This window comes from Chiloscyllium plagiosum, unplaced genomic scaffold (assembly GCF_037043375.1).
Source record: "Chiloscyllium plagiosum isolate Xiang-an unplaced genomic scaffold, Cpla_swu_hap1 HiC_scaffold_17, whole genome shotgun sequence".
In the NCBI taxonomy this organism is placed as follows: Eukaryota; Metazoa; Chordata; class Chondrichthyes; order Orectolobiformes; family Hemiscylliidae; genus Chiloscyllium; species Chiloscyllium plagiosum.
Genome location: NW_028270155.1, coordinates 81,399,071 through 81,471,159, shown reverse-complemented (window position 1 = coordinate 81,471,159; position 72,089 = coordinate 81,399,071). Strand labels below are relative to the sequence as shown.

Here is a 72,089-nt window from a genome sequence, read left to right as displayed (position 1 = left end):
ATGAGTTGTCCAGACTTGAGTCTGGAGATCATGGATAAGATTATGACGAAGTAATTTATGGTATTAACTTCACTGATCTCTGTGATCCAAGGCAGGAATCTCCAAACAGTGGAAATTGCTTTTCAGCATAATCACCACCAAACAATAAAACAATTGCCAATGATCCCTGAATTATGAACTCCATCATGTTCCTTTATCATTCACGTCTCCCAATCTTTTGTCTTCAGTTAGTAAAGAAACATGCTACACGTTGGCTCTATTCACAAAGTTTCATGTTTCCATGTTTAATCAATCACCATCGAGTATTTCCACTGTTGGACCATTTTGTCAATTTACTACATTAGATTTGACAAGTTTCACAATTAGTTCACAGCTGATTTTGAAAAATGTTGAAGTAAGATTGAATGAACAGTTTAGGAAGAGAAACAATTCTCATTAGTGGTATTGTTTTGAGCACCATTCTTGCCCAGATTATTGATTACATTCAAAACAGAAATGGTTGACCAGTTACACAAATGTGGGCAGATATTACTTACCAGATACTGCAACAACGACAAGCACAGGGCAGAAAATGACATCAATGTCAGGGATTATTGGTACGACACTGAAAGGATACTTCATTTTCCGTATCAAATATTCCAAACTTGACTTGAAACTGTCACCAGCTCAAAGTATCTATATTCATTGCAACGAAATCCTCCAAGGATGTAATTAGATTGATATTACTTACAGTCTTCTGAACAAACAGACCTGAAATTAAATGGTAAAAGAATAGAGTGCAGGAATACCTATTGTGGACTTGGATCACAGAAATATAAGGCAGAGAGAAAAGGAAATTCTGCAAAGCATATATGTGAATATCTGTAGAATGTTCCATAGGATGCAGGGCTGATTTCACAAGTAGCCTCAGTATATTCATTTCATCCTTTTCTGGGATCAGGGCATCCATGGTAAAGCCAGGAGTTGCTGCCCACTCCTTAGTATCCTTGAGAAGGTGGTGGTGAGTGATCTTCTTGGCCCACTGCCATCGATCTGGTCCAGATACACACACATACAGGTGCACACTTCATCAAGTTGGAATGAGAGGGAGTTGATTTTGAGACTAGGGTCCTGAATCCTAATCAGGGAAACTACGATGGAATGAGCCATCTGTTTAGCGAGGATGAATTGGGAAAGCTTACATATGGACATAAGAACTAGGAGCAGGAGGAGGACGTCCGGCCCTTCGAGCCTGCTCCGCCATTCAATAAGATCAGGGCTGATCTTTTCATGGCCTCAGCTCCACTTACCCACCTTCTCACCATGATCCTTACTTCCTTTACTGTTCAAAACATTATCTATCTTGGCTTTAAAAGCATTTACTGAGGAAGCCACAACTACCTCATTGGGAAGGGAATTCCATAGGTTCACAACCCTCTGGGTGAAAAAGTTCATTCTCAGTTCAGTCCTACGTCTGCTCCCCCCAATTTTGAGGCTATTTTCCTGTCAGATGGAAACATCCTCTCTACTTCTATCTTATCAATTCCCTTCGTAATTTTATATGCGTCTAGAATATCCCTCCTCATTCCTCTAAATTCTAATGAATATTATCTCAGTCTGCTCAGTCTCTCCTCATAAACCAAACCCCTCAACTCTGGAATCAACCTAATGAACCTCCTCTGCGCCCCCTCTAGTGCCAGTATATCCTTTCTCAAGTAAGGAGACCAAAGGTGCACCCTATACAGCTGCAATATAAACTCCCTGCTGTTAAACTCAATCGCTTTAGCAAAGAGGGAAAAAAATCCATTTGCCTTCTTAATTCCCTCTTGCCCCTGAAAACCAACCTTCTATGATTCATGCACAAGGACACCCAAGTCCTGCTGCACAGCAGTATTCTGTAATGTTTGACCGTTCAAGTAATAGTCCTTTTTACTGTTATTCTTACCAAGAAGCATGACTTCAGATTTATTAACATTGTACTCCATCTGCCATGTGTACGGAAAGGAATGACAGTTGAGCGGCAATGGCAAACATTCAAGGAACAAATGGGTGAACCAGAAAAATTGTTTATTCCTGATTGGTGCAAGACAACAAAGAGAACAATGGCCAAACCGTGGTTTATGGGGGAAGGTAGAGGGTATGAGATGCAAAAGGCAGACATACAAATTGGCAAAGGAAAGCAATAGTCCTGAGGATCGGGAACAGTTTAGAAATTAGCAAAGGAGATTTAAGGGTTTGATTAAGAAGGGGAAAATAGAGAATGAAAGTAAGCTTGCTGTAGCAATTTCTATGGGCATGTAAGGAGAAAGAGATTAAAAACTACTGTTGGTAGAAACTTACAGTTATAAACTGGTGCATTTGTAATGTGGAACGAGGAATATATGAAATAGGAAAATGAGACGGAGCCCAGAATTTTGTACGAGGGAAGAACTGAAACAAATATGCATTTGTAGAGAAATTGTGTTCGAGAAATTGATGGGATTGAAGGGGCTGAAAAAGGGCCACGGTTCAATAATTTCCATCCCAAGTACAGAGGAACTTCGATTATCCGAATGACACCGGCGGGGAGTATTTTGTTCGGATATTCGACAGTTCAGATAATTGAATGTTGGATAATACAGTTTAGCCAAGCATCGGGACCTTTCAATCTTGTTCGGATAATTCAAAATTCGGATAATCAATGTTTGGATAATCGAGGCTCCTCTGTACTTGAAGAAGAGACCCTAGAAATAATAGATACATTGGTAGTCATTTTCCTTGAGGGTTTAGACTCTAGAACAGTTCCTACAGGTTGGTGAAAAAAAAAGTAAAAGAACTGCAGATGCCATAAATCAAAAATAAAAACAGAAATTGCTAGAAAAGCTCTGCAGGTCTGACAGCATCTGTGGAGAGAATTCAGAGTTAATGTTTCGGGTTGAGTGAACTTCCTAGGAACTGTGCATCACTCAATGCAAAATGTTAATTCTGATTTCTCTCCACAGATGCTGCCAGACTTGCTGAGTTTTTCCAGCAAATTTTGTTTTTGTTCCTACAGACTGGAGGATAGCAAATGCAACCCGACTGTTTAAAAAGGGAGCAAGAGAGAAAACAGGGATCGTAAACATCTCAGTAGTGAGAAATGCTCGAGTCCGTTGTGAGGATCATTATAGCTCAGAAGATAGAAAGCACTGTAAATGTGATACAGTTAGCACAGATTTGCAAAAGGGAAATCATGCTGAACAAATCTACTGAAATCCTTCTGGAATGTAACCAATAGAGTTGATTGGAGGACCCAGTGGATCTGGTTTATTTGGACTTCCAAGATTCTTTCGATGAAGTCCCACATAAAAGATTAATGTATAAAAGCAAAGTACATGAGATTGAGGGTAGTGTATTGAGGTGGATAGAAAACTGTTTCGAGACAGAAAACAAAAAGTAGGAATAAGATGTCCTTTTTTGAATGGCAGGCAGTGACTCGTTGGGTAACACAGGGCTTGGCACTAGAACCCCAGTTATGCACAATAGATGTTAATGATTTAGATGAGGGAGCTGAATGTAATAGCTCAAGATTTGCAGATGATACAAACGTGGATGGAAGGGTGAGCTGTGAGCCGGATGCAGAGATGTTACAGTGTGACATGGAGAACTGAGTAAGCGGGTCAATACATGTCAGATACAGTATAATGTGAGGTCAAATGTTTTGGCAGCAAAATATGTAGGCAGAGTGTTATCTGAGAGACTGCAAATTGAGAGGGGAATTTGCAATGAGACCCTGGTGTCCTTTTGCACCATTCGCTGAAATTAAGCCCACAAGTGCAGCAGGCAGTAAAAAAAACTGAACTATATGTTGGCCTTCAGAGTGAGAGGATTGTAGTACTGGATTTCTTGCTGCAATTATATCGGACAATGGTCAGGCTCCACCTGGAATATTGTCTGCAGATTTGGTTACTTTATTTGCAAAAAGATGTGCTTGCTGTTGAGAAGGTGCAGTGAAGGCTTTCCAAATCGATTCCTGGGATGGCAGGATTGGTTAGAGACAAAAAAAACCTGCAGATGCAGGAATCCAAATTAGACAGGCAGGAGGCTGTAAGAACACAGCATGGCAGGCAGCATCAGCAGGTGGAGGAGTGGATGTTTCTGGTGTAACTCTTCTTCAGGACTGGGGGTGTGTGTAGGGGGAGCTGCAGAGAAAGGGAGTGGAGGGAGCAGGGTGGTGAAGCGGGGTTAGGTGAAGACACGTAGAGGGTAACACCTGGTTGGTCAATGGGAGTAATGGATCCGGTTGGAGGCAGCGAGCAATAGAAGGGAGGGGGAGGCGCTGGGAAGGAAGTCAGGGATTGCATAGGAAGTTAGTTGAAATTGGAAAACTCAAAGTTGAGTCCAACGGGCTGTAGACTGCCCAGACAGAAGGTGGGGTGTTGTTCCTCTCATTTGCAGTGTGATTTGTTGTGGCAATGGAGAAGGCCAAGGATGCTCATGTCGGAAAGGGAGTGGGAAAGGGAATTGAAATGGGCAGTGCCTGGGAGCTCCGGTCTGCCACAATTTGCCCCATATCCCTCTAAACCATTGATGTACATATCCAGATGGCTTATAAATGTTGTAATTGTACCAGCCTCCACCAATTCCTTTGACAGTTCATTACAAACATGCATTTTCTGGGTGAAAAAGCTGTCCCTTATTTTCCTTTACATTTTCTCTCCTCTCACCTTAAACCTATGCCCTATAGGACTTCCCTATCCTGGGAAAATGACCTTGGCTATTTACCTTATCCATGTCTCTTGTGATTTTATAAAGCTCTGGAAGGTCACACTTCCATCTTCAACATTCCAAGGAAAACAGCTCCAGTCTACTTAGCCTCTCCCTATAGGTCAAACCCTCCAAATCCAGCAATACCCTTGTAAACATTTCCTGCACCCTTTCAAGTTTAACAACATATTTTCTGTAGCAGGAAGACCAGAATTGGATATAACATTCTAAAAGTGGCCTAACCAATGTCCCGCATAGTCCTAACATGACATCCCAACTCCTATACTCAATGCATGGACCAATAAAAGCAAGTGTACCAAATGTCTCCTTCACTACCCTGTCTACCTGTGATTCCACCTTCAAGGAACTATGAAGTTTGCACTCCAACATCTCTTTTCTCAGCATCGCTCCCTAGGACCTTAGCATTAAGTGTAGGAGTCCTGAACTGATTTACCTTACGAAGATGCAGCATCCCATACTAATCTAAATTAATCTCAGTCTGCCACTCCTCAGCCCATCTGATCAAGCTCCCATTATACTTGACGATAACCTTCTTTGCTGTCCATTACACCATCCATTTTGGTGTCTTCTGCAAGCATACTAATCATTCCTCCTATATTCACATCCAAATGATGAAAAGCAGTGGACCAAGCACCAATCCTGAGGCACCCTGCTGGTCGCTGATCTAACCTTGTGTCTACCAAGAGGAATCCTTTCTAACACCTTTCTGATAACCATTTAGAACGCATCCACCACTCTGCCTTCTTTATCACATCTTCAAAGAACTCAATCAAGTTAGTGATGCACCATTTCCCACACGTCAAGGTCATGTTGACTATCACTAATCAATCTTTGCTTTTCCAAATGCATGTTGATCTGCCCCTCAGAATCCCCTTCGACAACTTACCAACCATTGACGTCAGATTCACTTTTTGTCTTTTCCTTACCACCTTTCTGAAATAATGACACCGCGTTAGCCACCCTCCAGTCTTCCAGCATCTCATCTCTGATTATCAATGATACAACTATATCAACAAGTTCCCAGAAATCACTTCCCTCGCTTCCCACAAAGTTCTGGGATACACCATGTTAGGTCTCAGGGATTTACTCACTTTTATGCATTTTAGAACATCCAGCATCTCCTCGTCTGTATTGTGGAGGCTTTTCAAGATATCACCATTTAGTTTTCCAAGTTCTCTAGCTTAATTATCATTCTCTACAGTAAATACTGACGTGAAATACGGGTACAGTATCTCACCCTGCAGTTTCCCACATACTCAGGGTTACTGATCTTCAAGAGCCCTATTCTGTCTGCAGTTACTCTTGTGCCCTTAGTGTCTTTGTAGAATTTCTTTGGATTCCCCTTAACACCATTTGATAAAGCCATTTATATTCGCCAGCCCTACTATCCTACATTACCCCTGACTAATGCACCTAACCTACACATCCCTGAACACTTTGGGCAATTTAGCATGGCCAATTCACCTAACCTGCACATTTTGGATATAGAACATAGAACATAGAAAAATACAGCGCAGTACAGGCCCTTTGGCCCTCGATGTTGCGCCGATCCAAGCCCACCTAACCTACACTAGCCCACTATCCTCCATATGCCTATCTAATGCCCGTTTAAATGCCCATAATGAGGGAGAGTCCACCACTGCTACTGGCAGGGCATTCCATGAACTCACGACTCACTGAGTAAAGAATCTACCCCTAACATCTGTTGACTACTGCACATTTTCCCATATTATGCTCTATCTCATAAATTTTATCCAGCCACTTAACCTATCTCTATCACTCTACAGACTCTGTATCTTCACAAAGTATTTTCTAACCAACCAGTATGTGTAGCAAATCTGACGACAAAGCACTTGGTCACTTCATCCAAGTCATTAATATCGATAAGATTGAGTTTGTCTCAAGTGTGCTGACTGTTTGTTTGACATCCTCTCTCCATGCTAACCATCACCTGCAAACGTGCACATGCGGTAGTAATTTTTCATGAAGGACGCTTCCTCCATTGGAAGTGGGGATGATTGCTGATGTTTGCATATTGTCCAACAGATTTGCAACTCCTCAGATAATGATTAGATTAGATTAGATTCCCTACAGTATGGAAAAAGGTCCTTCGGCCCAACAGGTCCACACTAACCCTTCAAAGACTAACACACCAAACCCCATTTCCTTACCCTATATTAACTCCTGACTAATGTACTTAACACTATGGGCAATTTAGAATGGCCACTTCACCTGGCCTGCACATCACTGGACTGTGAGAGGAAACTGGAGTGCCCAGAGGAAACCCACGCAGACACGGGGAGAATGTGCAAACTCCACACAGTCGCCCAAGGCTGAAGTGGATCATATTGAAATGCAATATGCTCTGACCAATATCCAGGCTGGAGCTGAAAAGTAACGAGAAAAATCATTCCACACAAGTAGCATGCTTTCCTTCATCGGACAGGGTATTGAGTATAAGAGTTGGCAGGTCATGTTACATTTGAATAGGATTTTGTTTCAACCATATTTGGAATATTGCATACAGTTCTGGTCACCACGATAGGCACGATAGCATCATTTAAGATGTATCTAGGTCGCTACATGAATGGGCAGGGAGCAGAGGGATACAGGTCCTTAGAAAGTAGGCAACAGGTTTAGTTGGAGCATTTGAATTGGCTTTGAGGGTCAAAGGTAATTTTCTTTGGTCATTGTTCTTTGAATAGCGTGACAAGTAACTCACTCCCAAATCCTCAGAGCCTGCCCACCATCTACTGGTACAAGTCAGAAGTCTGATAGAAATTTCCCCACTAGCTCCACCAACACATGAGAAGCTTGACACCATCGAGGAGAAAGCAAATTGGTTAATTGGCACCACATCCACAAGCATCAACTCCCTCCAACACCGATGCTCAGAAGCTGCAGTATGCACTATCTTAAGACATTCACGAAAAAACCTGAAACTACATCTTCCAAACCCATGACTACATCCATCTAGAAGGACAAGGGAATCATATACATTGGCAACATCACAACCTGCAAGTTCCCCTCTTAGCCAATCAACATCCTGACTTGAAAATATATCTTTACTATTGCGGGGTTAAAATCCTGGAATTTCGTCCATAAGGTCATTATGGGTTGACCTACAGCATATGAACTACAATTGTTCAAAAAGCCCTCTCACCACCATTTCTCAAGGGCAACAAGGAACAGGCAATTAATGTTGGCCAAACAGTGATGTCCACATCCCAGAAGTGAATTAAAAAAGTGAAATCCATATATTTTGCATTTACTACTACCCCTTCACCAATCCTCCTTGTTAAACTGATTGTATTATGACTTTCCTAAATGTTCTGCTATGTCCTGAACAATGGATTCAAGCATGTTCTGATGTTAGACTAACTAGCCTATCGTTCCCTGCTGTCTGTCTCTCTCCTGGCTTGAGCAGAAGTGTACATTTTGTACTTTTCTAATCCTTTGGATCTTTTCAAACATCTAGAAAATTCTGTAAAATTGTAACAAATGCATTAGATATTTCTAAAGCCATTTCATTTCATTTAAGCCTGCTGTCAGGAACTTGTCGGTATTTAAGCTGATTAGCTATTTCCAAATTTGTTTGTTCAGTTGATTTATGATTATTTGGAGTTCAACTTCATATTACACCCTTTTTTCAACTATTCTAAGGATACCCTTTGTACCTTCTGTTGCGGAGACATTGATTGCAATGTCACACAATCTGAGGATGAATGTTATCTTTAGCTGTTATTTTCAATTGTATAAACCTGTAGATATTTTAACATCTGTCTATGGTCCTTACTATTTCCTGACATTCCAATTTCCCATAATTCAAAATTATTTTAGTCATTTTCCACCATTCAATGAGATCATGGCTGAACTCTGACCAGGTTGATATATGTCCCATATGACCAGATAATTTTGGGTAACAACAATACATCAATGTCAACTTTAATCTGGACAAATGCAAGGTATAGCTTTTTGGAAGGTTTACTGCATGAAGGAAGTCTACAGTAAATGGCAGAACACTTAGAAGCATTAATATACAGAGGGATGAAGAAGATGGCAACAGAAGTAGATAATGTGGTCAAGAAGGTGTGTAGCATTCTTGCCTTTATTGGTTGGTTCATGGAGTATAAAAATTAGTAATTGATGTTGCAGCTGTAGAAACTTTTGTGAGGCCACGTGTGGAATATTGACAGTTCTGGTCTCCACGCTGCCAGAACAATAGAACCATTCAGTACAAAACTGACCATTCTGATGAAAGCAGATAATGAGCAGGAAGCTGTGAAATCAGCAACACAGATATCAAAGGCAGAAATTGGTGCTGATGATTTTCAGCAATTCAACATGATTCTGATTTTGAGAATGATATTCACTCTGGGTGAAGTGGCAACAAGACATTAGCATTGGTTCAGAAGGTCCTCCTGTTTCAACCCAATGCCTTGTTCTCATCAGAAAGGGAAAGGAGCACTTACATCACAGTGATAACAACTGTTGATTAAAGGATAATATTTTACAGCTTTTACTAGAGCTCCATTGGCTTCGAAAATGTGCAAAAATTCTGTTCAAGCTTTTCAAATTGTTCAGGGTTAGTGCTTATAAAAATGGAAAATGCTGGAAACGCTTTGAGAAGTAATTAAGCTGAAATCTTAAGTATTTCTCTCTCCACACAATATAACTGGCCTCAAGAGTGATTTTGACTAATTTCTGATTCGAATTCAGATTTCCAGCATCTGCTGTATTCCACTTTTGTGTTAGGCTTAGAGTTTTTTGCTTTGGGAGTTCAACCAAATATCCAAAAGTTGATTGGATGAACAACATTCTGGAATAAAAGCCACTCCCTTTGTTCATCCAAACTGGTAAGTTCCAGTCCATAAGCCGATTAACAAAAGTTTGTTCAAAAATTCTGATGAAGTTGCACTATGGCATAAATGTCCTGTCAATAACGAGGTCACTAAAATTGCAAAGTAGCAGTTAGTCCATTGCTCCTGAACTCTTAAATACAACATATAAAGTCAGAAGTGTTCTTACAATCATTTCTCTTGATCGATATCTGTCTCTTTTGTTCTCAGTTTAATGTTTCTCTTGTATTTCCTGTGTTAGACTTGGTTCTGTAATGTGTTTAGAACTGATTTTTTATTGTCTGAGTCCTTTTTTTTTCATGATAAACTCTAAATGTTTATTCATTCACAGAACTCCAACTTTCAGGAACCCTGTTTTCTGCTTCATGGAATATCTCTGCTTTTCTCTGTGATTGTCCCTTCTTTCGAGGAATTTAATTGTACCCTCACTCTTCATTGGCTCGTTTGTTCATTTTGGTAATGGTGATAATGACAATAAGAAATCATTGAGCCATCTGATATTGAGATGCTGTTGAGTTGTAGAGGTTAAATCAAAGAAAGGATCACAATTTTTCACACACCCCCACTCTGTTACTCATGACCTCAGTGTGCCCAATCTTCAAGTAATCTTTCTTTCTCTCAATCATTAAATCCTTCTAAGTCAGAATTAATGTTTATTCTGATGCAAGTTGTCTCTCTCAGATATGTTTGTTAAAAGAACTGTAACTAATATCAATAATCATCCAGCCAAATTCTTCCCCCCGGAGGGCATCTTTTATATATATGATGATGATGATCACAATTCCAGATAAGCTTGGTCTTATCGCTTTCATCTGAGTATGAAGTATCCATTCAATCTGTTTCCAACACTCGCTGATGTTGAATTCATTTATTGCCCTGTACTTGGGGCTATTGGAATACCCAGTAAGTTACTAATACCTCTTCAGCATTGTGTAATTAGGCAAATATTTCTGCTTTGACTGCAATGCATAACATAGCAGCAAATTGTGCTCAAAACTGTGTCAGAATATAAAATGGTATCATGTTTTTAAGCAAAATTATTTGCTTCTCTCTTGAATACAAAATCTGTAATGAGCCAGTAATATGTTGATTTTTAAGAATGTATGTACGTCGTTGGTAAATTTATTGTTGACCATTGTGTTATATTTAAGAATATAAAACCATGATGTTTTATTTTAACAAGTTAATATTGTGCTTATCACAAAATATAATTATTGGAATGTTAATTGACTCACTCACTGCCTGTGGACAACCTTGTTTCAAATAATTGAAAATTATTTAAAATACTATGACTAAACTATTTACCAGTTAAGCTGACATTCATGATAGCAGTGCATCAGTGGCTGTGAGAGCACAGAGAAAGATGATGTATGAGTGTTTTAGTTTCAGGCTGGGCTAGATATAGAACTGCTTGTGATTAATATCACAATGTTCCCTCAAAATAAATTCAATTCAAATGGTCTTAAGTAGAAAATATGGGATCAGTTAATTGGAAACAAATTGTACAATGTTAGAATCATCCTGGATGGTGAGAAATGAACGGAAATATAAAATATATTTTAAAGATGGGAAATAAACTGAGAAGAGTGTTAATAAGGCACTTGATTTTCTTGGCTTGGTTGTAGCAGATTAGGGTTAATAAGTGATGAAGTTTACTAATTAACAACAATAAGTGAAAAGCACTGGTAAAGTCCTGCTGTCAGATGTGCTGGCTTACTTAAAGTTTATTAATCTCTAAGATCAGTTCAAATGGATCCAGGTCAGTCAGTGAAATAAGGTTGATGACTACTCAGTAAATGGCCAAGTATTCTCAATTTTCTTTAAGTATACATTTGGCACCAGAGGACTGATGGGTCCAGGAATTGGACCAATGCTGTTGGCATTACACCTGCATTGAAAACCAGGCCTACAGACAACGTTAACTAACTGACTTTCAACCTGAGAGGGAGGTAAAGTATATTCCGGCCTCATTGATTAGATTGTGATATTAATCCAAGAAATTACAAGCCATGCTGTTAGCTTATTATGCAATCAAAAATGGTGGTGAAATTGTCACGAATAATTGCAGATATTCAATGGATGCAACAGTTAGTTGTCCATCACTGTTGAATAATGCACATCACAACAAATTGAAAGACTGAAGCAAGTTGTTGCCACATCAAAAAGAGAGGACACAGCCATTAAACTGAGTATTGATCATATTCCCATAGATATTCCTTCAGAGGATGGTCTAATGTTTTGAAGAAAAACTGGAAAAAGCAAATTGTGTTTGACAGCTTTGAATGGAGTAAATGAGTAAATCACTGATGCAAGATGCTTATTACCATGTACATAATAGTTTAATACAAAACAACAATGCACATACTAGACACAGTTTCTGACCAAACCAAGGTGGACGAGAAAGCAGTGACAGATCCAGACTCGAGAACACGGGTAAGGTAGGTATCAAGTGAAGAGGATGTAGGTTCCCAGGTAGGTAAAGTTTTAGATAGATATAGGGGAAAGGTGTCAAGTAAGAAGAGTGCAAAGAAGATTTACAAGGCATTGTCAGTACCAGGAGGCCTGAGTTATAGGGCGAGGTTGGCCAGGATAGGACTTTATTCCTTGGAACATAGCAGGATGAGGGGGTGACCTTATTGAGGTGCATAAAATCATGAGGGGCATAGTTGGATGAATGCATATAGTCTTTTCTCCAGGGAAAGGGAATTGAGAACTAGAGGACATAGTGCGAGGGAAATTTTTTAAGAAGGACCTGAGGGGCAACTTCTTCTCGCAGAGTGTGTTGCATTTATGGAACGGGCTGCCAGACAAAGTGGTTGAAACTGACACAATAGCAACATTTAAAAATCATTTGGACAGGTCCATGTACAGGAAGGTTAAAGAAGGAATGGACCAAATGCTGACAATTGGAACCTTCAGAGTGGGCACCTTGGTCAGCATGGACCATATTGGGCTGAAGGGCCTGTTTTCATACTGTATTATTCTATGATTCTATGTGCACAGGGCAGGGTGCCAGGTAGGCGAATTGTCAGGAACATGGGGTGCAAGGTAGGTAGTGTGCCAGGTACATCAGGTGCCCAGAGTTAAAGTGAACAGGGTTGTGAACGATAGTTGGGTAGCATTTTTTTAAAGATGGTAAGGAAGGAGATTCCGATAACTGATGGGGTGGTGTGATGACGTCAGGTCTGGAGCAAGAGCCTGTTGGTTCTGGAGGTCAGAGATTGTTAAGTCTCAAGTATGGTGTGGCGTATATTGAGATCGGGAGATAATGCACTACACATCAGTGGGAAGTATGGGAGATATTGGAGAAGGCAGCAGGGGAGGGTAGGGGTGAGATCTTGGGGGATGCGGGAGCTGTGTCTTGAAGTATGCTGGATCCCAGAGTTAAGAGAGTAGATGTAGACTCAGGCTCTCAGGTTTCTGTAGGGTGTGTGCACATGTCAGTCTGTCACCATGGGCATGTGGCAGACACACACACGTATGGAGATGGGGCAGTTGTGAATGCATGTTGTAATTTGTGAATTCAGTCAATTAGTTTGCTCAGGATTTGGATTAGGTATTCAACAGCCTAATGTTTCTTGAGTCATTATTTCCTTAACTACAGGTGGACCCCCTAAAGTCTCCAAGATAAACTAAGGTTTTAAGAGATTCCAGGCTTATGGGAATTTCCAGTGGAATCATCAATCTCTAAGTCTTTGATCCTGGGGACTCAACAAGGTCTCAAACTGAATCTCTATCCACACTTCAGAAAGAATTATCTGACCAGTGAAAAATCCAGGAAAAAATGTGGTATTTCTCTCGGTAATGCAATTAAGTTGGTCAACTGAACATTCTTATTTTCATGTGTCTGATATCTGAACCACTAAACAATGTACATCTATTTCTAAAGATTTACTTTTCATGGTTTTTTTTGTAATTAAATATAAGCATTTTAATTTTTCTGACTAAGGACACATATGTGTGTGTGTCCAGGAAGCTTTTCTAACGCAGTATGTAGATTGTCCAACCAGAGGGGAGGCCATATTGGATTTGGTACTCGGTAATGAACGGGGACAAGTGGTGGGCTTGTTAGTGGGTGAACATTTTGGTGATGGTGACCACAATTCTGTGACTTTCACCTTGGTTATGGAGAGAGATAGGTGCGCACAACAAGGTAGATTTTATAATTGGGGGAAGGGAAATTACGATGCTGTAAGGCAGGATTTGAGGAGCATACGTTGGAAGCATAGGCTGTCAGGGAAGGATGTGGTGGAAATGTGGAACTTTTTCAAAGAGCAGATATGACGTGTCCATGATATGTATGTACCTATCAGGCAGGAAAGAAATGGTCGTGTGAGGGAGCCTTGGTTGACGAGAGAGGTTGAATGTCTGGTAAAGAGGAAGAAGGAGGTTTACATAAGGTTGAGGAAACAGGATTCAGACAGAGCAGTGGAGGGATACAGGATAGCCAGAAGGGACCTGAAGAAAGGGATTAGGAGAGCTAAGAGAGGGCATGAAAAATCGTTGGCGGATAGGATCAAGGATAACCCCAAGGCATTTTATGCGTATGTGAGAAACCTGAGAATGACGAGAACGAGGGTAGGTCCGATCAAGGACAGTAGTGGGAGACTGTGTATTGAGTCGGAAGAGATAGGAGAGGTCTTGAACAAGTACTTCTCTTCAGTATTTACGAACGAGAGGGACTGTATTGTAGAAGAGGAGAGTGTGAAATGGACTGGTAAGCTAGAAGAGATACCTGTTAGGAAGGAAGATGTGTTGGACATTTTGAACAACTTGAGGACAGACAAGTCCCCCGGGCCTGACGGGATATATCCTAGGATTATGTGGGAAGCAAGAGAGGAAATTGCAGTACCGTTGGCAATGATCTTCTCGTCTTCACTGGCAACGGGGGTGGTACCAGGGGACTGGAGAGTAGCGAATGTTGTGCCCCTGTTCAAAAAAGGGAATAGGGATAACCCCGGGAATTACAGGCCTGTTAGTCTTACTTCTGTGGTAGGCAAAGTAATGGAAAGGGTACTGAGGGATAGGATTTATGAGTATCTGGAAAGACACTGCTTGATTAGGGACAGCCAGCACGGATTTGTGAAGGGTAGGTCGTGCCTTACAAGTCTTATTGAATTCTTCGAGGAGGTGACCAAGCATGTGGATGAGGGAAGAGCAGTGGATGTAGTGTACATGGATTTTAGTAAGGCATTTGATAAGGTTCCCCATGGTAGGCTTATGCGGAAAGTCAGGAGGCATGGGATAGAGGGAAATTTGGCCAATTGGATAGAAAACTGGCTAACCGGTCGAAGGCAGAGAGTGGTGGTAGATGGTAAATATTCAGCCTGGAGCCCAGTTACAAGTGGAGTTCCGCAGGGATCAGTTCTGGGTCCTCTGCTGTTTGTAATTTTTATTAATGACTTAGATGAGGGAGTCGAAGGGTGGGTCAGTAAATTTGCAGATGATACGAAGATAGGTGGAGTTGTGGACAGTGAGGAGGGCTGTTGTCGGCTGCAGAGGGACTTAGATATGATGCAGAGCTGGGCTGAGGAGTGGCAGATGGAGTTCAACCCTGCCAAGTGTGAGGTTGTCCATTTTGGAAGAACAAATAAGAATGCGGAATACAGGGTTATTGGTAGGGTTCTTAGTCAGGTGGAGGAACAGAGGGATCTTGGGGTCTATGTACATAGATCTTTGAAGGTTGCCACTCAGGTGGATAGAGTTTGTAAGAAGGCCTATGGAGTATTATCGTTCATTAGCAGAGGGATTGAATTCAAGAGTCGTGAAGTGATGTTGCAGCTGTACAGGACTTTGGTTAGGCCACAGTTGGAGTACTGTGTGCAGTTCTGGTCGCCTCACTTTAGGAAAGACGTGGAAGCTTTGGAGAGGGTGCAGAGAAGATTTACCAGGATGTTGCCTGGAATGGAGAGGAAGTCGTACGAGGATAGGCTGAGAGTTCTCGGCCTTTTCTCGTTGGAACGGCGAAGGATGAGGGGTGACTTGATAGAGGTTTATAAGATGATCAGAGGAATAGATAGAGTAGACAGTCAGAAACTTTTTCCCCGGATACAACAGAGTGTTACAAGGGGACATAAATTTAAGGTGAAGGGTGGAAGGTATAGGGGAGATGTCAGGGGTGGGTTCTTTACCCAGAGAGTGGTGGGGGCATGGAATGCACTGCCCGTGGGAGTGGTAGAGTCGGAATCATTGGCGACCTTTAAGCGGCATTTGGATAGGTACATGGATGGGTACTTAATCTAGGTTAGAAGTTCAGCACAACATCGTGGGCCGAAGGGCCTGTTCTGTGCTGTATTGTTCTATGTTCTATGTTCTATGCAATAAAAAGGTATTTTCACATATCATGTGCTCAAAATTAACACTTCTGTTGTAAAACTATAGCATTGTACTTCTGGAGTAATTTTAACCTTTTATTTAACAGTTAACTTGTTGGCGATCACAATCCTGTCACACAGAACCTGTGGACTCTCCAAAAGTGTCAGTCATTACCTGGTGGCAATGGCTGCTGCAGATCTTCTGGTCGTCATCACCGACGTAATGTTGAGATGGTTTATTATTTACTTTCCAGTTTCTTTCCTGGATATTACTCCTGTCTGTAGTTTGGTAGAAGTCCTTATGTTTGTCACCACAGTCTGTTCCGTTTGGCTCACAGTTGCTTTCACCTTTGATCGATTTGTGGCTATTTGTTGTAAGAAGCTAAGAACAAAATACTGTATTGAGAGAACAGCACATGTGGTTATTGGAACAGTGAGTGTACTGGGCTGTTTGGAAAGTATTCCCTGGTTCTTCAAATACAGAGCTAAATACACCTTCAATAACATGGAGTGGTTTTGCATTACAAAACCAGAATATTACACTTCAATCTTCTGGACTGCATATGTACTTCTCCATCGCTTTCTAACTCCTTTAGTCCCATTCCTTTTGATAGTTCTCTTTAACATTCTGACAGTCAGACACATCTTCATGGCAAGTAAAGCCCGCAGGAGACTCCGGGTGGAAACAGAGAGAGAGGGTCCCCATGACCCAGAGATGGAAAGGCGCAGAAAGTCCATCATTTTACTCTTTGCAATCTCAGGCAGTTTCATCCTGTTATGGATGGGCAATGTTACATGTTTCATCCATCAGCGAATTGCATTTGTGTACAATTTATCTCCACCTTCAGCCTCTATGGGTACAGCTGCATACCTGCTCCAGCTCCTCAGTACCTGCACAAACACTTGCATCTACACAGTGACCCAGAGTCAGTTCCGAGAGCAGTTAAAGATAGTTGTGAAATACCCTTTCAGTTTGATTCTCAAAGCTATCAAACTATGAAGACTTCTTTGATTTTTGTTACTTTCAGAATTCATTTTGATCTTCTCGGAAAAGATTTATTAAAATTTATTGCAAGCATGGAAAAGGCAATGAATTATGGCAGCAATTGAGAGGAAGATCCAGAGATAGAAAGCACGAGTTAGAGGAGAAAGTGAGAATATTACCTGAAGAAAGTCAGGTCTGCAAAAACAAGTTCTGGACACAGGCTGCATTTGTTAGAGCAGCAGGACGGGAGCAATCCCTATTGGTTCTAACAGCGAGCAAAAAGGGGATCCATAGAGTCAGAGAGATCTGCAGCACAGTGTGTGTCTGTACAGTTCAAAAACAACCACCTATTTTCCAGCAATAGGCCATGGCCTTCTGTGACTTGCCATTAACTATTACCTAAATGTTCAGAAGGTTTCTGCTTCTATCATGCTTACAGATAGTCAGTCAATGTCAGTTGGAGGGTCAATTGAATGGAAAACCAGAGGCAGTCAGCATAATTCAGTACAGCTGCCCCACCCAGTGTGACCAGGAGCAGATCAGGTATGTTCTGAGAGAAAGCAAACATTGACATCTTAGGAAAGCAAATCAATAATTCATTGCTGGATATTTTGCTCGAGGATATTCAAATTGTTTTAGAAAATATGCATGAAAGTTATTCAAAATAAGGTTCACAAGCAATAATAATGACGATTGATCATAGTGTTTGATCTTGATAAATAATAAATTGTATGTTTATCTTATTCAAAAGAAATAAAGGTTATTGGCTTTGGAGATTTAAGGTGTAATGTTAGTAATTCTGATAACAGGCATTAATTCATAAATTATGTCATTGCAAACTTAATTAGTGTACAAAGCATGAGGCATATTGTGATTGTGGAATGTGGGATCCACTGGACAACAATGTGATCCAGGACACCCATCACTGCAATAGGGTTTAAAACTGGCATAATTCCAAATCAGGTTTTATGGCCTGGTGACCAAACTACAATTGCTGGGACACAGAGTTAGAAGGTTACTTGCGCACCTTTGCAATGAAGTGGGTACATTTCTTTTAAGATCGTGTCTTGTTCTTTGGCTTATCTGGGAAGTGATTGTGTGACTGCAAGCGAGGCAGTTGAACAGGAGTGGGACAGGAGAGTAAGATACTCACCCTCTGCAACTATGCAACAGCTTCCAGTTAGTTACAGATTGTAACACAGGATGCTGTGTGGATTAGATAATTGACCATTACACCATGATACAGGAAGTCATTCAAGTTGGGATAGCAAATGCTTATGTTATGATGACTGCAGACAATGGAATGATGTTGGGGACTGGCTGTTGATGCAATATCCTGCAGCAAAGGAGGCTGCCCAATAAAGGTCACTTGCCCGTCCTGCCTCAGGGATGAGGACATCTGCTCATAACTGAAGACACAGAGTGGGAGGATATGAATCCTGTCATTGTGATCGTGGAGATAACAAGGATATAGGCAGAATAAAGGAAAAACATTCAGCATTGTGAGAACAAGAAAGTGGGCACCAAATTAAAGCAATGTTTTAGTTAATAATTTCTGGAATATTACCTGAGCCACATGCATGTTGGAACAACGCTAGTAAATTAAAGAAATGAACGCAAATCCCAAATACTATGAAGTGTAAGTATGTTTTATTTCTTGGAGCACTGGCACGAATACTGATGAAAGAAGGGTCCATGCCACAAGGATGGTTTAAAACTGGACAAAGATGGGAACAGTGCTATCACAAGCCACATAATTAGGGACGTGAAGAGAGCTTTAAAGCAAACAGTGAGGCAAGGAAAGCAACTTGGAGGGATATTGCAAATCAAAGAACAGGGACAAGGCAACAGAGAATGGCATTAAATGGGAAATTGTAAATGGACCATGACAAGGAAGAGATCAAAGTACAAGTCTTAGCGTACATTAACAGATAAGGATAGACATTCCAAAGCATTGAAAGGAAATCTAAAGGTTATGTATCTGAAAGCACAATAGCGTTCAAAACAGATGAGCTAATATTACTGTTATGAAGATGTGGATGTACTGTACCTTTAAGAGAATTAAAAGCTAGCAAAAACTACATGACAGCACCAAATGATCTGAAAAAAGATGTAATGTAACATTGATTAGCTGGTTACCTGGAGATAAAAACAAAATCAAATTGGCCAATCAGTTTAAATTATACCCCAAAACACCCACCCCCAATCAAGTTTGAAATGAGTATATTGACAATCTTAAAAGCCAATGACACAATCTGATATTTTGAGGGTCTAAGACCAGGGAAAATTTAACAGTTGAGAGGAGAATTGCCAAGCTACCAGCATATAAAATCTGCCTGAAAAATAGCTCTCTTAAATGTACTTTTATCAAACAGTAATCAGTGAAGCAGAATTCCCAAGAAGAAGAAAAGGAGACAGAAATACAAAGAAGAAAGAAATGCTGTCTAGTTTTGAGTTCAGAAGTTTTGTTTTATAAATCTTAATTAGGAGATTTATCGGACTAGTATTGTGGAGAGGTAAGGTAAAAGATAAGTTAGAGGAAGGAGTTGTAAATAATTGTTCATTGATTATTCCTGTTATACTTTAAGAAATAAAGTTGTTAATTTTTACTTTAAATAGTTCTTGGCCTCTCGAATTTTGACAAATTACTGCATGGGATAAGTCTTTTCTGTGTTGCTCGTTTAAATTAAGCAGAAGAGCTTACCTTGTGTCGTAATAATTACAAACACAATAAATTATAATCAGATCGTCATAATTATCATTACAACTTATAAATACTATCTTATATACCACACTATTTTAAATAAAATATCTTAAAAACTGTCTTGCCACACTCAATACACACAAGAACTATACACCCATAATCCAATGACAGAATACTCAATTCTATGTCAATGCATCACAGTATTTTAAATGATGAATATCACTCTTCCCCAGTACAATTAGATCATTTGGCCCATTGTGTCTGCTCCATCATTTGATAATAGATGACATGTTTCTCAACTCCATTGCCCCACCCACTACCAGTAACCTTTAATCCTCTTACCAATTTAAAAAAAAACAAGCTATCGCTGTCTTAAAGATATTCAATAGCGTGGCCTCTACAGTCTTCTATGGAAATCAGTGCCACGGATTCACAACCCTCTGGCTGAAGAAATGTCTCCTCATCACAGTTATGAATGGTCATCGCTTCACTCTGAGGCTGTGCCTTCGGGTCGTAGTCTCACCGACGAGGGGAAATATCTTCGACGCATCCATTCTATCCAGGCTGATAGTGCTCGAGCTGTATTGGTATCATGTTATTGTTTGCTCTTAAATTAATCATTTTTACAAGATTAAAATGTTGGAGACAACACAGAAACTACAATCTGAGCAATTTGTCATGAGGTCAGTGGCAGACAATATTGCAGTGAAAATTGGTAAAATTATTTATAACTGACACATGCCTCTGTCTGAGTTTTCTGCCATCCTTGTTTCTGAGGGTTGGGCCATGAATTTCTCCTGGATTAATCCCCATTAATTCATAAATCATTGGAATGGTGTGCAGTTTTCCTCTGTGGGAGAGCAGTCCAGGAGATTTAGCTACTTGCACCACGTGCTACCAGAGGCATTAGGAGGATTTGCAGCTTGACAATCAAAATGTCTCACTACATTACAAACAAGCTTTCTAGGGCTAATAATCCATAAAACCATCAGGTAAAGGAGTATAATTCAGCCATCGGGCTGATCTAGTCTCTTACACTACTTGATCATGGCTGATATGTTTCTCAATCCTATCCTCCTGCCTTATCCCTGTAAATTTTGACTGCCTGACTAATCAAGAACCTTTGTCTTAAATATACTCAGTGTTTAGGGTTCCATAGCCTTCTATGGCAATGAATTCCACAGATTCACCACATTCTGGCTGAAGGGTTTCAAGGTGATATTTTGTTAATTGAATTTAAACAGCAGGAGCCCTGTTGGAATTTGAACTTGTGTCCATGAGCGTGGCCTCTAGCATTGTACTGCCAGCTATGCCCTCTCAAGGTACTATGGTTCCTTTACAGGGCTAAGTAGAAACAGCATGATTGGATTAATTGCATAGCTTGACCAAGGAGCTACAATGGATCCAAAGATTCAAATAGCATCCTTTATGTTGCCAAACAAAAGGATATGGAAATTTCACTGGACAATGAGTTTCCACAGGGGCAATGTGAACTGGACATCATATGAGCATACCATCCTTCCAGCCTGCACCGCTATTCAAGAAGATCACAACAGATTAGTTTCTGATTCAAGTTCCATTTCTTCATGCACCCTTGATTCATTTGTCTAACAAGAATCTATCTACTTACATTCTAAAAATACTCAGTGACCCCTCTTCCATCACCTTCTGAGACTTCCAAGGCTGTATTACCTCCTGAGAGAAAATTCTTCACCTCACATCTCCTTACAATGCCCCCTAATTCTGAACTGATCCACATACTTTCCGCAACCACCTTATTAACATTTACTGTGTTCAATGCTGCAATCATTGTTTACAGACAGACAGAATAAAGCCGTATGAAGTACATTTCACCACAGATATGGAACCGATTTCTGTAGTTTCATACATTTCTCTATTATACCGTCTGCGGCCTGTTGCTAGATATGGGAGGGGTTGAAAGTGTGATCTCTACTTCACTGTACATGGTATAAAGATGGTACAGGTTTAAACAATGACATACAATCATCTATTAGAACATAGAACATAGAACATAGAACAATACAGCACAGAACAGGCCCTTCGGCCCACGATGTTGTGCCGAACTTCTAACCTAGATTAAGTACCCATCCATGTACCTATCCAAATGCCGCTTAAAGGTCGCCAATGATTCCGACTCTACCACTCCCACGGGCAGCGCATTCCATGCCCCCACCACTCTCTGGGTAAAGAACCCACCCCTGACATCTCCCCTATACCTTCCACCCTTCACCTTAAATTTATGTCCCCTTGTAACACTCTGTTGTACCCGGGGAAAAAGTTTCTGACTGTCTACTCTATCTATTCCTCTGATCATCTTATAAACCTCTATCAAGTCACCCCTCATCCTTCGTCGTTCCAACGAGAAAAGGCCGAGAACTCTCAACCTATCCTCGTACGACTTCCTCTCCATTCCAGGCAACATCCTGGTAAATCTTCTCTGCACTCTCTCCAAAGCTTCCACATCTTTCCTAAAGTGAGGCGACCAGAACTGCACACAGTACTCCAACTGTGGCCTAACCAAAGTCCTGTACAGCTGCAACATCACTTCACGACTCTTGAATTCAATCCCTCTGCTAATGAACGATAATACTCCATAGGCCTTCTTACAAACTCTATCCACCTGAGTGGCAACCTTCAAAGATCTATGTACATAGACCCCAAGATCCCTCTGTTCCTCCACCTGACTAAGAACCCTACCATTAACCCTGTATTCCGCATTCTTATTTGTTCTTCCAAAATGGACAACCTCACACTTGGCAGTGTTGAACTCCATCTGCCACTCCTCAGCCCAGCTCTGCATCATATCTAAGTCCCTCTGCAGCCGACAACAGCCCTCCTCACTGTCCACAACTCCACCTATCTTCGTATCATCTGCAAATTTACTGACCCACCCTTCGACTCCCTCATCTAAGTCATTAATAAAAATTACAAACAGCAGAGGACCCAGAACTGATCCCTGCGGAACTCCACTTGTAACTGGGCTCCAGGCTGAATATTTACCATCTACCACCACTCTCTGCCTTCGACCGGTTAGCCAGTTTTCTATCCAATTGGCCAAATTTCCCTCTATCCCATACCTCCTGACTTTCCGCATAAGCCTACCATGGGGGGTATTATGTCATCATTTTAGTGTTGAGAGAGCTGGAGGCAGGTTGAAAAAGTATAAGATACTTCATTATGTAAATTTAAGGCAAGAATTGGTGCAACACGGTGGCTCAGTGGTTAACACTACTGCCTCACAACACCAGGGACCCAGGTTTGATACCAGCCTGTCTGTGTGGAGTTCGCACATTCTCCCCATGTCTGCGTAGGTTTCCTCTGGGTTCCTCCCATAGTTCAAAGATGTGCAGGTTAGGTGAATTGGCCACACTGTTTGACTCTGATCTGTTGTCCACACTTTCCCCTGATCAGTGACTGTCACATTCAGCAGAAGATCAAAAATAGTCAGCTCTGCGCTTGTGTACCAACCAGCCAACTGGAATGGCACGAAGTGCATACATGTAACAGCAGGGGGCGTGAGTCTTTGTCAGAGCCATAAATCACATCACAACCTATTTTCACTGATATTTTGTGTTTATTTTCTGAGGAAGTGATGGAAGAGCTTCTCCAGTCAGATTATTACTACCCAATTCGACAAGATTTTAAGGGGTGCCCTTCCTACCCTGTGCTCAGCTGCTGGGAAACATCTCTATTGTTTGTGGCAGCTTCTCGACAGCTGAACATTGGTACAGCGGCAGAGTGGACCAGTGGAAATCTTCCTTGACAGCCGTCAATATTGATGCTTGGAGTTTGGGTCAAATTGCTACACGGTGGAAAATCACCTGGCGCATGCTACCGTGTTGTGCCTTCCAGCAGCCAGAGACTTTGCTCCTGTACCAAGATGGCATGGATCACATTGTTGACTTGATTGACTGCTGAGGTCAGGTGACCAATGCTGAAAGATTGGACCCAATCTTCCTGGTTCTAAGTTTCCCTTCCACTGACACTAATCCTAAATCTCATGCAGAATACATTCATTGTCAGTAATGGAAGATGTTGCATATCCACAGCCTTTAAATAGGTAAAGAACAGAGTCATACAGCAGGAGAACAGACTCTTTGGCCCAAAACATCCACACTGACCATGTTCCCAATGTAGGAGAAAGTGAGGACTGCAGATGCTGGAGATCAGAGTCAAGAAGTGTCCTGTTGAAGGACTTATGCCCAAAACTTTGATTCTCTTGTTTCTTGGATGCTGCCTAGCCTGCTGTGCTTTTCCAGCATTACACTTTTTGAACATGTCCCCAGTGTAAACTAGTTCCACCTGACTGCTCTTGGCACACATCACTCTAAACCCTTCCTGTTTATGAACTTATCCAAATGTCTTTTTTTTAATAGATATTTTTATTAGAAATTTAACATTTTTACAAGTTTACAAAAATAAACAAAACTCTCAGATATAAACATTGATATACAATTAGCTCAAATATACAATAGCCAAAATTTAACAAACAAAACAAAACAAAACAAAAAAAAAACTAAAAAACAAAACTCAACTATCTACTAATCTAACCTACAACTAACCCGAGTGTATATTTAAGTCTCTTCCATGCTCGGAATGTGTTAGCATCAGATGTAATAAAACCGTATTCGTGCGGGATTCCTCCCCCGAGGGGCCCCGGACCAGCCAGGTTTGTAATCTCAATTAAATAAAAGCCCTTGTTAGGATAGCCGAAATATCTGTATTTATGTAATTCAAGAAGGGCTGCCATATTTTATAAAATAATTTGGTCTTTCGGTGCACCATATTTGTAAGGAAGTCAAGGGGAATACATTCCATAATTAGTCTATGCCAATTTGAAAATCCAGGGGGGCCCTCAGCCGCCCAGTTCACCAAAATATTTTTCCTTGCACAGAAAGAAAGAATAGAAAATAGTCTCTTCCTGTATGTGTCCAGGGAGGGAAAGTTCGAAAAGCCCAAGAGGAGAGATACAGGGTCCACTTTAATTTCCATTCCTAAAGTTTCTGTCAGGGTACTTGCTACTTTAGTCCAATATCTACAGATCTTATGACAGGTCCATAAGCAATGTACAAGAGTGCCCACCTCTATTTTGCATTTAGGACACATTGGAGATGCTCCTGCCTTAAGTTTTGCCAATCGAACCGGTGCTATATGGGCCCTATGAAGTATCTTCAGCTGGATAGCCTGGGTTCTGTTACAAATAGTAATTCTTCTAGCATTTTCCCAAATATCATTCCACGTTTCTGTGGAGATTTCTAGTCCCAAATCCTGATCCCATGTTTTAAGCAGATTATCCATATCTCCCGATACTTCATCATGTAGTAAATGATAAATAGTACTGACGGTAGATACCCCCACTGGTCGTAGGACACTACATTCTCTATCGGATTTATAAAGACTATCTAATAACGTAATCTTCTTCTGTATATAATCTCGAATTTGGAAGTATCGAAAGAGGTCTCCATTGGGTAATCCGAATTTCTGACGCAGCTGTTTAAAAGACATCAGGACCCTGTCTTTAAATAGATCCCCTAGACATGAGATACCCCTGGATCTCCAGAGTTTAAAAGTGGCACCTGTTAACCCCGGTTGGAATCCCCATGCTCCCACTATTGGTGCATAGGGGGATGTTTTATGTGAATTGCCCTCATTTTGCCGCATTATATTCCAAGCCTTGATTGTATTTAGTATTATAGGGTTTTTACAGTGATCTGTAATGATTTTCCTCTTGTCTGAGAATAAAAGGCTAATAAGTGGGTATTTTACTTGAGAGGCCTCAATGTCCAACCAGATTGATTGTGGATCAGACAAGACCCAATCAGCTATGTAACTTAATAGGGAACTTAACTGATATTTCCTAAATTCTGGGAAGTCCAATCCACCCCTTGCCTGTGGAAGCTGTAGCTTCTTCAGCTTAATGAGGGGCCGCCTATGATTCCAGATAAAGGAACCCAGCCAGCCATATAATTTACATAAAGCCGTCCTCGGCAGCATCACTGGAAGCATTCTCATAGGATATAGGAGACGGGGCAGGACATTCATTTTGATTAGTGCTATTCTACCCAACCAGGAAATTGGAAGGTCTCCTGATCGCTGGAGGTCCTGCCTTATCCTTTCCAATAAATACACAAGATTAGCCTTATACAACTGACCAAATACTGGAGTAATAAAAATGCCGAAATATAAGAAGCTCTCCCGGGACCAGCGAAAGGGAAAAAGGGATCCATCCGCTAAGCGGGGTATCATAGCAAGGCCACCCATTGGCATAGCCTCCGATTTTGAAAAATTAATTTTATAGCCTGAGAATGCACTAAATGTATTGATAACTTGGATTAGGCGAGGTATGGACATCAGAGGATTACTGAGGAACAGAAGAACATCATCTGCATAAAGGGTAATTTTATGTTTACCTGTACCAATCCTCGGGGCCGTTATATTAGGATCAGCTCGTATAGCTTCTGCTAGTGGTTCAATTATTAGCGTAACTAACAATGGCGAGAGAGGACATCCCTGACGGCAGCCCCTACCCACATTGAAGCTATCCGAACCTAATCCATTGGTAACCACAACTGCTTTGGGATCACTATACAATGTTGAGACCCATTTGGTAAACACCTGTCCAACGCCAAACCTCTCCAATGTGTAAAACAAATATGACCATTCGACCCTATCAAATGCCTTTTCCGCGTCTAATGAAACCACTACTCCTGGTATCTTTCCCTGGTGACAGGCTTGAATCATATTCAGAGCCCTTCGAACATTATTGGATGAAATACGGCCCTTAATAAACCCCGTCTGATCCTCCTTTATAATATGTGGCAGTATCCTTTCTAGTCTCAGTGCTAACGTTTTAGAGAGCATTTTAAAATCTACATTTAGCAAGGATATTGGTCTGTATGATGTACAATCTTCTGGGTCCTTTCCTTTTTTAAGGATAAGAGAGATATTTGCCTCTTTCAGCGAAGGCGGGAGACAGCCCTGACTATATGCATAGTTATACATGTCCATAAGTGGACCAGCCAGTATTTCTGTATATTCTTTATAGAATTCAGCTTGAAAACCATCTGGGCCCGGCGCCTTACCACTCTGAAGTTGCCTAATTGCATCAAGTATTTCTTGGAGTGTAAGAGGATTTAGGACCAATACTTGTTCCGGAGTTAGGCCTGGAAAAGTCAAATTTTTAAAAAATGACTGCATCCTCTTCGTCCTATCATCACAATCCTGTGATTTATATAACTCAGAATAAAATTCTCTAAAGATCGCATTAATCTTTTTGTGATCATGAGTCTAAATACCTGTACTTTCCTTGATAGATGTAATAGTCTGAGGGGCCTTTTTTTTTCTTTGCAAGAAATGCTAAGTATCTACCCGGTTTGTCGCCATATTCATATAACCTTTGCTTTGCAAATAATATTTCCCTTTTAGCCGTTTGAGTAAGCGTAGTGTTTAGAGCTGTCCTAAGAGCTGTAATCCTTTGCAATTTAATAATAGAAGGTCTATCAGTGTATGCTGTTTCAGCCGCTTTTAAGCGGGCTTCAAGCAGACGCTGTTGTTCTCCCTTTAATTTCTTCTAGGTCGCTGAGTAGGAGATGATCAAGCCTCGCATGTAAGCTTTGATGGTCTCCCACATTATTGACGGGTTGCTAGCTGTACCTGAATTAATTTCTAAAAAAGTTTTAAATTCTTGAGAGAAGTACTTTACAAATTTACTATCTTTCATTAGGAAGGGGTCCATATGCCAATGCCAAGGGGATGTCCCATTGTTCCTCGCCTTAGTTTCCATATATACAGCAGCGTGGTCAGAAATTGCTATACTACCTATTTTACAGGATGATATGGAATTTAACAAAATCGACGGGGCAAAAAACATATCAATTCTGGTATGACATTTATGTGGATTAGAGTAGAAAGAAAAATCTCTGCCCTGTGGATGAAGACATCTCCATACATCTACTAATCCTAATTCTTTGTTCAGATCCATCAATTGTCTAGATCTGGGAGATACTCCTGCAGTACTCTTGGGAATCCTATCTATTTCTGGATCCAATTAAAGTCTCCCCTATAATTATATGACGGGCATCAAAAGCCATCAATTTTGAAAAGGCTTCCATTATAAATTTAAAGGGGTGTGCCTGGGGGCAGTACAAATTTAAAATCCCATATTCCTCTCCTTTTATGAGGGCTTTAATCAAGATATATCGTCCAGATTCGTCTTTTATCTGCTTTAGGATTTTGAAAGGGAAATTCTTCCGAACAAGAATAACAACTCCCCTGCTTTCTGAGCTAAAAGAAGAAAAAAAGGCCTGATCAAATCCGCCCTGTCGTAATTTCAAGTGTTCTTTATCTGACAGGTGTATCTCCTGTAGGAGAGCTATATCAACTCTTTCCTTCTTAAGATTTGATAATATTTTCTTCCTTTTGACTGGCGAATTACTCCCCTTGACATTCCAGGTGCACCACTTAACCAACTGATCAACCATAATCCTCTGGGCCAATCCGAGACCCCTCGGGAGGGGGAACCCTATCCAGAACATCCCGAGCGTAGAGCATATAAAATTTACAAAAATAAATCCTCTTTAATACACCCACAACAATACAATAAAAAACTATTTCTAAATAAAAAAAATATAAAACGTATCTAAGTGGAGACTTTCCCCCTTGTTCCCAGGGGGTGTCACTTCCTCTCCAAAAGTCCATCATATCCTCTCCCAACCAATGCCCCACCCTTGACCCAGGCACTCCTCAATAAAATTCAAATATAATACAAAGCTAGAGTTAACAGTGAGCACCCTACCCCCACCCATACCAACACCTGGGTATATTTGGTAATGTTAATACCATATATAAACATATAACTATAAAATTACCACCTCAACAAATAATAATCAAATATAATAATAAAAAATAACAAGGGGAAAACAACCCCGCTCCTAGAGACAGAGGTAAAATTGAATAAGGTAACCACCTCCCCCCCACCAACATTAACCAAACCCCCCAGCTTTTATATATATATACACACACATATACATACATCCCTCATATATACATAAAATAATAACAGAATACAACCCCAAGGGGGGGGAGAAAATCAAATCCCTCTCCCCACCCCCATGATAATATTACACAGCAAGGTAAGAGAAAAAAAAAGGGGGGATATAAACCAAAGCGGGGGGAAAGGCAGACCAACATCCATTATGTCTTACAGTTTATCGAAGAGAGTCCAAGAATTCCTTAGCCTTTTCTGGTGATCCAAAGTTATATACGGATCCTTCATGGTTAAAGCGTAACATCGCTGGGTAGCGTAAGGAGTACTGAATATTTAAGTCCCTTAAACGCTTCTTCGCCTCGTCGAATGCTTTCCTCTTTCAAACCAGAGCCGGGGAAAAGTCCTGAAATAGCATGATCTTGGATCCTTTATAGATCATAGCTTGGGGGTCTTTTCCGAGATTTCTAGAGGCTTCTAGGAGTATCTGCCTCTCCCTGTAGCTCTGCAGCCGGAACAGGACCGGGCGCGGGCGCTGGTTCGAGCCGGGCCCGCGTATTGCGACCCGGTAGGCCCATTCCACCCTTACCTGGCCTGATCCAGCTTGCAGATTTAAAAGCTGTGGTAGCCACTGCTCCAGGAATACTGTAAGGTGGCCTTCCTCTTCCTGTTCGGGAAGGCCCAGCAAACGAATATTTTTTCGACGACCTCGATTATCGAGGTCATCAATGTAATTCTCTAAGGTCCGGACTCGCTGCTCGAGAGTCCGGACCTGATCCACGGCCGATTGAGCGGTATTTTCGGAGGTCACGGCCTTTAACTCCGCCCCTCCGACTCGGCGTTCAATTTCTTGAATCTCTCGGTCGTGCTTCTGCAGCGCGGCCGAGAGCGACTCCCAACAATTTCTGGATTCTGCAATAAAGGCATCGATCTTCGAATCAAGCTTGGAAATCATTTCTGCAAGGCTTGTTACTGTAAGTCCCCCAGGACGGCTGTGGACGCCTCTGCTGCAGCTGGAGAGGGTGGGGGAGGGGTTCCTGCTTGCTGAGAGCTGCGGGCTCCCTTCCCTTTAGTCATTTTTACTTAGGATTAAATTGTTTAAATGTAATATTACACAACTAATTAAATTACACAACTATTATAAATGATTTGGTGAGCGTGGTAGGGGGTGGGTGACCCACTGTACTCAAGTCTTGGGAGGAGCACTATAGACTCAGTCTTGCTGGGTCGCCGCCATCTTGGATCCCTCCCAAATGTCTTTTTAACATTCTAACTGGATCCATCACTTTCACTGCCCGTTCATTCCACACATGAACTACCCTGTATAAAAACATTGCCTCTCATGTCCTTTTAAATCTTTCTCCTCTCACTTTAAAAACATGCCCCCTAAGTTTTGAACCCCCCCCCCAAGAAAATATCCTTGTCATCCAACTTATAAAATCATGAATAGGATAGATAAACCCCATTAAGGTAACCCCACAACCTGCTATGCACTGGTGAAAAATGTACCAGCCTTTCCAGTCTATTTTTATATCTCAAACTCTCCCTTCCCAGCAACGTCCTGGTAAAACCTTTCAGACCCCACCCCAGTTTAACAATATCCTTCTTAAAACAGTGCCACCGGAACTGCCAGCAGTACTCCAGAAGAAGTCTCACGAACGTCTTGTACAACTTCAACAGGACATCCAAACTCTTATACCATAAGGTCTGAGCAATGAGGGCAAGCGTACTAAACAAGATTTAACTATCCTGTCAAACTGTAATGCAAATTTCAAAAATAATGCTCCTGAATCCTTAGGTCTCTCTGTTCTACATCGCTACCCAGAGAATACTGAGGACTGCAGATGCTGGAGAGGCAGAGTCAATAAAGTGTGGTGCTGGAAAAAGCACAGCAGGTCAAGCAGCATCCAAGGACCAGGAGAATTGATGTTTCAGGCCCTGCCTGAAATGTCCTCTCTCCTGCCAAATGTCATCACTACCCAGGGCCCAACCATTCATTGTATAAGTCCTGCCCTTGTTTGTATTACCTCACATTTATTCAAATAGACTCCATCTGCTGCTCCTTGGTTCATTAACCCAATTGATGCAGATCTCTTTGTAATTTTGTAATCTTAGATAATCTTATTCATTGTCCAGCAAACCACAAATTTTCGTGTCATCTCCAAACTTATTAACTATGCTTCCTATATCCTTATCCAAATCATTTATATAAATGACAGACAAAAGTGGACCCAATACTGATCCCTGTGGAACACAGGCCTCCAGTCTGAAAAACAACTCTCCACCACCACCCTCCTACCAGAAATCCAATTTTGTATCTAATTAACAAGTTCACCTTGAATCTGATGTGATTTAACGTAACTAATTTGTCGATTATGCGATGATACAAATATTCCTGCCAAGAGCCCTGCAATTTCCTGCCTCCCTTCCCGCAAGTTCCTGGGGTACATTTGATTGGGTCCCTGAGATATATCGACTATTATGTTTTCTAAGATCTCTGGCAATGCTTCTATAATGTAAACTGCTTTCAAAACATCATTATTGAATTTCCTGAGTTCTCTAGCCTCCACATCTTTCTCGACAGTGGACCTGATATAAAATATTCATTCAATATCTCTCCCATCTTCTGGGGTTCAAATCAAAGATGACCTTGTTGATCTTGAAGGATTCCTCTTCTCTCTCTAGTTACTCTTGTGCTCTTAATATACTTGCGGAATCTTTTTAGATTATCTTCAATCTTATTTGCCAAGGCAATTTCATATATCCTCTTTGCATTCCCAATTTCCTTCTTAAGAATGGTCCAGTACTCTTTATACATGTGAAAAGATTCAGTTGATCCTAGTTTCTGTATTTAATATGTGATTCTTCTTTATTCTTGACTTGAACTTCAGTACCTTTGTTCATGCATTGTTCCCTAATCTTACCAACCTTGTCTTTCTCCCCAACAGGAACATGCCTCTGAACCTTTTTAAAGACACTTTGATGGCCTCCCACTTGTCACGGAGCAAAGACATACAAAGGAGAAAAGGCAGGAGATGGTAAAATGGCTGCTGCTGCCTGACAGAAGCAGAGAAAAATTGGTTTGCATTTGAAAGACAGGGAACACCCTGTTGTGAGAGAACTCAGAATCCAATGATCTCTGTTTAAACATCTTTAGGACCAAGATGAGGCAAATTTGTTCAGAGGGTCATGAGCTTTTGGAACTCTGGTTCCACCAGCATTTGGCAAAGTGACTTGTTGAATCTTTTGCTGACAGAGTTAGTTAGATTGTTGCGAAGTAAGGTGGTGAAAGGGAATTGTGGTTAGTTGGGAGGGTGGAGTAATTATATCAGCTGTGACCATATTGGATGAAAGAGTAGGCTTGGGTGGTTAATGGGCCTACTCCTACTCCGAGTTTACGTGTTTGCAGTAAATGAGATAAAGACTATGTTTTCTTTCAAGATTGATCCTGGAATAATGAGCACTTTGAGCAAAGGAGAATGTGACCTGATAGCGTCACACTTGAATCAAGACAATTCAAGTGTGTTGTCTTGAATTTAAGGGAGTGGAGGTGAGGATATACCAGGGAATAGTTTTAATGAGACAGAGTAATGGTTTTATTGTGTTCTGGGTTGACTGAACAAATCAGCAGCTACAGATTTGTATGAGATGTTGAGGCAGATGATCAACAATTGACCAAACAGACAGATTTTAAGGAGCATTTTTTAAGGGAAAAAGGCAAGGGAGAGGAATGGGGACATCGAGGAAGGAACTTGGAATTTAGGGCAGAACAGAACTTGCTGGAAAGAAATAGCAGCAAGTCTGGCAGTGTCTGTGGAGAGAAAGCAACTGAACCTGATATATTGATTTTGCTTTCTCTCCACACGTGTTACCAGAACTTCTCCAGCCATTTCTGTTTTTATTCCAAATTTGTTCTGTTTTAGTATATTGAAGCTTAGGGTTTTGGCAATGGCCAGCAGCGTGCTGTATATAGTGACAGTCAGAAAGTAAAATCCAGGGTTGAATTAGTAGGAGACATTATACTGTGGGAGTTTAAAAGAAGTATGTGAATTACAAGTATAAGCAGAGTTGAAATGGACAACAGTTCAGAATAAGGCAGTGGTAAATGCAGTAGCTGAGGGTGGAAATACAGTAACTGAGGAGAGAATGGAAGGAAGATACATCAGAGAAGAATTGGAGGTGCACAGGAGTGAATAAATAAGAAGAGGTATGCTTACAAAAGGAATACAATGTAAACAGACATCACACTGTGTGTTAACAATGATCCTGGCCTGGTGGTAATTTGGGATTAGGGCACCATTGGTTGATTCATGTTGGTTTGAGCGTGTGCTGCCATTCTACATCATGGCTGATCATCCCCTCAATAGCATTTTCTCACATTATCTCCATTTCCCTTTCTGCCATTAGTCTTCTGAAACTCATTGAATTCTGATTATAACAGGCTCACTGACTGAGCTTCCACAACCCTCTGGGATAGCTTGTTCCAAAGATTCATCTGAGATTCCAAAGACGGCCTCATTCCTGATGAAGGGCTTATGCCCAAAACATCGATTCTACTGCTCCTCAGATGCTGCCTGACCGTCTGTGCTTTTCCAGCACCACACTCTGACCGAGTTCCAAAGATTCATCAGTTTTATGTGAAAAAGTTTTAATGCCTTCCACTAGTGTCACAAACCAGGGCAAAAATCCTATCACTGTTCAATGAGTAGAACATGCATCGAACATAAACAGTACAGCACAGTACAGGCCCCTCGGCAAATAATAATGTGCCAAGCATTAATCTTAATCTAAGATCAACCTAACCTACACACCCCTCAATTTACTGCCATCCTTGTGCTTGTCCGGCAGTCACTTAAATGTTTCTAATGTCTCTGACTCTACTACCACCACTGGTAGTGCATTCCACGCACCCACTACTCTCTGTGTAAGGAATCTATCTCTGACATCTCCCCTTACCTTCCTCCAATCACGGTAAAATGATGGCCATTCTTGTGATAGCCATTTCTGCCCTGAGGAAAAGTCTCTGGCTATCTACTCTATCTATGCCTCTCATTACTTTATGCAACTCGATCACGTCACCTGTCTTCCTTCTTCTCTCCATGTGAATAGCCCGAGCTCACTCAACCTCTCTTCATAAGACATGCTCTCCAGTCCAGGCAGCAACCGAATAAATTTCCTCTGTATTCTCTAAAGCATCTACATTCTTCCGAAAATGAGGTGACCAGAACTGGATACAAGTGTGGTCTATACAGAGGTTTATAGAGCTGCAGCAAAACCTCACAGCTCTTAAAATAAATCCCCCTGTTAATTAAAGACAAAACAGCATACACCTTTTTAACAACCCAATCACATTGGGTGACAACTTTGAGGGATCTATGGATGTTGATCCCAAGATCCTGCTCTTCCTCCATGCTGCCAAGTATCCTGTCTTTAACCCTGTATTCAGCATTCAAATTCGTCCTTCCAGAATTAATTACTTTGCATTTTTTCAGGTTGAATGCCATCTGCCACTTCACAGCCCAGCTTTATATCCTGTCAACATCTTGGTATAGCCTGAAACAGCCCTCAGCACCATCTACAACACCACCGACCTTTGTGTCATCGGCAAACTTACTAACCATTTCTTCATCCAAGTCATTTAGGAAAACTACAAAGAGCAGAGGCCCAAGAACAGATCTCTGCAGGACACTACAGGTCACCGACCTCCAGGTAGAAAACTTTCCATCCAAAACCACTCACTGTCTTCTCTTGCCCAGCCAATTCTGTATCCAAACAGCCAAATTTTCCTGTATCCCGTACTTTCTAACTTTTTGAATGAACGTACCGTGGAGAACCTTATCAATCCCAATCCTCAGACTTGTATTTTCACGGCCAATCTGTAAGTTTCTTTCTTAGATTGGATTCTTTCTCTAATTTCTTTTGTAAACTACAGATTGGCCATCTTACCCATTTTGCTTTTGTGCTGGACAGTAACAAACAGCTGTTGCAGTTCTTCCATGTATTCCTTGAATGTGTGCCGTTGCCTATCCACTGTCATTCCGCAAGCAATTCTCTTCAATCTACCAAGACCAAATCACATCTCATATTCTAACAGTTTCTTTATTAAGATTCCCCACTCTAGTCTCTGAATCAACAATCTCACTCTCCACCTTGATTAAATGAAAGCAGTTACATCAGTCTCCATGAAGTTTCCTTTGAAAGGAAAGGTAAAAAGAAATCCCCTGGAAAGGAAGAGAGGGATAGTCAGCCACAGATTCGAGGCCATTCTACAGATGGACTATCACAGGAATGCAGCTGAGTCATTTCATACATTTGTAGGTGCAGCATTAGGAGAAAAAACATTAATGACCTATGAGGATATCACACGTTCGCCCGAAATTGTTGCTAGTAATTGTGCCACTCAGAAATTAGCAAGAGACAATTCTTATTTATATTGAATGAAATTTAGACACTTTGAATAATTTCGTCAATGGGAAAAGAGAATAAGAAGAACAAAGAAAGAACAAAGAAAATTTACAGCCCAGGAACAGGCCCTTCGGCCCTTCAAGCCTAAGCCGATCCAAATATACTGTCTAAACCTGTCGGTCAATTCGTAAGCATTTGTATCCCTCTGCTCTCCACCATGCATCTTGTCTAGATGCATCTTAAATTAATCTACCGTGCCTGCCTCTACCACCTCTGCTGGCAACGCGTTCCAAACGTGCACCACCCTCTGTGTGAAGTACTTGTCACGTGTATCCCCCTTAAACTTTCCACCTCTTACCTTGAAAGTATGACCTCTCGTTATTGAATTCTTCACCCTGGGAAAAAGCTTTTCTCTATCCACCCCCTGTCTATACCCTTCATGATTTTGTAAACCTCAATCAGGTCCCCCCTCTATCTCCTTTTTTTTTAATGAAAATAAACCTAACCTACTCAACGTCTTTCATAGCTAGCACTTTCCATACCAGGAAGGTTTAATTGAAGTCATTCCACAAATTTCAAAAGTGTGTTTGGGAAGGGGTTGTCAAAGAACCCTATGGGAGCTGTTGCAGTGCTGAGAGAAGCAGACATCTGATGGGATCAGGTGTGGAGCAAGACAATCACTTTGGCCTGGATGGTGTCACACATTTTGAGAGCAGTTGAAGATGCACTCATTTAGGCAAATGGGAAATTAAACATACATAAAGATAGTCATTTGGCAACACAAGACTTAAACATTGCGGAAGAAAGATCCATGTCCTGGTAGGTTTTATTTGCACTTATCAGGACAACTCACAAGAAATCTCAACGGAAAGTGTAAAGAACATTTCGACTGCATCAGAGGGGACTGATAAAGTATTGGGGAATCAACAGCTAAAAGTGTCTATTTGCCTTTAAGGTTTGAACTGGGTGCCACAGACGTGGCAGACCAAAGGTTGCAATGACTTTAGGAATCACAAGTTAAAAGATTGCAGGTGCCGTTACCTAACCTTGGAGTTGTTCTTGTCTCATCTTCTCCCCTGTATTTGAACCGGCCTGTTTTTCTTCGAATTAATAGAACATTGTTAACTGCTTTGCTTATCTGATTTTGACTATGTGAACATGACTAGATGCAGTAACATTAAATAATGTGGGGCTTGTGAAATGTATATTAGTCACGCACATGAGGTGCTATTAAATGTACTGCTTTTAAGCTCAAGACAGAGATCTCCTGAGAGTTCCCCAAGAGGTAGCTTGAAGGCTACTCTGTGGTGTCAACTCTAGATCCCACACCGACTGAGCTGAAATAAAAAGTATGTTGAAACTGAAACTTTTGTGTGGTCTGGAATGTTTTGAGTCAACATTTTGCTGCTGTGGGTGGCACAGTGGCACATTGGTTAGCACTGCTGCCTCACAGCACCAGAGACCCGGGTTCAATTCCCTCCTCAGGAGACTGACTGTTGGAGTTTGCACATTCTCCCCGTGTCTGCATGGGTTTGCTCCCGTTTCCTCCCACAGTACAAAAATGTGCAGGTTAGGTGAATTGGCCATGCTAAATTGCCCGTAGTGTTAGGGGCAGGGGTAAATGTAGGGGAATGGGTCTGAGTGGGTGGTGGGTCGGTGTGGACGTGTTGAGCCAAAGAGCCTGTTTCCACACTGTAAGTAATCTAATGTTATCTAATCTCAACATAGGGAACGTTACTCTGGGCTGAATGAGTGACCGAGAGTTAGAATCGAGCCAAATAGAGTGTAGATGCCTCGAAGTGCTTTACCTCAGATCACTCCTTGTTTTCGGACAGACGATCTGCCCCTCGCCCAGTCAGGCTGGTATTATAATTATAATCACTTTTTAAAACCTCAATTTGGATTGACAAAAATAGTTTCACTGAAATTTCTGTTTTGCTTTGCAATTCCATGTGAAATCAAGAATTTTACCCAGAAGGGTTGAATTCTTATTTTAAATTACAGAGTGAAGTACTTCAACAGTAAACTGATTACATAATTAGATTACATTACAGTGTGGAAACAGGCCCTTCGACCCAACAAGTCCACACCGACCCTCCGAAGCACAATCCACCCATACCCCTACATTTACCCCTTACCTAACACTACGGGCAATTTAGCATGGCCAATTCACCTGACCTGCACATCTTTGGACTGTGGGAGGAAACCGGAGCACCCGGAGGAAACCCACGCAGACACGGGGAGAACGTGCAAACTCCACACAGAGTCGCCTGAGGCAGGAATTGAACCCGGGTCTCTGGCGCTGTGAGGCAGCAGTGCTAACCACCGTGCCACCGTGCCGCCCATGGAAAATGATATGTCATTGTTTAAGCCTATACCATCTTTATATCACGTAAACAGTGAAGTAGAGGTCACATTTTCAATCCATCCTATATCTGGAAAAGTAAGCAGACGGTATAATAAAGAAATGTATAATACTGTAGAAATCGGTTCCATATCTGGTAAAATGCACCTCACATTGATTTATTCTGTCTGTCTGTCTGTAAACAATAATTGCAGCTTTGAATGCAGTAAATGTTAACAAGGTGAATGTGGAAAGTATGTGGATCAGTTCAGAAATTAGGGCCACTGTTTTAATGTTGGAAGAACCCTTTCAGGAAGGAGATGTGAAGAGAAGAATTTTCTATCAGAAGGTAATGCAGCTTTGGAGTCTCAGAAAGCAACGAAAGAGGAGTTACTGAATATTGTCAGGATGTAAGTAGATAGTGTTATGACACAGAAGATTTAATGAAACCAAACATCCAGAAAAGCTCACCTTGCCTCATAATCTGTTAAAATGTCAGTGACAGAGAACTCCCAAATTCCACTCTTTAAAGAAAAAAAATCTCAATTTATGTTTCAAACTCTAATAGTGAACATTAAACCAAAAAAACCTATTCACAAATCCAAGCCACCCCCCTTCTCTTAACAACTTACAATCTAACTCCAACTCTGTAAAAATTATGCTGTTCCAATAAGACACTAATTAAAATTACATTAACTTAGTCTCAAAACCACACAGGCTCTTTCTCCTTCTGTGTCTTCACTCTTCAGGCTGCTGGTCTCCCTTGGTCACCGTTTTTCTTTTTACTGCGAATGTGTTTTACATACTTTAGGGCAGCATAGTGGCTCAGTGGTTAGCACTGCTCCCTCACAGCACTAGAGACCTGGGTTCGCTTCCAACCTCTCTGTGTGGAGTTTACACATTCCCTCAGTATCTGTGTGAGTTTCCTCTGGATGCTCTGGTTTCCTCCCAGAGGACAAAGGTGTGTAGGTTATGTGAATTGACCATGCTAAATTGCCCATAGTGGTCAGGAAGGTACAGTTTTGGTGCATTACTCAGGGTAAATGTTGAGAATGCAATAGGGAAATGGATCTGGGTGGGCTTGTTGAGCCAAATGACCTGTTTCCACACTGTAGTGATTCTAATTCTCATTCACATGAAAGACATCTTCGATACAGTGTTTTCTGATTTCTTTCAGAGCAAGACATTCGATCGGCGGTTTGACCTCTGGCAGTTTCTCTCTCTACAGCGTTAAAAATCACACAACGCCAGGTTATAGTCCAACAGGTTTAATTGGAAGCACACTAGCTTTCGGAGCGTCGCTCCTTCATCAGGTGATAGTCACCTGATGAAGGAGCGACGCTCCGAAAGCTAGTGTGCTTCCAATTAAACCTGTTGGATTATAACCTGGTGTTGTGTGAGTTTTAACTTTATACACCCCAGTTGAACACTGGTATCTCTAAATCATCTCTCTACAGCAGTTGCTCTCCTCCTAATTTTCAAAAGACTGGATTTATGTACCCTCCCATGACACATTCTTTTCTTCTAACTTAGTTGGTTTCCAGGTGTCAAAACAATACAATTCAAATTCCATTGCCTTCTGTTCTGAGAACTGCTGTCAAAAGAACAATCAAAACTCAGGTATCCATTTCACAGCCAAATGTTACATATTTCCAATTTTGCAGTCAGTCTGGGACTTCCATCCAATCGTGTACACAGCTGCTTATGATCTCTCCACTCAGAACAGCATTCACTCTGTCTTAAAGTGACAGTACACAGTTTCACCTTCGTAACCATAGATTCTTGTTGGACAAATGAATCAAGGATGCATGGAGATATGGAACTTGAATCAGAAACTGATCAGTTGTGATCTTATTGAAAGGCAGATCTGGCTGGAAGGTGGAATGGACTATATTTGTTCCTGTTTTGTATGCTCATGTGATTTCCAGTTTGAGCTCATGTTGCCCCTGTGGAAAATCAGTGTCCAGGGAAATTTCCATGCCCTTTTCCTTGGTAACATAAAGAATGCTACTCATTCCTGTGGATCTGTCGTAACTCCTTGGACGAGCTATGCAGTTAACCCAACATCATACTGTTCCCACTTATCCCTGTAAGGGGGCAATACTACCCATGGGGTGGGGATAGCTGGTAGCACAATGATAGAGGCCATGCTCATGGACACAGTTTGAACGTCCACAAAAACTGGCATTTAAATTCAGTTAACAACATATCGCCGTGAATGGCTTCAGCCAGAATGTGGTGAATCTGTGGAAGTCAAAAATTAAGACAAAGACAGATAGGTTCTTGATTAGTCAGGCTGTCAAAATTTACAAGGGTAAGTCAGGAGGCAGGATTGAAAATCATATCAGCCATGATCGAATGGTGGAAGAGATTAAATCAGCCAGATGGCTGAATTAAACTCCTGTACCTGATGGTTTTATGGACGTTTAGCCCTGGAAAGCTTGTTTGTAATATAGTGAGACAAGTTGATTGTCAAGCTGCAAATCCTCCAAATGCCTCTGATAGCACGTGGTGCGAGTAGCTGAATCTCCTGGACTTCCCTCCCACAGAAGAAAACTGCACACCATCCCAATGATTTGCGAAGTAATTGGGATTAATCCAGGAGAAATTCATGGCCCAACCCTCAGAAACAAGGATGGCAGAAAACTTAGAGGCATGTGTCAGTTGGCTTGTGCCCGAAACGTCGAATCTCCTGTTCCCTAGATGCTGCCTGACCTGCTGTGCTGTTCCAGCAATAAAGTTTCAACTATAAATAAGTCACCCCTTTTACCAATTTTGAAACTTTATTGCTGGAACAGCACAGCAGGTCAGGCAGCATCCAGGGAACATGAGATTCTTCAAGGACCGCAATTTCCCCCCCGACGTGGTCGACGGTGCCCTCCACCGCATCTCCTCCACTTCCCGCTCCTCTGCCCTTGCGCCCCGCCCCTCCAACCGCCACCAGGACAGAACCCCACTGGTCCTCACCTACCACCCCACCAATCTCCATGTACAGCGCATCATCCGCCGTCACTTCCGCCACCTCCAAACGGACCCCACCACCAAGGATATATTTCCCTCCCCTCCCCTATCAGCTTTCCGTAGAAACCACTCCCTCCGCGACTCCCTTGTCAGATCCACACCCCCCACCGACCCAACCTCCACTCCCAGCACCTTCCCTTGCAACCGCAGGAGGTGCAACACTTGCGCCCACACCTCCCCCCTCACTTCTCTCCAAGGCCCCAAAGGAAACTTCCATATCCGCCACAGATTCACCTGCACCTCCACCCACATCATCTACTGCATCCGCTGCAGCCGGTGTGGCCTCCTCTATATTGGGGAGACAGGCCGCCTACTTGCGGAGCGATTCAGAGAGCACCTCTGGGCCACCCGGATGAACCAACCCAACCACCCTGTAGCACCAGTTTCTTCATCCCCCCTCCCCCCACCTTGTCTCAGCCGAATCCCTCCAGCCCGGCACCGCCTTCCTGACCTGCAGTCTTCTTCTTGACCTCTCCGCCTCCATCCTACTCCGACCTATCACCCTCACCTTGACCTCTTTCCACCTATCACATTTCCAACGCCCCTCCTCCAAGTCCCTCCTCCCTACCTTTTATCTTCTCCTGCTGAACACTGTCTGCTCATTCCTGAAGAAGGGCCTGTGCCCGAAACGTCGAATCTCCTGTTCCCTGGATGCTGCCTGACCTGCTGTGCTGTTCCAGCAATAAAGTTTCAACTTTGATCTCCAGCATCTGCAGACCTCACTTTCTCCTTTTACCAATTTTCACTGCAATATTGTCCACCACTGACCTCATGACAAATTGCTCAGATTGTACTTTCTGTGTTGTCTCCGACAGGCACAGCCTCAGAGGGAAGCGATTCAGAACTGCGATGAGGAGACACCTCTTCAGCCAGACAGTGGTGAATCTGTGGAACTGATTTCTATCGAAGGCTGTGGAGGCCAAGCCATTGAGTGTCATTAAGACAGAGACAGCTTATTTTTTTAATTGGTACGAGGATTAAAGTTTACAGATAGTAGGCAGGGGAATGGAGTTCACTAACATATCTTCTATTATCGAAGCAGACAGAATGGGACAAATGGCCTAATTGTGCTCCTATATTTTATGGTCTAATTGCACTGGCGAAGGGTGATATTCATCATTTAAAGTATGTGATGCAATGTGATGCATTGACATGGAACGTATGGAGTCAGCTATTACGAGGGGGCATAGCTTTAAATTAAGGGGTGGTAGGTATAGGACAGATGTTAGGGGTAGGTTCTTTACTCAGCGAGTCGTGAGTTCATGGAATGCCCTGCCAGTAGCAGTGGTGGACTCTCCCTCAATATGGGCATTTAAGCGGGCATTGGATAGGCATATGGAGGATAGTGGGCTAGTGTAGGTTAAGTGGGCTTGATTTGGCGCAACATCGAGGGCCAAGGGCCTGTACTGCGCTGTATTCTTCTATGTTCTATGTTCTATGAGCATTCTGTCATTGGATTATGGGTGGATAGTTCTAGTGTGTATTGAATGCGGCTAGATAGTTTATAAGATATTATATTTAAGATGGCATGATATACTACAAGTTGTAATAATAATGATATCTGATTATACTTTAATTGTAGTTGTAATATCAGCTAATCTGCTTTGAATGCTATGTGCTTTCAGATACACAGCCTTTAGATTTCCTTTCACTGGGTTGGCATGTCTATCCCTATCTATTGATGTACACTTAGACTTATATTTTGATCTCATTCTGTCATGGTGCATTCATAATTTTCCATTTAATGTCATTCTCTGCTGCTTTGTCTCTGTTCTTTGGTTTGCAATATCCCTCCAAGTTGCTTTCCTTGCCTCACTGTTTGCTTTAAAGCTCTCTCCGCGCCCCTAATTATGAGGCTTGTGATAGCACTGTTCCCATCTTTGTTCAGTTTTAAACCATCATTGTGGCATGGACCCTTCTTTCATCAGTATTCGTGCCAGTGCTCCAAGAAACAAAACATACTTACACTTCATAGTATTTGGGACTTGCGTTCACTTCTTTAATTTACTATCGTTGTTCCAACATGCACGTGGCTCAGGAAATATTCCAGGAACTATTAACTAAAATGATCCGATAATTTGCCTAGCTTCTTATTTGTATAATGCAGAACGCTTTTCCTTTATTCTGCCTATATCCTTGTTATCTTCACGATCTCAATGACTGGATCCCCATCCTCCCACTCTATGTGTCTTCAGTTCTGAGCAGATGTCCTCATCCCTGAGGCAGGACGGGCAAGTGACCTTTCTTGGGCAGTCTCCTTTGCTCCTTTGCATCAACAGCCCGTCCCCACCATCACTCCATTGTCTGCAACCACTGCATTTGCTACCCAACTTGATTGACTTCAGGTATCATGGGCACAGTGGTTAATTATCTAATCCAGACAGCAGCTCTCGCTCTCATTCAAACAATCTGTAACTAACTGGAAGCTGTTGCATAGTTGCAGAGGGTGAGTATCTTACACTTCTGTCCACTCCTGTCCAACAGCCTCTCTCACAGTCATACAGTCATTCCCCTGAGATGCCAAAGCACAAGACACTATCTTAAGGAATGTACCCACCATATTGCAAAAGGTGCCCAGGTAACTTTCTAACTCTGTCTCTCAGTAACTGTAGTGTGGCCACCAGGCCATAAAACCTGATCTGAAACTATTCCAGTTTTTAATCCTATTGCAGTGGTGGTTGTCCTGGATCACGCTGTTGTCTCGGAGATACCACATTCCACAATCACAACATGCCTCATGCCTTTCATCCCAATTGAGTTTGCAATTTATGAATTATTGTCCATTATCAGAACTACTAACATTACAACTTAGATCTCCAATGCCAATAAACTGTATTGCTTTTCAATAAAATAAACATACAAAGTATTATTTACCATGGTCAAACACTGCAATCAATCATCATTATTTTCTTATAAACTTTATTTTGTACAACATTTATTCATATATTCTAAGATATTTGAATGTCCTCAAGCAAAATATCCACTAACGAATTATTGCTTTGCTTTCGTAAGATGTCAGTCTTTGCTTTCTCTCAGAACATACCTGATCTGCTCCTGGTGACACTGGGTGGGTCAGCTGTACTGAATGATGCTGACTGCCTCTGGTTTTCCATTAACCTTAACCTCCAACTGACATTGACTGACTATCTGAAGCATGTTAGAAGCAGAAACCTTCCGAACATTTAAGAAATAGTTAAATGTGCACTTGCTATGCCAAGTCATAGAAGGCGATGGTCAATTGCTGGAAAATAGGATTAGAATAGGTCGTTGTTTTTGAACAGACACACACTGTGCTGCAGATCTCTACAACTCTCTGAATCCCCTTTTTACTCGCTGTTAGAACTGATAGGGATTGCTCCCATACTCCTTCCATCGGCCGCTCTAACAAATGCAGCCTGTCTCCAGGACTTGTTTTTTCCGACTTTACAAACTGATACTGACTTTCTTCAGGTCCGAATCTCATAGGTTCCTCTAACTGACACTGACTGCTTCTGGATCTTCCTTTCACTTGCTGCCATAATTCATTACCTTATCCCTGCTTACGATAACTTTTAATAAATCTGTTCCCATCAGAGCAAAATGAATTCAGATAATAACAAAAATCAAAGAAGTCTTCATAGTTTGAAAGCTTTGAGAATCAAAATGAAAGGGTGTTTCATAACTATCTTTAACTGCTCTCGGAACTGACTCTGGGTCACTGTGTAGATGCAAGTGTTTGTGCAGGTACTGAGGAGCTGGAGCAGGTATGCAGCTGTACCCATAGACGCTGAAGGTGGAGATAAATTGTACACAAATGCAATTCGCTGATGGATGAAACATGTAACATTGCCCATCCATAACAGGATGAAACTGCCTGAGATAGCGAAGAGATGGAAATGTGTTGCTGGAAAAGCGCAGCAGGTCAGGCAGCATCTAGGGAACAGGAGAATCGACGTTTCGGGCATTAGCCCTTCTTCAGGAGTTCCTGAAGAAGGGCTAATGCCCGAAACGTCGATTCTCCTGTTCCCTAGATGCTGCCTGACCTGCTGCGCTTTTCCAGCAACACATTTCCATCTCTGATCTCCAGCATCTGCAGACCTCACTTTCTCCTCTGAGATAGCGAAGAGTAAAATGATGGACTTTCTGCGCCTTTCCATCTCTGGGTCATGGGGACCCTCTCTCTCTGTTTCCAACCGGAGTCTCCTGCGGGCTTTACTTGCCATGAAGATGTGTCTGACTGTCAGAATGTTAAAGAGAACTATCAAAAGGAATGGGACTATAGGGGTTAGAAAGCGATGGAGAAGTACATATGCAGTCCAGAAGATTGAAGTGGTTCTGGTAATATTCTGGTTTTGTAATGCAAAACCACTCGAGGTTATTGAAGGTGTATTTAGCTCTGTATTTGAAGAACCAGGGAATGCTTTCCAAACAGCCCAGTACACTCACTGTTGCAATAACCACAACTGCCAATTTCTCAGTGCAATATTTTGTTCTTAGCTTCTTACAACAAATAGCCACAAATCGATCAAAGGTGAAAGCAACTGTGAGCCAAACGGAACAGACTGTGGTGCCAGTCATAAGGAAATCTAACAAACTACAGACAGGAGTAATATCCAGGAAAGAAACTGGAAAGTGAATGATAAACCACCTCAACATTACGTCGGTGATGACGACCAGAAGATCTGCAGCAGCCATTGCCACCAGGTAATGACTGACACTTTTGGAGAGTCCACAGGTTCTGCGAGATAGGATTGTGATTGCCAACAAATTACTGTTAAGTAAAAGGTTAAAATTACTGCATAAGTACGATGCTTCAGTTTCATAACAAAAGTGCTAATTTTGTGCACATGATATCTGAAAACATTTTTTTATTGGTAGGAGAAATGAAAATGCTTATAGTTTATTACAAATAAGAAGAGAAAAGTAAATCTTTAGAAATGAATGTACATTGTACAGTAGTTCAGATATCAAACTGATGAAGATAAGAATGTTCATTTGACCAATTTAATTCCTTTACCGAGAGAAATACCACATTTTTTCCTTGATTTTTCACTGCTCAGAATACTCTTTCTGAAGTGTGGATAGAGATTCAGTCTGAGACCTTGTTGAGTCCCCAGGATCACAGACGTAGAGATTGAAGATTCCACTGGAAATTGCCATAAGCCTGGAATCTCTTAAAACCTTAATTTATTTTGGAGCATTTATGGGATCCTGCTGCAGTTAAGTAAATAATGATTCAAGAAACATTAGGCTATTGAATACCTAACCTGATTCCTGAGCAAACTAGTCACCTGAATTCACAAATTACAACATGCATCCAGAACTGCCCCATCTCCATGCGTGTGCGTGTCCACCACATGCCCATGGTGACAGACTGATATGTGCACACACCCTACAGAAACCTGAGAGCCTGAGTCGACATCTACTCTCTTAACTCTGGGATCCAGCATACTTCCTACTTCAAGACACAGCTCCCACTTCCCCTGAGATCTGACCCCTACCCTCCCCTGCTGCCTTCTCCAATATCTCCCATACTTCCCTCGGACGTGAAGTACATTATCACCCCGATCCCAATATACGCCACACCATACTTGAGACTTAACAATCTCTGACCACCAGAACTAACAGGCACTTGCTCCAGACCTGATGTCATCACACCACTCCATCAGTTTCTGGCATCTCCCTCCTTACCATCTTTAAAAAAATGCTACCCAACTATCATTCACAACGCTGTTCTCATTAACTCTGGATACTTGATGTACCTGGCACACTACCTACCTTGCATCCCATCTGGCACACTACCCCATGTTCCTGACAATTCACCTACCTGGCACCCTGCCCTGTGCACATAGAATCATAGAGTAATACAGTACGAAAACAGGCCCTTCAGCCCAATGTGGTCCATGCTGACCAAGGTGCCCACTCTGACGGTTCCAATTGCCAGCATTTGGTCCATTCCTTCTTTAACCTTCCTGTACATGGACCTGTCCAAATGATTTTTAAATGTTGCTATTGTGTCAGTTTCAACCACTTTGTCTGGCAGCCCATTCCATATATGCACCACTCTCTGCGTCCTCAGCAGATTCTTCTTAAATCTTTCCCCTCACACCTTAAACATATGTCCTCTAGTTTTCAAACCCCCATCCCTGGAAAAAGACTATATGCATTCATCCGACTATGCCCCTCATGATTATATGCACCTCAATAAAGTCACCATCTCATCTTGCTATGTTCCAAGGAATATGTTCCTGGCCAACCTCTCTCTGTAACTCAGGCCTCCTACTCCTAACAATGCCTTGTGAATCTTCTTTGCACTCTACTTACTTGGCATCTTACCCCTGCACCTATCTAAAACTTTACCTACCTGGGAACTATCTCCCCCTCACCAGGTACCCCCCTTACCCATGTTCTCACATTGGCTTGGTCAGAAACTGTCCAGTATGTGCATTGTTATTTTGTATTAGAATATTATGCACATGGTGATAAGTACTTTGTATCAGTGATTTTTCATTCACCCCACTCAAAGCTGTAAAACACAATTTTCCTTTTCCAGTTTTTCTTCAGAACATCAGGCCATACTCTGAAGGAATATCTATGGGAACTATGAGGAATACTCAGTTTGATGGCTGTGGCCTCTCTTTTTGATTGGCAAATACATGCTTCAGTCTTTCAATTAGTTGTGATGTTCATTGCTCAACATTGATGGATAACTAATTGCTGTGTCCTTTATTAATCTACAATTACTCATCACAATTTCACAACCACTTGATCACATAATAAGCTAACAGCATGGATTGTAGTTTATTAGATTAATATCACAATCTAATCAATGAGGGTGGAATATACTTTACCTTTCTCTTAGGTTGGAAGTCAGTTGGCTAAGTTGGCTGGAGGGCTGGTTTTCAATGCAGGTGTAATGTCAACAGCATTGGTCCGATTCCTGGACCCATCAGTTCTCTGGTGCCAAATGTATATTTAAGGAAGTTTGAGAACATTTGGCCATTTACTGGGTAGTCATCGTCCTTATTTCTCTGACAGACCTGGACCCATTTGAATGATCTTAGAGATTAATAAACTTTAAATAAACTAGCGTATCTGACAGCAGTTCTTTATCCAAAAGAGAAAACGCTGGAAAGTCTCATCAGGTCTGGCAGCATCTGTAAGGAGAGAAAAGAGCTGACATTTCGAGTCTAACTGACCTTTGTCAAAGCAGTTTCTTATCAGTGCTTTTCACTGATTGCTGTTAATTAGTAAACCTTCTTCACTTATTAACCCTAATCTGCTACTAGTAAGCCAAGTGCCTTATTAACAGTCTTCTCAGTTTGTTTCCCATCTTCAAAATATATTTTATGTTTATGTTCAGTTCTCACCATCCAGTGGTGATGCCAACATTGTACAATTTGCTTCCAATTAACTGACCCCATATTTTCTACCTAAGACCATTTGAATTGAATTTGTTTAGAGGGACCATTGTGATACTAATCACAAGCTGTTCTATATCTTGCCCAGCCTGAAACTAAAACAATTATACATCATCTCTCTCTGTGTTCTCACAACTACTGATGCATAGCTGTCGTGAATGCCAGCTGAACTCGTAAATAGACATAGACATAGAAAAGTACAGCCGAGAACAGGCCCTTTGGCCCACGATGTTGTGCCGAGATTTAATCCTAATATAAAATATACTAACAACCTACGCACCCCTCAACTCAGTGTTATCCATGTGCATGTCCAGAAGTTGCTTAAATCCCCAATGACTCTGCTTCCACCATCACCTCTGGTCCACAACCATACATTCACAACACTCTGTGTAAAACATCTACCTCTGACGTCTCCTTTATATCTTCCTCCTAATATCTTCAAACTATAACTTCTCGTACCAGTCAATCATGACTTGGGGAAAAGTCTCTGGCTATTGACTCTATCTATTTCTCTCATTATTTTGTACACCTCTATCAGGCCTCCTCTCTTCCTCTTTCTCTCCAGAGAGAAAAGTCTGAGCCTAAGATTTGTCATAGTAATTTAAATAATTTTCACATATTTGAAACAGAACTGTCCACAGGCAATGAATGAGTCAAATAATATTCCAATAATTATATTTTGTGATAAGCACAATATTAACTTATTAAAATAAAACATTATGATTTTATCGACTTAATATCACAGTGCATTCTTAAAATCAACATAATACTGACACATAACAGATTTTGTACTCAAGGGAGAAGCAAGTAATTTTGCTTAAAAACATGATACCGTTTTATATTCTGACACAGCTTTGAGCACAATTTGCTGCTGTGTTATGCATTGCAGTCAAAGCAGAAATATTTGTCTAATTACACAATGCTGAAGAGGTATTAGTAACTTACTGGGTATTCCAATAGCCCCAAGTACAGGGCAATAAATGAATTCAACATCACCGAGTGTTGGAAACACGTTGTACTCCGGATACTTCATACTCAGAGGAAAGCGATTAGTCCGAGTTTATCTGGAAATGTGATCATCATTTATACATAGAAAAGATGTCCTCCAGGGGTACAATTTGGCTGGAAATGTGTTGCTGGAAAAGCGCAGCAGGTCAGGCAGCATCCAGGGAACAGGGGAATCGACGTTTCGGGCATAAGCCCTTCTTCAGGAATGGCTTTCGGGCATAAGCCCTTCCTGAAGAAGGGCTTATGCCCAAAACGTCGATTCTCCTGTTCCCTGGATGCTGCCTGACCTGCTGCGCTTTTCCAGCAACACATTTCCAGCTCTGATCTCCAGCATCTGCAGACCTCACTTTCTCCTACAATTTGGCTGGATGGTTATTGATATTAGTTACAGTTTTTTTAACAAACATATCTGAGAGAGACATGTTGCATCAGAATAAACATTAATTGTGAAGTAGAAGGGTTGAAAGATTGAGAAAAATAAAGTAAACTTGAAAATTGGCTACACTGAGGTCATGAGTAATAGAGTGGGGGTGTGAAAAATAGTGACCCCTTCTTTGGTTTAACCTCTGTAACCCCAACAGCATCTCGATATCAGATGGCTCATTTATTTCTCATTGTCATTATCACCATTACCAAAATGAACAAGTGAGCCCAATAAAGAGTGAGGGTACAATTAAACTCCACGAAAGAAGGGACAGTAGCAAAATAAAGCAGAGATATTCCATGAAGCAGAAAACAGGGTTACTGAAAGATGGAGTTCTGTGAATGAATCAACATTTAGAGATTATCATGAAAAAAAGATAGGATTCACACTTTAAAAAATCAGTTCTAAACACAAGAAGTACAAAAGAAACATGAAACTGAGAACAAAAGAGACAAATATGGATCAAGAGAAATAATCGTAAGAAGACTTCTGTCTTTATATGGCAGATTTAAGAATTGAGGCATAATGCAGTAACTGTTTGTTTGCAATTTTAGTTAACTTGAATTGTCAGAACGTTCACACCATAGTGTGAATTCATCAGAGTGTTTGAACAAACTTTATTTGTTTAATCAGCCTGTAGACATGAATGTACCAGTTTGGACAAACACTGGGAATGGCTTTTAGTGCAAAACCTGGTTGATTACCAAATCAACCCTAGCACATTTTGTTGAACTTCTGACCCTAACACTAAAGTGGAATACAGCAGATGTTGGAATCTGAATTTGTAACAGAAAATAATCAAAATCACTCTTGAGGTCAGTTATGTTGTGTGGAGAGAAAAATGTTTAAGATTTCAGCATAATGACTTTTCAAAGTGTTTCCAGCATTTTCTATTTTTATGAGCCATAATGTTGAACAGCTGAAATGTTTGGAGAGAAATTTTGAACATTTTTGAAGGCAATAGAGCCTGGTAAAAGTTGTAAAATATTATCCTTTAACCAACGGCTGTTAGCATTGAGACTTAAATGCTGCTTTCCCTTTCTGATGAGAACAAGACATTGGGTTGAAGCAAAATGCCCTTATTACCACCCGACCCAGAGTGAAGACCATTCTCAAAATCATAGTCATGTTATTAGATTACTTACAGTGTGGAAACAGGCCCTTCGGCACAACGAGTCCACACCAACTCCCCCACACCACGGGCAATTTAGCATGGTCAATTCACCTAACTTGCACATATTTGGACTGTGGGAGGAAGTTGGAGCACCCGGAGGAAACCCACGCAGACACGGGGAGAATGTGCAAACACCACACAGTCAGTCGCCTGAGGCAGGAATTGAACCTGGGTCTCTGACGGTGTGAGGCAGCAGTGCTAGCCACTGTGCCACCGTGCCGTATTCTGTAGCTGAGAAAACTAGCACAAATTTATTTACCTGCAGTTGATACTGACTGTGCTGCTGATTTCACAGCTTCTTGCCCATGTTCTGCTTCCATTGGACCGTTCAGATTATGCTCGAGCTGGTTGCTGGAAATAGTTTTTGGAGGCACCATTTGTTTTAATTATTGCAGAAAAACATAATAAGTGAATGTAATTTTGCGAATCCCCTTGTTAATTTTACCACTATTTTTGGAGGCCTTAACATATTGAGCATTCATGGATGGGATACGTTAATTGAATGGAAAAAATAGTGTGAGGAGGTTAGTTATTAAAACAAGAAACTCATCACTGAATGAGCAGCCACGTCTAAATTCAGGATGAAGCAATGGGATAAAGTGTACATAAAGTCAGAAACCACTGAACACCCTGCAGGGATGATGGTCCATATTCCCCTCTCTCTGTACAATTTCTTGGGTCTTCCTTCAGTGGGAGGATTACCTGGTGAATTCCACTATCACAAGGTTTATACTATCATCAAACTTCAAACTACTGTCTCAGCACAGAATCTAGGATTTAAACTGAGATGCATAGTCAGTGATTTAAATAGTTTCTTCTACAGGACCACAGCTTTTAAACTTTCATATAAACAGTGCATGATTTTTCAACATTGCCTAAACTTCTACCAGGCCACCCCTCAGCCTCCAATGTTCAAGGGAATTCAAGTCAAATTTTGTCTAATCTCTCCTCATAGCTAATACCCTCCAAACCGTAATATCCTGGTAAACATTTTCTGTACCTTTGGGACTTTTTCCACTGAAGCGTAGGAGGTTGCAAGGTGACCTTAGAGAGGTTTTTAAAATCATGAGGGGTAGAGATAAGATGAAAAACAAAGATCTTTTCTTGAGGGTAGGAGAACTCAAAGTTAGACGGCATTTTTTAAGTTGAAAGAAGAAAGATTTAAAAGGAAGCTGAGGGGGAATTTTTCTTCACACACAAGCGGGTTTGTGTGTGGAATGAACTATCAGAGGAAGTTATAGATGCGGGTACAGTAACATTTGAAAGACGTTTGAACGGGAAAGTTTGGGAGGGATATGCGACAAATATAGGCAAGTGGGACGAGTTTAGTTTGGAAAATCTTGTTCGGCATGAGAGACCAAAAGGGTTCGTTTTGTGCTGTATGATTCTATCCTTCTGGTAGTGTGGTGAGCAGAACTGTCAATATTTCACATGTGGCCCAGCAAAAGTTTTCTTCAGCTGCAACATGGTCTGCCAATTTTTATACTCCATGCAATAACTGACAAAAGCAAGCATGCTACATGTCTTCTTGCCCACAGTATCTACTTCTGTTGCCACTTTCAGGGAAGTGTGTACCTCTATCTCTTAATCCCCTTCATAGAATAGAAATTGTAGAATCACTACAGTATGGAAACAGGCGTTTAGCCCAACAATTTCACACTGACCCTCCATACAGACCCATTCCCCTACCCTATAACTCTACATTTACCCCTGACTAATACACCTGACCTGTACATCTTTAGACTGTAGGATGAAATCCACGCAGACACAGGGAAAATATGTAAAACTCGGTTTGCATATCGAACCGGGGTTCTGCTCAACTCTGAGCCACTATGCCACCCATGAGTTCATGGATCCTATGTGACTTCACCTTTTGTATCAGCCTTGAAGAACCTTTACAAAGGCCTTGCGCTGAAGTCTATGTTGACATCTACTGTCTTGCCCTTAACAATCAGCTTTGTCACTTCCTCAAAACATTCAATCAAATTTGTGATACATGAATGCCCGCTGACCACCCCCCTCCCCCCCCCCCCCCCCCCCGCCCGTCCCGCCAACTAAAAGTCATGCTATTAATAATAATTCCATACTTTTCAAAAATGGAGAAAATGTTTCAAACTCTACTCTACATAGAGTAATCACTGATTTTGTTTTGCACTAAATTTAACATTGATGTCTTGTTTATATCCAAGGTTATTTGGTCATAAGGGACAAATGTACATATATCAACCTGTGGTCAGGGTTCAGCCATGATCTCGTTGAATGATGGAAAATGACTAAAATAATATAGAATTTTGAGAAATTGGAATATCAGGTAAACAGGAAGGACCATAACCAGGCTTTAAAGATATCTACAAGGTTTATACAAGTGAAAATAGCAGCTAAATATAACATTCATCCTCAGATGGTGCAACATTGCAATTTATCTGTCCCCAGTAGAAGGTGCACAGGGTATCCTTAGAATAGTTGAAAAAAGGGTGTAATATGAAGTTGAATTCCAAATAATCATAAATCTACTGAGCCAACAAACTTGGAAATAGTTAATCAAATTAAATACAAACAGGTCCGCTGGGCCTGATAACGGGATTAAATGAAATGGTTTTAGAAATATCTGATGAATTTGTTGCAATCTTACAGAATTTTCTACATGTTTGAAAAGACTCAATGGATTGGAAAAGTACACACCTAACACGTCTGCTCAAGGCAGGAGAGAGACAGACAGCAGGGAACGATAAGCTAGTCAGTCTAACATCAGAAAATGCTTGACTCCGTTTTTCAGGACATAGCAGGACATTTAGAAAAATCATAATACAATCAGTTTAACAAGGGGGATTAATGAAGGGGTAGTAGTAAATGCAGAATATGTGGATTTCACTTTTTTTATTCACTTCTGGGATGTGAACATCGCTGATTTGCCAACATTAGTGACCTGTTCCTGGTTGCCCTTGAGAAATAGTGGTGAGAGAGTTTATTGAATCATTGCATCCATATGCTGTAGGCCGACCCAAAATGGCCTTTTGGAGGAAATTCCAGGATTTTAACCCAGCAACAGTAAAGATATATTTCCAAGTCAGGATGTTGAGTGGCTTAGAGGGAAACTTGCAGGTTGTGGTGTTGCCAATGTATATGATTCCCTTGTCCTTCTAAATAGTTGTAGTCATGGTTTGGGAAAATGTAGTTTAAGATTTTTGGGTGAATTTCTGCTTTACATCTAATACATTGTACACACTGCAACTTCTGAGCATCGGTGGTGGAGGGAGTTGATGCTTGTGGATGTGGTGCCAATTAACCAATTTGCTTTGTCCTGCGTGGTGTCAAGCTTCTCATGTGTTGGTGGAGCTGCACTCATCCAGGCCAGTGGAGCACATTCGTTGTGACTTGTACCAGTTGATGGTGGGTGGCATGGTGCCACAGTGGTTAGCACGGCTGCCTCGCAGCGCCAGAGACTTTGTCACTTCCTCAAGGAATTTTATTAAGTTGATACAACATGACCTTCCCTGCACAAAACCATGTTGCCTATCACTGATAACAGCATTTTCTTCCAAAAGGGAATACACGACTGACGTCTACCACTGACGTCAGGATCTGTTTACAGATTTGTAATTCTATCTCACGCTCACTGTTTTAGATTAGATTACATTACAGTGTGGAAACAGGCCCTTCGGCCCAACAAGTCCACACCGACCCGCCGAAGCGCAACCCACCCATACCCCTACATTTACCCCTTACCTAACACTACGGGCAATTTAGTATGGCCAATTCACCTGACCTGCACATCTTTGGACTGTGGGAGGAAACCGGAGCACCCGGAGGAAACCCACGCAGACACGGGGAGAACATGCAAACTCCACACAGTCAGTCGCCTAAGGCGGGAATTGAACCCGGGTCTCTGGCGCTGTGAGGCAGCAGTGCTAACCACTGTGCCACCGTGCCGAAGGGTGCAGTAACAATGTTGGGAGACTTGTAGTATGATCCCAACATTGTTACTGCACCCTTCCAATATCTGTGCTGTGCCTATATTGTCTCACTGCTCAAGTCCTCCATAGTGCCCTCCTTCAGTCAATATGTTATCCTCTCTTACTAGTAATGCAATTTCTCCACCCCTTTTACCACCCTCTCTATCCCAATTCAAGCATCTATACCCTGGGATATTTAGTTGCCAATCATACCCGTCCCTCAATCAACTCTGAGTAATTGCAATAACATCACACTCCCAGGTTCTACTCCAGGCCCTAAGTTCATTTCCCTTACCTACTACTCTTCTTACAAATACACCTCAGACCACCTGTCCCTTTGTGTTCATAGTCTGCTCTCTGCCGACTCTTACACTTAGTCACGCTGACTTCATTATCTAGTTCCTTACAGGCTTTAGTTACTACCTCGTTACTGTCCATTAGCCTCCTCATTTGGCTCCCATCTCCCTCCCCAACAGTGTTAGCAAAAGCATCCTCTAGGACATTGATTCCAGTCCGGCCCTGGCATAGACCGTCCGATTTGTAATAGTACAACCTTCCCCAGAACTGCTCCCATAAGTCCCAAAAATCTGAACCCTTCCCTCTTGCACCATCGCTCAAGCCACACATTCAGCTTGTCTATTGTTTCATTTCTACTCTGACTAGCACATGGCTAAGTCCAGTTGAATTTCTAGTCAATGATAACCCCCAGGATGTTGATAGTGGGGAATTCAGTGATGGTGACACAATTGAATGTCAAGGGGTTTTGCTTAGATTGTTAGAATGTTACAATCGAACCCTCCACTATCACCTGATGAAGGAGCGTCGCTCCGAAAGCTAGTGTGCTTCCAATTAAACCTGTTGGACTATAACCTGGTGTTGTGTGATGTTTAACTAGAATTCTGCTCTTTTATCTATGCTTGAATCAAGGCTGTAATGAGGTCAGGAGCTGAATGGTCCTGGCGGAACCCAAACTGGACATCAGTGAGTAGGTTATTGCTGAGCAGGTAAAAACAATGACTGCAGATGCTGGAAACCAGATTCTGGATTAGTGGTGCTGGAAGAGCACAGCAGGTCAGGCAGCATCCAAGGAGCTTCGAAATCGACGTTTTGGGCAAAAGCCCTTCATCAGGACGTCGATTTCGAAGCTCCTTGGATGCTGCCTGAACTGCTGTGCTCTTCCAGCACCACTGCTGAGCGGGTGCTGCTTGAAGTTGATGCAAGTTATGGAACACAAGTGTTCAATCCTATTGCCAGAATGATATCAGGGCCTGGAGCCTTTGCAGTATCTAGTATCTCCAACCATTTCTTAATATCACATGGAGTGAATCGAATTGGCTGAATATTTGTATCTGTAATGCTAGGGACCCACTGGAGGAGGCCAAGATGGATCATCTACTCGGCACTTGTGGCTGAAGATTGTTGCATACGCTCCAGCCTTATCTTTCGTGCTAACCTTCCATCATTGAGAATGGGGACATTGCATGGATTAAAGAAGGCAGCTCACCACCACCTTCTCAAGGGCAAATAGAGATAGCCTATCAATGCTGGCCAGCCAGCGATGCCCAAGTCCCATTAATGAATTTTAAAAAATAATAATTTGTGGAACCTCCTTCTCCCATGAGTCATTTAATTGTCCATCACCATTCACGATTGAATGTGGCAGGACTGCAGAGTTTAGATCTGATCCGTAAGTGGTGGCATCGCTTAGTTCTGTCTCTCACTTGCTGCTTCTGTTTGGCAGGCAAGTATTCCTGTTTGGTGGCTTCACCAGGTTGACACCTCATCTTCAGGAATGCCCAGTGCTGCTCTTGGCATGCCCTGCTGCACTCTCCATTGAACCTGGGTTGATCCCCTGGCTTGATGGGAATGGTTGAGTGGGGAATATGCTGGCCATGAGGTTACAGGTTATGCTGTAGTGCAAAACTGATGCCTTTGATGGCACCTCATGAATGTCCGGTCGAGTTGCTAGATCTGTTGGAAGTCTGTCCCATTTAGCACCGTGATGAAGGTTATTCTCAATGTGAAAGCAGGACTTCATCTCCACAAGGACTGTGCAGTGTTCGCTCTTACCAATGCTGTCATGGACAGAGGCATCTCCAGCTGGGAGATTGCTAAGGATGACATCAAGTATGTTTTCCCCTCTTTGTGGTTCCCTCACCACTTCTCACAGACCCAGTTTAGCAGCTATGTCCTTTAGAACCCAACCAACTTGATCTGTGGTGCTGCTGCTGAAACACTGTTGATGGTGGATATCCGCCAGGACCATCCCCCACCCAGAGTATATTTTGTGCCCTTGCCATCCTCAGTGCTTCCTCGAGGGTTGTTCAACATGGAGGAGACCGATTGATCAGCTGAGGGAGGATGGTTCATGGTAATCAGCAGGTGGTTTCCTTGCCCATGTTTAACCTGAAGTCATGAGACGTCATGGGATCTGGAGTCAATGTTGAGGAATCCCAGAGCAACTCCCTCCAGACTGTATTCCACTGTACCATCACGTCTGTTGGGTCTATTGTAGTCATAGAGTCATAGAGATGTACAGCATGAAAACAGACCCTTCGATCAAACTCATCCATGCTGACCAGATATCCTAACCTAATCTCGCCACATTTACTAGTACCTGACTAATATCCCTCTAAGGAGAAAGTGAGGTCTGCAGACGCTGGAGATCAAAGCTGAAACTTTATTGCTGGAACAGCACAGCAGGTCAGGCAGCATCTAGGGAACAGAAGATTCGACGTTTCGGGCACAAAGGGCATGTGCCCGAAACGTCGAATCTTCTGTTCCCTAGATGCTGCCTGACCTGCTGTGCTGTTCCAGCAATAAAGTTTCAGCTAATATCCCTCTAAGCCTTTCCAATTAAGATACCTTTTAAATGATGTAATGGTATCAGCACTGACCACTTCCTCTGGAGCTCACTCCATACATGCATCACTCTGTGTATGAAAAAGTTGTCCCTAGGTCCCTTTTATATCTTCCCCCTCTCATCCTAAACTTATGCTCTCTAGTTCTGGATTCCCCCAATGCAAGGAAAAGACCTTGTCTATTTATCCTATCCATGTTCCTCACCCTTCAGCTTCTGACACTCTAGAGAAAACAACCCCAGTCTATTCAGCCTCTCCCTCTGGCTCAAACAATCCAACTCTGGCAACGTCCTTATAAATCTTTTCTGAACCCTTTCAAGTTTCACAACATCTTTCTGATAGGTGGGAGAACAGAATTGTATACAACATTCTAAAAGTGGCCTAACCAATGTCCTGTACAACTGCAACATGACCTCCCAACTCCTATACTCAATGCTCCGACCAATAAAGGAAAGCATACCAAATGCCTTCTTCTCTATCCTATCTACCTGTGATTCCACTTTCAAGGAACTATTAACCTGCACTCCAAGGTCTCTTTGTTCAGCAACACTCCTCAGGACCTTATCATTAAGTGTATAAGTCCAGCTCTGGTCTGCTTTTCCAAACTGTAGCACCTCACATTTATCTAAATTAAACTCCATCTGCCACTCCTCAGCCCATTGGCCCATCTGATCAAGATCCTGTTGTATGCTGAGGTAATCTCCTTTGCTGTGGACTACATCTCCAATTTTGGTGTCATTTGCAAATGTACTAATTATACTTCCTATGTTCGCATCCAAATCATTTATATAAATGACGAAAAGCAGTGGACTCAGCACTGATCCTTGTGGCACCCGTGGACTCAGCACTGATCCTTGTGGCACCCAACTGATCACAGGCCTCTCCTCTAAAAATCAACCCTCCACAACCACCCTCTGGTTTCTACCTTCAAGCCAAAAGTCTAGTTCTCCCTGTATTCCATGAGATCCAACTTTCATGACCAGTCTCTCATGAGGAACTTTGTCAACTGCCTTACTAAAGTCCATATTAATCACGTATACTGCTCTGCCCTCATCAATCCACTTTGTTACTTCTTCAAAAAAACTCGATCAAACTCAAGAGATATTATTTCCCACGCACAAAACCATACTGACTATCCCTAATCAGTCCTTGCCTTTCAAGTACATATAAATCCTGTACCTCAGGATTCCCTCTAACAACTTGCCCATCACCGACGTCAGGCTCACCGGTCTGTAGTTCCGTGGCTTGTCCTTACCACCTTTCTTAAATAGTGGCACCACATTAGCCAACCTCCAGTTTTCTGGCACCTCACCTGTGACTATCGATGATACAACCATCTCGGCAAGAGGCCCAGCAACCACTTCCCTAGCTTCCCCCAAAGTTTAAGAGTACACCTGATCAAATCTTGGGGATTTAACCACTTTTCTGTACATCAAGACATCCAGCACTTCCTTCTCTGTAATATAGACATTTTTCAATATGTCACCATCTACTTCCCCAGATTCTATATCTTCCATGTCCTTTTCCACAGTAAACACTAATACAAAATATTCGTTTAGCATCTCTCCATCTCCTACAGCTCCACAGCTGCCTTGATGATCTTTGAGAGGCACTATTCTATCCCCAGTTATCCTTTTGTCCTTAATGAATTTATAGAATCCCTTTGGATTCTTCTTAACCTTATTTGCCAAAGCTATCTCATGTCCTCTTTTTGCCCTCCTGATTTCCCTTAGGTATACTACTGCAACAATACTCTTCTAAGGGTTCCTGTCTGTCCCTGACCTGTCCTGCCATCGTCTGTAAGGTGTAATTTTATGAGTATGATTATATCATGCTGTTGTTTGACTCGTTTGTGAGCCAGTTCTCCCAATTTTGCCACTAGCTCCCAGGAGCACTTTACAAGATTGTCTTTTCCAGTACCTACGTCAACACCAGGTGATCCATCGGATTTCCTTTCTTTGAGAGTTTATTATGATTAGTACATCGGCAGGGCTTGCAAGGTAATTTCAGAGGGCAATTTAGAGTCAAGCACATTGCTAGGTGTAGGCAGGCCAGGTGAGGATAACAAATTTCCTTCCTTGAAAGGCACTAGTGAACTAGATGGGTTTTTCTAACAGTCAACAATGATTTCATGGTTATCAGTAAATACTTCCTGATTTTGTTTTTACTGAGTTCAAATTCCATCATCTGCCATCGGCTGGGTTCAAACCCAATCTTCATGGCCCAGAAGATTAACTGAGTTTCTACAGTAATAGTCTACTTATAATACCATGAGGCCATCACTTCCCTGATTTGGAATACGTGCAGAAAATTGGGAATTACCTCTCTTTTAGTGGTAGCTATGTTGGTGCAGACTCCATGAGCTGAAGAACCCTTTCTGCACTGTCTGAAACTATGAATCCATAAACCTTCCGAATGTGAGAGAATACATCCCAGGTTATAAAACCTCTGTTATGAAATCTGTAGAATGAGTCTTTGTCTTTGCTTCTCATGCTGTCCATATTCAGGTATCTACCTCCATGTGACCACCCAGCACAGGACTGGACATCAGTTTTCATTTGCTACAAATGTCCCGGTGTGTGATTATTCTACCCATTGTCAGGGCAATATCAATCCAGTTCCAACTGATAACAGCATCCAGAAATCTCTCCTGATGTGATAACACTGCATAGATCCAAAGGTAATTCTCTATTTGACAACACAATTGATATAGAAGAAAGTGAAGATTTCAGATGTTGGGAATCAGAGTCAAAGAGTGTAGTGCTGGAAAAGCATAGCCACTCAGGCAGTATCTGAGGAGCAGGAGAATCAACGTTTTGAGGTTAAGCTCTTCATCAGGAAAGTTATTCATTTCTGATGAAAAGCTTATACTTGAAACATCGACTCTCCTGCTCCTCAGATGCTACCTGACCAGCTGTGCTTTTCCAGCACTGCACTCTTCAAGCACAATTGATATGTTACAGACCATTAAATAAAGATGTCTGTTTTCAGAGAACAGAATCATTTTGAAAACACTGTTCAGTTCTAAACATGGTACATTGCTAACAATGTCCAGGTCAGTGAATAAATCTGATGATGATACTGTCTAGGTCATGAGAACACTTTGCATTTGTTAACACTGTCCATCCCTGAAACTCAGCTCAGCAATGAGAGAGGTATCCATTTGATAACACACTCAATGCCTAAAAATGACACTCTGTTGGATAGCACTGACAATCGAACACTGTTTGAAGCACCGACGGGTATGAGTGTCTCTCTACTATGGTTAGAACAGCCCAGTGGTGGCTATCGGTCTCTCTTTGAAAGCACTATGAAGCTACAGACGTGACTGTATTTGAACGCAATGTCCAAATCCTGCGATAAGTCATCATTAGAATTCCCAGGATAGAATTCTCCTAAATTAGAATTCTACAGTGTGGAAACATGTCATTTGGCCCAACAAATCCACACCAACCCTCCAAAGAATATCCCACCCATTCCCCTCCACTTATTACTCTAAATTTCCCCTCAATAATGAACCTGGCTTACACATCCCTGAACAATATGGACTGTGGGAGGAAACCAGAGCCCCTGGAGAAAACCCATGCAGACATAGGGAGAATGTGCAAACTCCACCCAGTCGCCCATGGCTGGAATCAAACCCGGATCCCTGGTGCTGTGAGGCAGCAATGCTAACCACTGAGCCATCATGCCATAATTCTTGTAAAACCTCTCATCTATGTCACTTTGTAACAGTCAAGAATTTTAAAAAAATTAAATATGGAGATTGTTCATTATTTCCACAGTTCATTGGGAGAATTTCCAATGCTGTTTCTCAGTTTTATGATCTAAGCTGTCCATTAATAACAAATAGCAAGCAGAGAAGTATGTACCATGTCCAGTATAAAAACAAAATGTTTAAAAAGAAGCAATGAAGTTCTTTTTATCTATATATATCCAAATGAAGAGAATAACCTCCTTTTTGTAACATTATTGAGGTCAGAGATTTCAAACTCCATTTGCTTGGAATGTCAGTTCTATCAATAAGTTTCCGTTTGGCCAGTTTGGGACATCAATTGTCATCTGACAGGAATGATGAGGTCTGGAAATAGGTCACTCCAATATGGCAGTGGCCATTTCCAGACTGCAGGCTCCTTTAGCATCAACCTGAGGCTCAACCTTCATTTGATTGTTCTGTCCAGCTTTGGGATTCAGTCACTATTCATGAGCACAGCAAATATCTGTGATGAATAACTATTTTATGAATACAGTATTCTACAGCTAGTCCCCAGGTCATCTTCCCCAATTTGTTATTCTTCCATATAGGGTATCTCAAACCATTACACTCCTGCATGAGGAAGGATGAACTGACTCCCTTAGGTTATTCACCTATGTCCCTTGATTTGTCACAATGAAGGGTAATTTTAAAAGAATCCCTTCCGTTTTGGATATGTTTCTCTCAGAACAAAATGAACTTATGTTTTAAAAGGAGCAATTTAGCAAGGCTTTCTTGAACGAACAAGAAATGCAACCCTCCCGAAATGGAGAACAACAGGAAATAAGGCATTGGGTTTCATATCCAAGCCCAGTCACTCAGCTCAGCTAGCTGTTGTCTATAATAACAGGTGCCTGGCTGTGAGTTACAGACCGGAATCTAATCTAGGAGCTTGGGATGGTTGGCCCATTGAGTCTATACCAACCCTCCAAAGAAATCCCACCCAGACCCCACATTTCCCACGGTTAATTCACCTAGTGTGCACATACCCGAACACATTAAAGCATAGTATATTATCTTAAATAAAGGCAAGGACTTCTGATTATCATAAAAGTGTTTGAAACTAAGGAAAATCCCTGTGTTGATTATATTCTCTTAAATGGAGTAACTAGCTTAATCTAGAGAGAAGTGATGTCAGGAGACTTCAGACCATGGTGTGCTCATCTTGTGCAATGGGGAGTAAGTGTCCCTGACAACTATATGCACACAATGTGTATCCAGTTGCAGCTAACTGGCTCACCACTTTTTGGGGCTGGAGCAGTGGTTGGACTCACTGTGGAGAATTGGTGATGCTGAGAGCATCGTGAATTGCACATTTAGCAAGGTGGCCACAACACAAGTGAGGCAAAAAGGGAATGGATGACCATCAGGCAAAATGAAAGTTTCAGGAGAGAAGTATGGGAGTCCCGTGTGGTCATTCCTCTCTCAAACAGTTATACCACCTCTGAGGAAGTTGCCTCCTGGGAAAATCTGTACATCTCTATGAATCCATGATTCTGTAAATGGTGGACCAGGGAAAGGGGTTAGATTCTTGAGGCATTGCATCACTTTCAGGAGAGGTTGAAGCCTATCTAAGCCTTATGGGCAGACCTAGGACAAATATTCTTGCCCGGGCTTTTGTTAGTTCTGTTGGTGAGGCTTGATACTAGTATGGCAGGCTGATGCTGAAAATGTGTTGCTGGAAAAGCGCAGCAGGTCAGGCAGCATCCAAGGAACAGGAGAATCGACATTTCAGGCATAAGCCCTTCTTCAGGAATGGCAGGCTGATGGGAACCAAAGTGCTTATATGGGGCAGATTCAGACCAGGAAACGAGAGATAGAACATTAGTTAGTGACATGGCCAGTGATTTGGAAAGACCAAAGAGATAAGGGTTAAAAAGCATCTAACAAAGTAAATTGATGGGGTTGAGCTGCTTATATTTCAATGCAAGGAGTATTACAAAGCAGATGAACTAATGCCACCGGTAGACACGTCAGGATAATGTTGTTGCCATAGCAGAAACTTGGCTCAAGGAGGGGCAAATTTGGCAGGTCAATTTCCCTGGATATAGAGCTTTCAGGCAGGGTAGAGTGGGTGACAAAAAAAGGAGGGTGTGCAGCAGTATTGGTTGATGAATCAATTACAGTTTTGTAATTCTATACTAAACATGTTCACAAATGAGGTTTTATGGGTTGAATTCAGGAATTATAAAAGGACAGTCACACTACTGGGAGTTTACTACAGACTCCCAAATAGTGACAGGGAGCTTGAAGAAGCTATATAAGACAAATTTTTGCCTGTAAAAGTAAGAGGGCAATAAGGCAATAAGGCAATAATAGCAGGAGAGTTTAACTATCTCAATATCACTGATATTTCAAAAAACTTAAGGGGCATTGAGGGTGAAAAGTTTCTGTACTGTGTGCAAGAATGTTTAATCAATATGTGACAAGCCCAATGAGACAAGATGTAATTCTAGATTTAGTTTTGGGAAATAAAAGATGAGCAAGTAGGTGAACTGACAGTGGGGTGAACGCATCAGGGATAGAGACCACACTTCAGTTAGATTTAGCTTTACTATGAAAAACAGCAGAAATAAATCAGAAGTAAATGTTTTTAACTGGGGGAAGGTAAATTCTACACAATTAAGGTGTGATTTGGCTGAGGTGGTCTGAATAGGACTTCTCGAGGATAAATTGTGGTAAATGTTATGAAGGTGTAGGTGTGTACTGTACCTTTAAGAGAGAGAGAAAGCCAGCAAGGACTGATTGAAAGCATAGAGTGTCCTGAACAAGGTAAAAATGTAACATTTGGTTAAAACAAATAGCTGGCGCTGTGTTGCAATGGAGCAAAACCAAATTAAAATTTGGCCAATCAGTTTAAATTATGCCTCAGAGACCAATATCCAATCGAATTTGCACTTTACTGTTTGGGATGACATCAAACCAATGAAATGATTTGATGTTTTGGGGTATAAAACTGGACATTTTGACCTGTTTTTGAGAGAACTGCAAAGAATGTCTACAAGTTCAGGGTGCTAGCTGGATTGATCTCTGAAAGGTACCTGTCCATATGCAAAGTTATGCAGCAGAGGACCAAAGAAAATATGACCCAGGAAAGTTGACCATGCTGGCTGGTTTTGAGATGTAATTTTTTTTTGTAAATCTTAATTTTATTTTGTGTTGGAGCAGTATTGTAGAGTAGGAGGTAACAGATAGGTATTTTTTTTAAAAAGAAAGGAGTTGTTGCTTTAATGCTCTCTGTTGACTCAAAGGATAAAATGGTTAATTTTTTTTTAAATTTAAATAGTGAAATCTTGGGTAGTTCCTTGCCCTTTGAAACTTATCAGGTTATGGTGCAAGTTGAGCTTTTGTCTGGTTTAAATTAGCAGAGGGGTTTACCTTGTGTTGTAACAGTTTGGGAGCTCTCATCTGTGATTTGGATAAGTTTAGACAGATCCAATCTGAGATTTGGGGTGTGAAAAAGCCCAGTAGATTAGTGTCCTAAATAATAAAATGTAGGTGAAACAACTTGTTTAATTTTGGTTACTTGTGGTTGGTTCAATTAAAACTGAGAAATGGCTCTTAAAATGCCAAAGAGGTTTTAGGGTTTGAAGATGATTCCTAAGTTTTTCTAAAGTTTAGAAAGAAAACATACCCCTTTTATAATTAGCAAAGAAGTAAGAATTGGGTTTAACTGAGGATAAAAAGCAGAAACTTGTAAGGGAATTACTCCCTCACTTAGGTGTGTTAAAGAAACAGACCAGTGCAGTAGAGTGTTTTTAAAAAAATTACAACTGAGGACAATGGAGTTGGAACATAGAGAGAAGGTTCTGAGCTGAGCAAAAGAGTTTGAACTTGAGTAGTTGTGGCTTAGTCAACACTGTCAACAGGATGGAGATTAAAAGAAGGCAAAGTCAAGACTCTGCCACACCTTTGTTGCCAATTCCTGCATTCAAAGAATCTCTCATGTCTATTATAATTATGTAGATCCCCTCCTAAGAACTAAAAATGGGAACCAGTACTTAACCATAACAGATGTGTCTACCAGGCTTCTGGAGACAATTCTGTTCTGGGATATCAAGGTTAAAAATCTGGTAGAGGAGTCAGTAGCTTTCTTTATGTAGTATGGGTTACCCACTGAAATTCAGTTGGACCAAGGGTCAAACTTTACTGTTAAGCTGTTTAAGGAGGTTATGGATAGTTTAGGTATACAGCACTTGCAATCCAGTAAGGATCATCCTGAATCCCAGGGAGCTTTAGGAAGGTGGCATCAGACCACGTTGAGAGCATACTGTCAGGATTACCAGAATGGTTGGGATAAATGTATCCTGTTCATATTGTTTGCCTTCAGAGATGCCCCAAACAAATCTACTGTTTTACTCCCTTTGAGTAAATATTCAGGTATGAAGTGAAAGGCCCTTTGAAATTAAAGAAATTGACGCGTGCAAAGTCTGGGGTCTCTCTCTTCCCTTGTGTATCAGAGGTAAGGGAGACACTAAATCGAGTAGGTGAGTTAGCTAAACAGTGCCTGAAGGGGTACAGCATAAAATGAAGCAGGTGGCAGATAAAAACTTGGATGTTTTCCCATGGGGGTGATGTGTTCATATTGTAACCAGTGGTGGGAGATCCCTTCAAGCCAGGTTTAATGGTCCCTGTCAAATTGAACTATTGGGTATGTCAAGTGAATATGCTGACACCTCTTTCTCATAGAGAAAGGACTGGGGCAACAGGTTAGTTACTGCCCCCAGAGTCTGGAATCCAAGTCACAGATGACATGGATTTTTGTTGTGCCTCAATGTTTAAAAAATGAAAAGTGCTCAGTGAGATGAGTGAACTATCTGTCTCAGGAACAAAGAATGCAGTTGAAACTTTCATATTGCAGTATGAGGACATATGTAGGATCAGATGGGGAGGGCTAATGCTATTCTACATGAAATAGACATGGGGATATTGTTTTATCCCCTATTGGTTTAACCCTTTCAAAGCCAGACCAGACAGGAGGAGGCCATCCTCAATGAGGACATCATCAAACCAAGTCAGAGCGAGTGCAGGTTACTGATCATCTTAGTTCCCAACCCAGATGGGTCTCAATGATTTTGCATGGATTATCGGAAGGTCAATGCTGTTACAAAATTGGACTCGTAACCAATTCCTAGATTGGAGGACTGCATCAAGAAAGTTAGACAAGCCAGTTACATCAAGTTGGACTTGCTGCGTGGTTACTGGCAGTACCTTTATCAGACGGCGAAAGGAATTTCTGCATTTGTAAGCCCAAATAGGCTATAATCGATTCAGTGATGCCCTTTGGAATGAAGAACACACCCACCACATTTTGAAGACTCATGAACAGAGCTGTGGATGGGTTAACAAACTGTCCAGTCTATTGGATGCTGTAGTGATCTTTAAGTCCTGGAAAGGTCACATGGTACACAGAAGCAAAACTGGTGATAAACTTAAAGCAGAATTTGCAAAAGCAGGTGATGTTCTTGGGGCATAGCATCAGTCATGGATTGTTGACTACATGGCATGCAAAGACAAAGGCCCCTGAAGAATTTCCATGACCAACCTTGAAGAGGTGCTTTGATTCTTAGTTAGAATTTTTGTTGAGTCCTAAGTTTGTTCCAAACTTTAGTAGTGTAGTGACAGTGTTAACTGAAGCAGAACATAGTTTCAGTGGGCAGAACAATGCCAAGAGTTTAGGTCAGAAGGTGCTGGAAAAGCACAGCAATTCAGGCAGCATCTGAGGAGCAGGAAAATTGATGTTTTGTGCAAAAGCCCTTCTGATGAAGCTCCTTTGCCTGAAATGTCAATTTTCCTGCTCCTCAGATGCTGCCTGACCTGTGCTTTTCCAGTACCATTCTGTTCTGAACTCTGGTTTCCAACATCTGCAGTCCTCCCTTTTGCCTAGAACAACGCCAAGAGGTATTCAACCATTTTAAAAGCAATATTAGTCATCGCACTAGTTTTAGCTACACCCAACAAAGTTGCTATGTGTGATTCCAACAGGAGTTGGAGCTGTACTGCTACAGAAAGATTATGGGATTGAACTGCAAGTTGGTTACTTGTGGAAGTAACTCAACATCCACCAGAAGAAATACTCCATGTTCAACAAAACTATTGAGTTTGATACTGGCTTTGCAACATTGTTACTGATACACACATTAAAATGTGTCTGAGACAGTTGTGTACAAGGATCATAATCCTCTTACATTCTTGGAATGCTTTAAAGACAACACTGAGACTATTACATTGAAGTCTTGGATCAGACTGCTAATATCCAAATTGTACATATTATTATAGGTTTGTAAGAATGTAATCACAGATGTGTTATTGTGGATTTAACTGAATAACATCTCATCTATACTTTCAATGTTCTGTGTATGTGGGAAGAAGTTAATATGAACTTAGATTAGTCATATGTATGACATGGTAATGTGGTTAAAGAATAGAGGAAAAAAGGTCATCTTTTCATTATGATGGCCCCTCTTTATAAGGGGGCGATGTTATGAAGGTGTAGGTATGTACTGTACCTCTAAGAGAAGAAACTAGCAAAGACCGACTAAAATTCAACATTTAGTTGAAAAGAAATAGCTGGAGTTGTGTTGCCATGGGACAAAAATAAATTGAAATTTGTCTAATCTGTTTAAATTATGTCTCTGATACTAACATCCCATTGGATTATTTCATTGGCTTGATGTCATCCCGAACAGTAAAGTTCAATGTTTTGGGGTATAAAAACTGGCCAATTCGAACAGTAGGGCAGAACTGCAACTATAAGTTGTGCAGCAGAAGACAAAGGTGACAGGAGGATCGACTTGAAACATGGTTTTTTTTTTGGTAAATCTTAATCAGGGTTTTCTTTTTTATTGAACCAATATTGTAGAATGGGAGGTAAAAGATAGGTTTAAGATAAAGGAGTTCTCCTCTGTCCTCCTGACATAAAGAACAGAATGGTTAATTTTTACTTTAAATAGTGAAATCTGGGAAATTTGCTCCTCAATTTAATGTTGGGTTTATATTAACAGAGGGGTTTGCTCTGTCATAACAGTAAACTTGTGGGAGGCACTGAAGTGAGATCCTCAGGGCACAAAGCAGACATCGCCTCCAAAACTAAGAATGTTGCTGCTCTGTCTCGACTCCCATGGTTATCTACAAAAATACTCAACACTGCAGACAGCCTTGAAGAATATAGAAAGTACAGGGATCAAGTGGGGACAAAAGGAGATCGGAGGGTATGAGAAACGTTAGCAAACAGAATAAAGAGCAAAATTATAGTTACAGGAAAAAGTGGGACCTGTCAGATATGAAGGAAACGTGTGAAGACGACAAGGATATGGGAAGAATTTTAAATGAATTTTTGTCTCTATATTCTCACATGAAAGGATGATGTGGATATAGTAATCCAAGAGTAGCAGTATGAAATATTGGACAAAATAATCATGAGAGGATGTGTTAGAGGTGGAATCCTTCAAAGTGGATAAATCAAGGTCAAATGGATTACTTCCTAGGTTGATGAAGGAGGTCAAGGAGGAAATAATAGATTCTCTGAGGATTACTTTCTAATCATCACAAGCTGGAAAGTGGTTTCAGGTAGTGTTGGGATCCATGCCGTCTGTTTTTTGTATGAACAATTTAAACTTGAATGTAGGGGGCACAATTAGGAAACTTGCAGATGACAGAAATTGGCTGTGTAGTGACTAGAGGATAGTTGTAAGCTTCAAAATGATACAGATGGGTTGGTGGTTGGGCAGGAAAGTGGCAGATAGAGTTCAACTCTTATATGTGAAAACATATTAAGGAGGTCAAACAGTAAAAGGGAATACACAATAAATGGGAATATACTGAGAGGGGTAGATGAAGTGATAGATTGCGCTTTTATGGCACATAAGCCCTAAAGATAGCAGTACAGGTAGATAAGGTTGTAAAGAAGGCATATGGAATGCAGAGATATAGAATACAATTTTGTCATTATATACCTACCTTTGTATCAGACATGACTAATGCTGCAACTATTGTGTGCAGTTCTGATCACCACTTTATGAAAAGGATGTAATTGCTGTGGACAGAGTGCACAGCAATTCTAGAAAGTAACCCAGGAACAGTCTGCAGTTAAGATTGGAAAATGGAATATCTGTGCTGAGTGCTGACAGCTTAGTACAGGTGGATGATTACTTTTGGTGAGGCCCTGAAGTTGCAGATGTTTTCCATGTAATCTCCAAGCTTGGCTCGGCGAGGATAGTTAATTTCAAACTTGACACAAGACCATAAAGTGTGGGGGAGAGGAGTCAACTATGTACCCTTGAGCTTACCACATTTGTCAGCAGCATGGATGACCCGATAGTGTTTTTAAAGACACTTTTTTTCTTGATTCCCACTCCAGTGCTTTCCTTTACTCCCTTATAAATCGAAAAAGCTACCAAAACCGATCTTGACCATGTTCAATAACCTCCACTGCTTTCTAACAGCAAAGAATTCCTAAGCTGCATGATCCTCAAAAGTATTATCCTTCTATTCATCTTAAATGTTTAAAGTTAAGTGATTTCCCAATGTGATCTTGTCCCAGATTCTTTGAGAGAAAGCATCTAGTCAACATCCAGCTGCCAAACCCCATGGAATTATTGTTTCAATAAGATCACCTCTCATTCTTCTCCAAATGTCATAAGAATTGATCTAACCTCTTCAAAATAATCCAAAAAAAATCTGGTGATTCCAGGAGTCCATCTTGTGAAGCTTCTCCAAGGCAAGTCTGCCCCTCATTAACAAGGAGACCAAATTTCTGTGACGTATTCTATGTATCTTATGGAGAGGCCTTTATATTCCATCCTGGTTTCAATTAATCCCCAACATTCCATTTGCAATCCTAATGACTTGTACTTGCATGCTAATTAATTTGCATGCGCCAAGAGATCAACAGTTCCCTCTGCAGTCTCTCTCTGAAAGAAACTTACAAAACAAATTTGTAGATTCAAGTTTGTATTTCTGCTTACAAAGTTATTGCCCACTTGCTTTACCAGAAAATGTCCAGCTGAACCTCTGAGACAGGAGCTGTTGCAGCCGAAGGAGTTCATTAGGCAGCAGCGAAATGGATCAGTCCTCAACAGTGTCCACATTTTACTGCAGTAGCTTATGGGCCACATGGTTTAAAGGTTCCAGCACCTCACTGACCGTTACTGAGAGAAGGTAGATAGGTAAAGTTAATAAGGTGGTAAAGTGACAGTTAGGAGGTATGATGAGAGTTGGGTGGGGTTAGAATATCAGAGGAATGTAGCATCCAGGTGCCAAGTAGAGAGAATTAGAGCAGAAGGAAAGTGGAGAGTAAGGTGGCAGGTGAATAAAGGAGTAGGACAGAGGAGTGGAGATGGGTGAGGGAGAAAGCTGGTCGGTGAAAAAGGGGTTAGTGCAGCAGGTGAATAGTGATTAGGGTGGCAGGTGTGCTGGGAGAAATTATTAGGAATGGGTATAGATGCCAAGCTCTGCAGCTTATCTATGTCCCTCTGGAACCTACAACATCCTTCAGCACTATCCACAACTCCACTGACCTTAGTGTCATCCGCAAATTTATTAACCCATCCTTCTACGCCCTCATCTAGGTCATTTATTAAAATGATAAATAGCAGTGGCCCAAAACTGATCCTTGCTGTACACCACTAGTAACTAAACTTCAGGATGAATGTTTTCCATCAACGACCACCCTCCGTCTTCTTTCAGCTAGCCAACTTCTCACCCTCAATCACCCTCAATCCCATGCCATCGTATTTTGTGCAATAGCCTACGTGGGAGACATTATCAAATGCCTTGCTGAAATCCACATACACCACATCAACCACTTTACCATCATCCACATGTTTGCTCACCATCTCAAAGAACTCAATAAGGTTTGTGAGGCATGACCTACCCTTCACAAAACCATGTTACTGTCCCGAATTAACTTATTCCTCTCTAGAGGATGATAAATCCTATCTCTCATAACCTTTTCCAACATTTTACTGTTATGAAGGTGTAGAAACGTACTGTACCTTTAAGAGAGTTGAAAAACCCGCAAGGACTGACAAAGCACAGAGTTCTGAACAAAGTAAGAATGTAACACTCAGTTTAAGCAAATAGCTGCAGCTGACTTGCCATGAAATAAAAAAAATTCAAATCCAGCCAATCAGTTTATGCCCCAAGATAAAATCAAATTTGATTTTAGTATTTTGATTGGATTATTTCATTGGTTTAATACTATGTTTTGGGGTACAAAACTAAACATTTTAAACAGTTAGAGGAAGAACCACCAAGGGCATCCACAAATGTAGGCTGCTAGTTGAGCAAGCTGAACGGAACCTGCTGTTAAGAAGTTTGCACAGCAGAACACTGAAACCAAGTTGGAGAAAATCTACAAAGGAGAATTGACAAAGCTGACTGGTTTTTGAAGCATGAATTTATTTTTTGTAAATCTTAATTGGGACTTTATTGGACCCATATTGCAGAGTGGGAGGTAAAAAATAGGTTTAAGGGAAAGGAGTTATAAATAGTTGTTGGTTTTAATATTCTTTGTTGGACTTACAGAATAAAATTGTTAATTTTTACTTGAAATAGTGACCTCTGGGATAGTTCTTTGCCTCTCGAATTTTAACAGATTACGGCGCAAGGTGAACTTTTTCTGTGGGGCCGGTCTAATTTAGCAGAGGGGTTTACCTCGTGTCGTAACATTACCAACAACCAAAGTAAGACGCACTGGTCTATAATTTCCAGGGTTGTCTACTCCACTTCTTAAACAAGGAAACGACATTTGCTATCCTCCAGTCTTCTGGCACTATTCCTGTGGACAGTGACGACATTAAGATCAAAGTCAAAGGCTCTGCAATCTCCTCCCTGGCTTCCCAGGGAACCCTAGGATAAATCCCATCCAGCCCAGGGGACTCATATATTTGCTCACTTTTCAGAGTTGCTAACACCTCCTCCTTGTGAACGTCAATCCTGTCTAGTCTAGCCTGTATCTCAGTATTTCCCTCTACAACGTTGTCTTTTTCCAAGGTGAATACTTACAAAAAATATTCAGTTAGTGCTTCCCCATCTCCTCGGACTCTACACACAGCTATCCTTGATTGGTCCTAATCTTTCTCGAGTCATTCTTTTATTCCTGACATACCCATATAAAGCCTTAGGGTTTTCGTTGATGTTACTGCCAATGAC

At 41.5% G+C, this 72,089-nt stretch overlaps 1 protein-coding gene and 1 pseudogene across 1 annotated transcript; one reads left to right on the top strand and one right to left on the bottom strand.

The window, feature by feature from the left end:
* The first annotated feature begins 10,402 nt into the window (after positions 1-10,402).
* On the top strand, positions 10,403-16,898 carry LOC148147439 (putative G protein-coupled receptor 139). The gene is made up of 2 exons (XM_087995631.1): positions 10,403-10,487; positions 16,006-16,898. The coding sequence occupies exons 1-2, from the start codon at positions 10,403-10,405 to the stop codon at positions 16,896-16,898; spliced, it is 978 nt and encodes a 325-aa protein (XP_087851757.1).
* A 27,077-nt stretch (positions 16,899-43,975) lies between these two features.
* On the bottom strand, positions 43,976-48,794 carry LOC148147438 (putative G protein-coupled receptor 139; annotated as a pseudogene).
* Positions 48,795-72,089: the final 23,295 nt, after the last annotated feature.

Coding starts and splice junctions, on each gene's coding strand:
- LOC148147439 (XM_087995631.1), top strand. CDS start 10,403: ATGAAGTATCCATTCAATCTGTTTCCAACACTCGCTGATGTTGAATTC. Junction 10,488..16,005: donor TGGGGCTATTGGAATACCCA/GTAAGTTACTAA, acceptor TTTATTTAACAG/TTAACTTGTTGGCGATCACA.